Raw genomic sequence first — 72089 nt, forward strand, 5'->3', positions numbered from 1 at the left:
TATGGATGGTATATATAGGTTTTTGTAATCTGAAAATATAAAAACAGCAAGGTAACTAATGATAAAAGTGAGCGTAAACGGTATTGAAATGCTTCGAAACAAGGCCTAAGGTTCATACTTTCACTAGTGCAAGTTCTCTGAACAATAATAACTTAATTGGATCATATAACTATCCCTCAACATGCAACAAAGAGTCACTCCAAAGTCACTAATAGCGGAGAACAAACGAAGAGATTATTGTATGGTACGAAACCACCTCAAAGCTATCCTTTCTGATCGATCTATTCAAGAGTTTGTAGTAAAATAACATGAAGCTATTCTTTCCGTTCGATCTATCATAGAGTTCGTACTAGAATAACACCTTAAGACACAAATCAACCAAAACCCTAATGTGACCTAGATACTCCAATGTCACCTCAAGTATCCGTGGGCATGATTATACGATATGCATCACACAATCTCAGATTCATCTATTCAAACCAACACAAAGTACTTCAAAGAGTGCCCCAAAGTTTCTGCCGGAGAGTCAAGACGAAAACGTGTGCCAACCCCTATGCGTAAGTTCATTGAACCCGCAAATTGATCACTGAAACATACATCAAGTAGATCACGTGAATATCCCATTGTCACCATAGATAAGCACGGCAAGACATACATCAAGTGTTCTCAAATCCTTAAAGACTCAATCCGATAAGACAACTTCAAAGGGAAAACCAACAGGCTAGCCATCTTGCATGGTGGGAGAGAGAGCTGGCGTCGGCCGTTATTCATGGATATCTTCTTGCTTGCTGCTTGGAGCCCGTGGATGGAAAGAAACAATCAACATTTCAGGGGGATCCCACACTCATTCGTGGCGTGGTTAGCTAGGTTCAAACACCTGTTGGGTTTGGTGATCCATAACTGTCCTGAGAAAGTTCATCCTTTTCTCTCTGATTTCATTGTAAGTTTGGGCCACTAGTTTTTGATTCTGCAACCCTTACGGCCGGGGGGCCTAAAATCCATTGTAACACACATGTAACTGTTCTGTTGTGAGTAATACAAAGTCAGTGGGAGCCTCTCCCACTGTCTCTAATTTTTTTTCAAAAAAAAACTTCAAAGGGAAAACTCAATTCATCACAAGAGAGTAGAGGGGGAGAAACATCATAAGATCCAACTATAATAGAAAAGCTCGCGATACATCAAGATTGTATCACCTCAAGAACACGAGAGAGAGAGAGAGAGAGATCAAACACATAGCTACTAGTACATACCCTCGGCCTCGAGGGTGAACTTCTCCCTCCTTGTCATGGAGAGCGCCGGGATGATGAAGATGGCCACCGGTGAGGGATCCCCCCTCCGGCAGGGTGCCGGAACAGGGTCCCGATTGGTTTTTGGTGGCTACAGAGGCTTGCAGTGGCGGAACTCCCGATCTATTGTGTTCTCCGATGTTTTTAGGGTATATGGACATATATAGGCGAAATAAGTCGGTCAGGGGAGCCACAAGGGGCGCACGAGGGTGGGGGCGCGCCTCCCTGCCTCGTGGCTTCCTTGTTGCTTCCCTTACATACTCTCCAAGTCTCCTGGATTGCTTCCATTCCAAAAATAACTCTCCCGAAGGTTTCATTCTGTTTGGACTCCGTTTGATATTCCTTTTCTTCGAAACACTGAAATAGGCAAGAAAAAAACAATTTGGGCTGGGCCTCCAGTTAATAGGTTAGTCCCAAAAAAAATATAAAAGTGTATAATCAAGCCCATAAACATCCAAAACAGATAATATAATAGCATGAATGCTTCATAAATTATAGATACGTTGGAGACGAATTAATCGCCAACGCGGCTGAGGCTGTTGAAGGTGAAGATGAAGTCGTTGCCACTGTAGGGAATGATGAAGGTGAAGCTATAGGTTATTTTCTATCTCCCATCACCTTTTTTTCTTGTATGTAGCGATGATTTATGTTGATGATGTGTTTTGCTCTTTTTCCGCTGCAGCTGTTCGTGTCATTGAAGAAGTCGTGGGAGGTACCCGAGTCAATTTGCCTATTGATACGGCAATAGCTGAAGGTCAAGAGCATGATGCCCAGAATCCTGTGGTAACCAACAATGTCAATGAAGAGAAAGCATCCCCAGGTTGGTAACTTCACTATTGTCTGTTGATAACTTGTGTGTTTAAGCCATGATAACTGAGGTTGATGTTCTAACATTAACAAATACAACGTCCATTTTCATGTTTTATCTGATGCATTGTGTGTTACTTTTGGTGTTTATTTTCAGTAGTTGACCCTGTGTTGGAGTCGAGCACCGCTGGAGCTGGAGAAGGCGCCGATGAGTATATAGCCTATGGTTATTTTGTGCCACCCAACTGCTCTCTTGGGCTTGATGCCATCTTTGGTGCGAGTCCACACGTGCCACCATCGACTGAAGCATCTCCAACGGTTCAAGCTGCACCAGCGTTGGCTCCTATGGGTCAAGCTGCACCTCCATTACCAGATGCTTCAGCGGCCGTGGCATCAGCTCAAGTACCACCTGCAGCACCAGAAGCATCGATGGCGGCTCCATCGGCTCAAGTACCACCTGCAGCACCAGAAGCATCGGAGGCGGCTCCATCGGCTCAAGTACCACCTGCAGCACCAGAAGCATCGGAGGCGGCTCTATCGGCTCAAGTACCACCTGCAGCACCAGAAGCATCGGAGGCAGCTCCATCGGCTCAAGTACCACCTGTAGCACCAGCTACTGGCCCTATCGCAGTTCTCGGGCTTCCATCTCCTATTGTCGCCGAACCCAAGGGCAAGAAAGGAGGGAAACTATCAAAGCACAACCGATTGCTTGGGCTCCACCACACAACTCCGGTAAGTGAAGACCTTCCGTCTTCGCTTTCTGCAACGAGAGTGATGGATTGGCATATGTCAGTGTTGGTTTCTGCACTGTCGTTCAACCCTTTGTTTGTGGTTGGAATGTGCTCCTTTTATTTATGTGTTTGGACTTTTCTATGCTTTTGTGTGTATGGATGAATATAAGACTACTTCTATGCTTTGTGTGATGAAAGTGAACATTTATGCTTTTAGTACATGTAATATATTTTCTGTTGTGTTCCCTAAAATTTTTTCTACGACGTTAGCCTAGATGATAACCCCTCCTCCTGGTGATAACTCCAACCTCCCCCCATGGTAACTTTGTCAGCTTTGAAAGCAGTTGTTATCACACCAACCATGGGCCTGGTAACTGAACCACTTTTATTTGTTACTAACTTTATTAAGCGCGTGATACATACATCTCCTGTCATTGCGTAGTTATTTTCCTTAATTTTTGTCGTGCTTACCTAACATGACTGCACTGGTAGTAGCAGGTGTGTACTCATATTCATCTGAAATTTATTATTATTCCCCTCATTTTTAGTTATCATGATAAGTCTTGTGCCACTATCCTGGTAACTCAAATGTTCAAATCCTGATTATTACTATTTCATGGACATGATAACTGAAGCCATATATATTCATTTCCAATTCTTTCCTATAAAAGTTCTTTTGGTCTTCTTTTTAATACATGTTTTGATGTTATCACACCTACTGCTCATTATGCACCGATGCTATCTAATATGTTTTTAAAAAAAGCCCATACTAGTGTGTTGGTAATCCACATTCACATTACCTGGTATTTTCTGTAAGTGTGTTTGATAACTTAATGTATATTGACTCAATTTTTAATTCTTGTTTCTTTTCAATATATTATCTTGGTTATCACTACTGTTCATGTCCTCATCCCTCTTTTTTTATTTATGTAACACCAAAAGGTGGTCGTGTGCAAGTGTATGATGTCGAGATTGATGATGATGAGGTTCTCATGTGGTGGGAAGAGTTTGAACATGACAATCCAACATTAAAAGGGAAACTGAATGTTCAAATAGGTGATTTTTTTCTGCTCCCTGAACATTGCAATCCTTGCATAAATCCCTTTCTTTGTTTTTCAACTATGGAAAACTGTGACAGTTGATAAGTTATGAATCACCACTTGATAAGTCTTTCTCCCTTCTGCTGATAACTCTTGTTTTCAATGTTTTTTTCTTTTTTGACTTTTGCTTACTCATGTCCTTGTTACATTATACATCTTTAGTTATGTTTTTTCTGTTTTTACCAGACCACCCTCAAAGTCTAACATTCGTTACACCAGAGTTACCACCTCGCACAGGGCATTTAGTATGCAGTGCAACCCCTAAATACTTTATTCGAAAAGTTAGGGTCACCCACCCGTCCAAATACCTGCTCCCGCCTTTTGCCACCCTCACACCGACCGAGGAGGAAGAGTTTGTTTACAATGAAGTTATCAAGCATACTACTGATTCTAACTCCAACATTAAAGAGTTTGTTTCCCTCTTTTTTCTCATTTCTTAACAAAAGTAATTATTTATGTGCCATATTTTGAAATGTATTTTTTAAATCTTTTTGTATTGTAGTGTTAGGGTCATCGACATTGATGGTAGGTGGGTCACCCTAGGTGAGCTTGCCAATTGTGTGAAGGGAATTGGGCGACTATCAACCGGCATTGCTGAGTTACATGTTCGCATTCTTCAGCGTAAGGAAACCCCAAACAGGCTCATCTTCCCTTGGGTGTTGTCTGTGTATCTGTTGATAGGAGACTTCACATCCAAGTGTCTATTGAAGTATTTCCGACAGGATTAGTTTTACATCCTTAGTCACCAGGATCAGGTATGTTATGTTTGCTGGACCTGGTATGTTATGTTTGCTGGTTCTGGTAACTTTACAGTTAGTGTCTTGGTAACATCCTGTTAATATCAGTACTCTTTTTTTTTTACCCTGACATTGTTTGTTCTCCATGTCATGATAACCTCTTTCATGCACACTGGCAACTGTGATCATTTTTTCTAGTTGCCTCCCATGTGAATTTCAGTACCATTTTTTATCTTTTGTAGTTTTGTTCTTTCTCCCCTGCCAAGCTTACTGCCTTTTACTTTTTTTGCAGCAGCTATTTCCCTGCTTTGCAAAAGTTGGGTCCCGGTCCAAATGACGGGCATTGGTATATGTTGTCACTAAATCTCAGGGCAAAGCGGTTCGAAGTTCTAGATTCATTACGTGAACAAGATAGTCCTTCTCTTCTCGAGCATGCGACAAGATACATGGACAATATAAAGAAGGGTTGGTTGATAAATTACAAGGACTCGCATAAGAAAATTCAGGATTATGAACTTGTGTACATTTATGTGTTGAAACAAGATAATGGTTTAGTTGTAGATTATTCATTCTCTTTTTAACTCCCCACTATATGTTTTCATATCCATGTTTATTGACCCAGTCGGAAACTCCAATTAAACTGACTATGGGTTATTTTTTTCATCACTAATGTTACAACATTGATTGCGGTTTTTTCGCCTGCACGTATCTCGAGGTGTGGGATGGCAAAAATGTTCCGACCTTAACTCATGAGCAAATTCCATCTCTCTGGAAAATTTTGACATTGAGGTGGTTAGATCATGAAGAAAACAAATGCAAGCAGTGGCGTTATCATCTGTTTGGCAGTGGGTGATGAGGTGATATTTTTTTACGACATTATGATAACTTCTACCAAACTGTCCTGATAACTTATTTTACATGAATCTGTCATGCCAATGCCATGGAGCAAAGTGTTCACATGCTGTTTTACTATAGTATACAAATTCCAAACTCATTGACCAGATGATAAATTCATTGTTGTCATTATAATTTGGATCACATTTTATTTGACAATTGCAATCATCTTCTTGTCGAAGACCAGGATTACTTGCTTCTCATTTTTAGAAGTCCAAGCAGGCATAATTTTTTATTCATAAGTAATACAATGCAGTGCCGGTAGCCTACAATAAATGTTGATATAAAAATTTTGGATTTAAAAATCCATGACAACTTCATCATATTGTGCTAGTAACTGGCATATTAGGGTACTGATAGCTTGCATAAAATATAGACATACACTTTTTTGCATTACAAAGCCATGATAACTCATTGATACACCGCTGATAACTGGAATTGTATGGGGCTTGTAGCTTGCACATTATGGTTGGTGAAAATAGTGTAGCCACCATCTTCCCTTTTCATAGCACGTTCTACATTTATCTTGCTAGGGGAGATTTGCATTTGCGTCTGTCGTGGTCGAAGCTCCTGCACACACCACATTGCCTTTTTTGCTTGGGCTTTGCAATCTCAAAACCCGATTGCTACCTTTTTGACTTTGGCCGCCCCTTCGTTGTAGTCTTAGGAGGGTCTAGTATCACCTTTGTGTTTGAGAACGGAGCTGAATCAGGATGTGGGGGCTGGATGACAAAAGCATGACTGTTTTTGCTAGCATGTATCGTCGCACGCACACTTTCTTGTTGTGGGGCGGGGTTATCATGTTGCTACACATTAGTGGCACTTTCTTGTTGTGTGGCGGTGTTCTCCTATCTCTGCACATTAGTGGAACTTGTTTGCTCTATGGCTGGGTTCTCTTGTTGTTTTGCATCGGGGGCGTTCTGGTGCTGTGTGGCGGAGTTGTCTTCATTCACCCGCCCCAAAGGTATCGAGCAAGGATCCGGTTGTCCTTGAAACAATCCTTTTGCTTCTTCCTTTTACTTTCTCGCTTTTCTAAGTTGATTGTTCTTCAGGGTTTCAAGCTCCTCCTTGAATTTATATAGGTGTTTTCTTGCCAATCTGGTTCCATCATCTGTTAGGCAAGCATCTTTGGTTGATGCCTTAAATTCTTTAAGAATTGACGTATATCGCATGATGCTTTTCCCTTCCTATGGCATCGACTTCTTAACTGTTGACTGTTCGAAATTAGGTTGGATAAGATCCTCCTCTGGATCCCAAGTCCACCTCTTTAGGATGTACTTTTCAGGTATCTCGTAAACCCCAATCTGGTCCATAACTCGTAGTATGTGTGCGCATAGTAGTCCGTCATGATCAAACTTGCAGCAAGTACACGAGTATGTCTGTTCATCCATGTTTACGTGCATATGGTAGTCCCTGTCCCCATATTTTGGTATTATACCCCGCACTGAGCTTCACCTTCATCTCCACCTGGAACTTACAAAACAGGTTGTGCGTGTACAACCCCCGCACCTGCATCTCTAGCGGGTTCATCGAGTACATTTCGGTTTCTTTGTACACTGTTTCCAACTGCTCTTTTGACACGCTAGCCATCACCTTATCCTGTATCGCAGTGTACTGTTGTGCAAATTCGACTAGTGAGTTGTTTGGGTTGACATACTTCTTGAGCACAGAGTTAAAACCCTCGCTTCTTGCCGTGGTCTGCAAGAACGGAAAAAAATCGTGCATATAGTATGCCGGGACCCAACACTTCATGTTTTCCCATAGCCATTTGAAATGTTCATTGTCGATCTGTCCATACGCTTCCATCATCACCCACCACTTGTGTTCAAACTCCTCAACTGCATTCATAACAGAAACATGATAACATCAGTTATTGTTTGGTGGTAACCTTAGTTCAGACATGTTGGTAACTAGAACACCATAATTGTTGATAATCCTATCACACACACTTGGTTACTATAGTTCAAGCATCACGGTAAGTACATTGCACACAAGATCATGTTTTGTCAACGACGAATACCGCTCGGTGTGTGTAGTACAAGCATCATTTTTAACTAGCAAAAATCAAGATTCCTATCAATCATCATGGTAAGTTTTTTTGTAACTTGTGGGGCGTACAACCAAAATGCATGCAACAAACATGAACATGATAGGTACATTATAGAAAATAATGAATGTAGGTAATCTTGTTATAATGCTCTGGTAACCTGTCACCTCTTACATGGTAACTGTTGATATCATGCATGTACCATTTTACTGTATTTAAGGTGGTGAGGGTGGGAAGTAAAATACCAGTCAGGCTGCTATCAACACAATCCTTGAATGCATTGTTTAGTGGATCATCGTTAGCCATCAGCTTCCCAAGCTTCTCCTGTGCTTTTTTTCATTATATGCCAGTGGCAATTCCTGTGTACTATCCCGATGAACACCTCATCAATAGCACTCCTCATTGCAAAATCTTGATATGTTATTATGTTCTTTGGCACAATTCCACCCATTGCATGCAAGAATGCATTAAACAACCACACAAAGTTACTAGATAGTTCGTTTTGAACAAATCCACAACCAAACTGGATTGACTGCCCATGGTTATTAATGCCAATGAAGGGCGCACAGGGCATCTTGTACATGTTTGTCATGTATGTTGTGTCGAAGGAGATGACATCATTGTATCTAGCATATGCCCTGCACGACACACCATCTATCCAGAACAAATTCTCCACTCCGTCCTCATCATAAAGCTTTATTCTCCAATAGAAATCTGAATCTTGTGCCTTCATTGTCAAGACCCCGACTCAAGGCACACCGATCTAGCATGTAACACCTCATATCACTTTGCGGCCTCACGCACGGTATTCCCACGGGTGTCGCCTTACCAGGCCCGGGACCGTTTGCGCCTTTTGGCACACGTATATGATAGTATCACTAGCATTTGTATGACAAGGAGCCCGGGCTGACATGGCTAGTCGTGAACCCAAAGTGGCACTAACTTATAGGGACAGGCATACATGACCCAGCAACGAACGTGTCGGTCATCAATGAATGAATCCGGGCTGTAGCAACTGGGCTAGCAGGACTCTGGTAAACCGGGCTATAGCAGGCTAACAGGACTCCGGTAGACACCGCGTGACATTTCCCCAAAGGGACAGACACATGAACGAAGAAGGACACATGCCGGCCAGCCTAAGTGTTTCGGAGCAGTAGTAAGCTACCAAGGCTCAGTGGAAGCACTAGGAGACATTTCCCGGTAAGAGAGGCTACCAAGGATAAACAACTAGATATTCAGATCCCATGCATACCAAGCATTTCAATAACATACACACAATATGCTCGATATGTGCAAATACAACATGGCATCACAACATGACTCTACAACTCAAGTATTTATTCAATAGACTCCGAGGAGCCAAATATTACAAACATGGGTCTCTCGACCCAGCATTCAGAGCATACAATCAAGCACAAACGGAAGCTTAACATGTCTGGGTACAGACATCTACAAATGAAAAAGGGCTGAGAAGCCTGTCTATCTACCAGATCCTGCCGAGGGCACAAGATCGTAGTTGAGGTAACAAGCTAAACGTCGAAGTTCATGCGAAACTACTAGTGAGACTGAAGTCTCTCTGCAAAAACATAAAATAGGAAAACGTGAGTACAAATGCACCCAGCAAGACTTACATCAGAACTAACTACATATGCATCATTATCAACAAAGGGGGTGGTGGAGTTTAACTACAGCAAGCCAGCTTTGACTCGGTGGTTATCCTGAACTACGATTGCAAGTAACTCTTTTGAGGTGGCGCACACGAGTCCACATATTCACCAATCAATACACCACTATGGATCCGCTCCCGTCTCCCTACGAGAACGCCATCCATCGCACTCACGCTTATCTTGCACATTTTAGAGTATCCACTTCAAGTTATCTATGAACTGTACAGGCAACCCATAAGTCCTTTACCGCGGACACGGCTATTCGAATAGATAATGTTAACCCTGCAGGGGTGTACTTCTTCACACACGCTCTCACCACTTATCGCCGTTTACACGACATGTACTCGGCAACCTTCAAGCGGAAGCCCAGCGAGGGTGTCGGCCATGACCTGACTACCACACAAGTCTCTCGTCCAGGTTTATCGCCTATTCGGGTTCCATCCGCAAGGAGATCTGGCCGGGGTGTCACTCACGGCCCCAAACGATGTGAGCAGGGTTCCCATGCCCACCATCCAGGTGCCACTTGGTACACCATGCCACTGTGCCTAGTCTGTCCCAAGCCCACCTATACCGGGTGCCACTTGGTAGACTACTAACACTACCTACAAACACTAGAAACTAGTTGCAATTCCTGGACAGAGATCGAGTTGATTAATAAGCCGAGAGGGGTCAAGTTACCAGAACCCAATGTGTGGTAGTAACTGTTCATGGATCACAAACACAAAACTCAGTTCTTGAGGACGGTTTCAATGAGACAACCCACCATGTACTCCTACATGGCCTCTCACCGCTACCTTTACCAAATCGTGTTCACACACTTAGCTCACACATAGTAGGACATGTTCACACACCTCTGATTCATCCCCGATGAATCAGACCTGACTCAACTCTAAGCAATAGCAGGCATGACAAACAAGCATGAATGAGTAGGCACATTAGGGCTCAAACAACTCCTACTCATGCTAGTGGGTTTCATCTATTTACTGTGGCAATGACAGGTCATGCAGAGGAAAGGGGTTCAACTACCGAACATGTAACAGTTGAATCATTGTTGTCCTAATGCAGTAAAAGAGAGCAGGAGCGAGAGAGTGGGATTGTATCGGAATGAACAAGGGGGTTTTGCTTGCCTGGCACTTCTGAAGATAGTATAGTTCTTCATCGGTGTCATTGATCACATCGTCGAAACCCCGTCTATCGAGAGGGGGCAAGTTCAGGCAACACAGAAGGAAACACAATCAATGCAATGCACAATATGATGCATGATCATGACATGTCAATATGCTGTGTTTTGAGCTAATGGAACTAGTAACAGGTTAAATGAAGTTGGTTTGAATCTAAGATTCAAATTCAAACTCCATATATGACATTTCAAATGCCATTATTTCAAATTGTTGTATACATCAGCTTTAAGTTGTTCAAACATGCATGATAATGCCGTAAATAGATTCGTTGGATTTTTCTGATCATTTTTCATATATAATTTGTTTCATTCTGAGTTACGGTTGATTTTATATGATTTTTAGAAGTTTATAACATTGTCTGAAATAAATAAACCATTTAAGATTTATTTAAATTCCAGAAGAATTACTGCGTCAGCATTGTGTAAGCATGACGTCATCGAGTCAACCGAGGCTGACCAGGGACAAACCTGACCAGTGGGGTCCACTGGTCAGTGACCCAGCGTCATTGGTGTCACGGACAGGTGGGTCCGGTCAACAGCCTCGTCGGCAAAGTCAATACTGACGGGTGGGTCCCACTGGGTTATAACTAACCTAAGCAAAAATAAAGCTGGGGTTAATTAGGGCATGGGCCCCATGCGTCAGTCGCCCAGGGGGTTGGTTAGCAGGGTGATTAGCCCCTAACAGTGGTTGTCATCGGCAGCTAATTGTCGGCGAGCACACAGACGCGGCGGAGTCGTTTGTCCCAGCGATTCCGGCGACGAGAAGAGGCGGGGTTGGGCTCGTTGGAACGCCCGCGAGGCAGCGTGTCCAACGATGGTGGTGGCAGGTGCTGGGGTGGCCGGAGACGACGACGGCAAGCACGTCCACGGTGGCCGGAGTTCGGACATCGACCGTTCCGATGTCGCAGGGCACGAAAGGAGCAACGGGTGGTTGCTACGGCCCCGTGGTGACGCACTGAGCGCGGTGACGCACTCAGTTTCGAGCTCCAGTGGACGTGGCCACGGCGGTGAGGAGCTCAGGCGGCGGCGCGATTTGGTCGGCAAGGGGGCGACGGCTACAGGGCGTAACGAGCTCGGGGGAGAGGGGGTTTCGACGCGGGAGCTCACAGCGGATCTAATGGAGCGGTCGGCGAGCTCGGGGAAGGCTTGGTGCAGCCGGTGCGGCGGTGGCGATCTCATCTGCCGAGCATGGAGAAGACGGGTCGATAGCGGGGCGGTGGGGCGTCCGGCGATGCGTAGCTCGACGGAGAGGTAGCAGGCGATGAGGCGGAGCCGATGGGCTTGGCGGTTGGTCGAGGGACGGCCAAAGAGCGCGGTGGCAGTGAGCGGCGGCGACGGCCGTGCTCGGGTGTGCGTGAGTGAGAGAGCCAGAGAAGAGGGAGAGTGAGCGAGGGGGTCAGCGGGATCGGGATGACATGGGAAAGTCGTCCACGCGTCCAGGGGATCATCGGCAAGCAAGAGGTGGCCGGGAACGCACGCGCGCTACAGTGCCAGAACAGGTAGGCCGGCCCAGGTAACTCTCTCTCTCTCTCTCTCTCTCTCTCTCTCTGTTTTCTAATTTAAATTGTTTCTGTTTTCTAAAATACTAAACCACTTTATAAAATCCTGGAAATAATTAGGGGTGCTGTCTGAATTATTCCAGTGACCCATAACAATTTCCAACATTTTTGGAGCACGTAAATTATATATAGCATTTAAATAGCTCCAATTCAAATATGTTTGAATTAATTCAAAGCCCAAATATGTCCTGCAAAAATGTAAACCATCTTTGGTAGATGCTTCCACCTCAAACCAGAAATGTTGAACATTTTTAAAGGGCATTTTGAGTTCAATGAAAAAGATTTTATTTTGACCCTAGTCGAATTCATTTGGTGCTAGGGTTTGAGAATCCCCATTTCATAGTTAAATGAAATTTAGACATGATGACATGATGATCATGCAAGGACAAGCAAAGGCTAAGCTAGGCTGTGACATTCATTTCTTGGAAGTATGAGACTATGCTCCCCACATCAGCGTGGCGGTACCCCATGCGAAACTTAGCTCGCTGGTTTGCGATGTCCTTTGTCGTGTATGGTACATCTTTAGGAGACCCATAGAACCATTGCATGAGTTGCATCTGTCTTGCTGTCTCTATGTTGCATCCGTGCAATATCTTCATGAAGTCCTGGTCATCCTTGGGAATGTTCCTATGTGATGATAGGAACTTTATCACGGACGGCTTTCTTATTAGAGGGTGGTTGTGGTCGTTGTTTAATCATTTGACTCTCCACAAGGCATCCGTGTGGGTGATGTAAAGGTGGGCCGGACATCCCGACCTCACAACCTTCCCTGTTTTCCTCTTCTTCATGATGCCTTTTGGGTTCTGCACATCCTGTGTCTCCTCCTTGTTTGTTTTTGGCTTGTCGTATTTCCCACAAACCAAGAGGACTCTGCTTACAGTGTCGTCTTTAATTGTTTTTCTGTATTCCAGCCTCATCCCAAACCCATGTCTGAGTGCACATTGCTTGTAGTGATCATAAGCTTCCTCATAAGTATCAAACTTCATCGTTTCATCAGGAGGCTTCGGTGTGGAGTATGCCTTGGTGTTTTTGTCTGCCTAATCAGCATTTTCTCCTCCTGTTTTTAGACTCACTGGCTCGCCGACTGAATGATCAAAGAAGCTTTCTCTCCCTCCTATGATGCTAGTTGTCGGTTCTTTGCTTGTCTCTCGGACCATTGGGTTGCTTCTAGATGTAGCTCCTGTAATGTTTTTGAAGTTGTTAGTTTGTGTTATATTTTCTGCATGCCAAAACTTTTGGTAACTGGTACTCCACTTGCCTAGTAAAGTTTGCATGCAGTAAGATGTTTTTGTAGTTGTAAACTAAAAGCCTGTAATTGTAATACAGATTGCATGATAATTCTTATGCAGTAAGTGTGGTAACTGTACCTAATTTCATGGTAACTTGTGTGCATTAAGCTTGGTGATTGTTAACTGATGCATGGTGAATGTGGAAGTTGTAAATAACATAGTTTGTAATTGCATTTCAAGTATGATGGTGTCGGATATCGGGTTCCGGCAAAACCCTTAAGGTTCGAACTCTTGGGTGCGTGCGAAGATCTTCCTACTACCGATCCACGTCCCAACGCCTCGCTATGAATCTAAGCTACACGATGAGCAACACAAGGGACACAAGGTTTATACTGGTTCGGGCCACCGTTGTGGTGTAATACCCTAATGTAGTGTGTGGTGTGGTGGATTGCCTCAGGGGCTAATGATGAACAGTACAAAGGAAGAATAGCCTCGCGGGAGGCGTTCTTGGGCTGGTGCGGTGTACTACTTGGGTGAGTTCGATCGCCTCTGGATCTGATGAGAATCCTCTCTGCCCTCTGGATCTGATGAAAACTCTCTCCCACTGTGGTGGCTATCCCTATATATAGAGGCCCTAGTCCTCTTCCCAAATATTGAGCGGGAAGGGAGCCAACAACGGCCATTTTGAAGGGGAACATCTAGTACAAGTTATCCTGACTAAAGTTGGTCTTCGACTACCAAAGGCACTGGCAATGACGCCGTCTTGGGCTCCACAGTGACCTTCATCCTGCCGCTCTGGTGGCCTTGGTCTCATTGCACCGAAATGGTAACCTTTGCTTGACGCCTCGGCACTCCGCGCCTGCGCTTGCCCCCTTTGCACCAAAGAGGAAACAAGGACACTGCGCAGGCCGGCACCCGCCTGGCGCCCGCCTGGTCTCGATCGTCATGGCTTGCGTCACGAGCACCTCGCGAGGTACCCCTGCCTTGATCTCTCCACCTCCTCGCGAGCCTGCATGGTGAGGCCGTTCCTGAGGAAGCCTTGCATCGTCCGCCCCGCGAGGCTTGGCCCCTCGCGAGGGTCTTGAGCTTGAGTTGATGAAGATGGGCCATATTGGGCCACTCCTTGAGCCACGCTGCAGGCCGCAGGCAGGCAAGTTTGGGGACCCCCATTCCCAGAACGCCTATAGTAGCCCCCAGGCCCAAGGCGTGCTTGGACTTGGCTTAGCAGCGAAGCAAAAGGACAAGTGTGGAGCACCGCGGGCCCACCAGCCTGCAGCCTTGGTTGCTGCGTGGCGGTTGATTGGACGTGGGCGTCTCCGCTTCCCCATGCTGCCTCGGCAACTTCCCATCTGACAAAAGGCTGGCCTGGGTTAGGCTTACCTTCATTGCTCTCATTCGCCTTGCTCCAGATCCCCTTTCTTGCTCTTGCCCTCCCGCTTCCGAAATCTCCAGATCCGCCTCATCCTTTCTCCTCCAGCGAGCAATGGCGCCCCGCAAGACCGTGGCCGAGGCTCCATCGGCCTGGTACTCGCCGGCTCTGGATCCGCCCAACATGACGGAGAAGAATCTCGCCCTCACGCGCCTGATGACGGCGGCGCAAGGCAACGAGATGGGGGAGACTGCGCTCCGACCCGGCTCCGCCCAGCCGGAGGACAAGGGGAGCACCTTCTATCCCTTCTTCATGAGTGCCGTCATCGCTGGCCTGGTGCCTCCTTTCTCTGAGTTCTTCTATGCTGTCCTCCGCCATTATAAGCTGCAGGCTCTGCACCTCCATCCCAACTCTATTCTTCTCCTGTCAATTTTCGCCTACTACTGTGAGGCGCACGTCGGGGTGATGCCTTCTGTGGCCTTGCTGCGCCACTTCTTCTTCCTCCGAGTCACCTGCTCCCATACCTCGGCGTGTGCTAGCTTTGTCGCATACTCCAAAGCCAACGCGATCTTGAAGGCCGGGAAGAGGGCCGATGGCTTCCGGAGCAAGTGGGTCATGCTGGATGCCGGATGCATCAACTCTCGGCTGGCACTGCCCATGGGGCATCCCTAGGTCGACGAGGCATGGTCCCGCGCGAAGCTTGATGACCGGCGGGCGAAGCTGGTGCTGGAGAAGATGAACGTCGACCTGAGGCCTAGCAACATGAAGGTGGCGAAGCTGACCGGAGCCATGCTCCTGAGGGAGTTCCTAGCGCATCGCGTGGCCCCACTTCAGGCGCACTCGCGCCCGTTGTGGAGGCTCGAGGATGCGGACGCCAATCTCCACCTGAACTCGGAGGCTCTGGCTGATGAGGATCTGGCCGCAGCTCTCCGCTTCCTGGTCGGGGAGGGACGTGGCAAGCCTGGAGGGCACTCTTGTCCCCTTGTTCCTTCACGACGACTGGGAACAGGTGGTGGATGCCATGCCCATCTTTGACGGGGACGGTCTGGTGCCGGTGGTGCCTCCTGAGGGCCAGGCAGCAGCGACGACGGTGGAGTTGTTCTCCAATGATTCCGGCGGGGGAGAGGAGGAAGATGAGGAAGAGGAGGAGCGCGACTCGGAGGTGACCACCGAGGAGACGGGGGAGACTTCCCCCTGGCACAGGTCCAACGTCCTCCGCTCCATGCCGGACGACGACGAGGTCGACACCAGGCGAGGGGGAGAGGACCCGCCCGTGATCCCGAAGAAGGACAGGTCGAGGCTGATCTCCAGAGGGTCTACTCCGGCTCCGGTATTGCCAGAAGTCAGTTCTAGCCCTTCTGGTGCATCCTCCTCTGCTGTCGGACCTCCCGAGGCTGCGCCCCGCAAGAGGCTCTTGGGCTTCAAGCTCGGCCGGAGGCCGTTGGAGCTCGCGGCGACTAACTAGGAAGTACTCGAACTCTGCATTGCTCTTATTTTTGCTGTCCGGGTTTGACATCCTCCATTGTTTTGGTAGGCCGCCGCCTGCAGCGAAGAGGCTGAAGGGGGATACGGTGGCCCCGCTTGGGGCAAGCTCGTCCGTTGTGGTCGCGCCTTCGCCTGTGGGAAGGAGAGGCAATGGAGCTCGCACCTCCCCTGCCTGGTCGTCCTCGCGAGGCCAGGAGGGACGCTCTGGCGGGGGGCTAGCCCCCGTGGCCCTGCTGACTCTGGAGGCACCAGCGCCTGACGATGTCGCCGAGGTTGCCAAGGCTCAGGAGGTCCCAGCCTCCCAGGTCGTGATTACACTGACGTCTTCTCCTCCTGCTCCTCTGGTCCCTGACTCCTCTGCTTCTTCCGCCGCCTTGGACCGTGCTGTTGATGAGCTCAGTTGGCTGCGAGAAGATCTCCAGGGCGCCAACCCTCGCCTGGTGGCCAGGCGCCTGGAGCTGGTCTCTGGCTGGGTTCGCTCTGACGCCTCTGTCTGAGCGGCGGTGAGCCAGGCTGTGACATCTTCCGAGGAGGAGAAGCAAGTTACCTCCCAGGCCATAGTCGCTCGCAACGCGACGTTGAAGGATGCTTCAACTGTCCGAGGCCGCTGCAAGGCACTGGAGGACGAGCTGCAAGGCTTGCGTGATGAGCTCGCCAAGGAGGTTCGCGACCGTCAGGCGAAGAAGGAAGAGATGAAGGCTCGAGAAGCCGCCATCAGGGACCACAACACCAAACTGTCTGCTGATCGCAGCCGGCTGAAGACGCTGGAGCAGAAGCTGAAGGCGGAGAGGATTGAGCTAGACGCCAAGGCGAAGGTCTTGGCCGAGGATCACGCGGCCTTCACGGACTATGAGGTGAGATCTCGCAGGGCGTTGAAGTCGCTTTATGACGATGGTCTGGAGAAGCCGCTGGCCGGAGCCACGGACGGCCCCGCCAAGCTGCTTCCCTTCCTGGTCGAGGCGCTTGAGGAGGTCGTGACCGGTATCAGCCCCATGGCCGAGGTTGAAGCTCGCGTCCTTTCCTCCGCAACGCTAACGCGGATCCTCAGCCACGTCTACCTTCGCAACCCCGACGCCAACCTTGATGACCTGCTGGAGCCTGTGGACACCGAGCACTCCGCTGCTACTGCTGAGGCCATGAAGGGCCGAGCGGAGGCCTTGCTAGCGAAGTTCCGTGCCTTCGCCACTATGCCCAAGGCAGGTGCTGCTGGTTTCGCGGCCTCGGGAGGTGGAGCTGACAAGCGCGACCCCACCACGAGCGATGGCGTTGCCCAAGGGTGATCTTCTCGCGGCTTCTTCCCTGTTTCAGGTCCTGCAACATGCACCGTGCCTCGTGGAGGCGTTTAAACTTGTGTTTGGTATCGTGAGGACAATTTATGGTCTGTAATATTTTCTTCTGAATTTGCAAGTTTTTGAGGCTTCCTTCCTATTTGCCTTGTATTCTACATCGGCAGGGTCCGGCCCGCGCATACCTCAGCCGCCATTAGCCCCGACCGGATCACCGGGACGGGACTAAGGAGTGAGGGGCTACGTGGCAAGTTAGGCTCCTGAGTCGTGATGCTCAGGAGTCCCCCTTGACGCGCAAACAACAAATAGGGAGGGGGTAGGAGTAGATCTATCATTTTACGTCGGCAGGGCCCGGCCCCGCGCATACCTCAACCGCCGTTAGCCTTTCGGAACTAAGGAGTGAGGGGCTACGTGACCAGTTAGGATCCTGAGTCGCGACGCTCAGGAGTCCCCCTTGACGCTCAAACGGTCTTCGTACCTTGGCTCCGCTCGGGGAGGGGCGCGCGATGACCAGGTCCGAGGGACCTGGCTAGGTGGCATGCGCTCGGGCGTGACCCGGGCGCAGCCCCCGTGTCCACCCCCCTCGCGTAGCGCTCCCGAGGGGAGGCGTTGCGACGAGGCCAGACATTGAGCTCAGGGATCCCTGAGGTTGATACAACCGTGGGCTGCCCTCAATTGTTTATCACCAGCGCGGAGCACAACGCTTCCGTATGTGTACGGGCATAGCCGCTCCTCGGCAGTGTCGTCAGCCAACGCGGAGCATGGTGCTTCCACTGGTACGTGGGAGGGGGGGCCCTCCGGGAGGAGCCCCCGGGGCGTGTACATCCCTGCCGTGACACGTGGCCGGCATGGTAGGGCTAGACGAGGTGTATCTGGGCACTCGTGAGCCAGCACGGGACTCACGAGGCCCTACCTCAAGGCAGGTTGCACCTGATCTTGAGCCTTGGGCGGCTGAGGGTTCCTGCAGGGTGGTTAGATGCAAATGCTCTACGTCCTCATGTCCCGGCCCTCGATCAAGCTCAGCCACCGCTGGTATGCCAGGTCGCGATGCTGTGGACAAGGCCAGGGGGTGAGGGTTGGAGAGCCAGTAAGAGCCCCTGAGTCATGATGCTCAGGCGCCCCCTTTTAACGTGCAAGAGATTTGCATGAGGGAGAAAGAAGGGGCCGCGATAGGCGAGTGATGATAATCATAGGCAAGTTAAGCATGAAAAGCAAACCAACTTAGGTAACTGCAGGAAGGATACATGCCACTGGGTCAGGCCCGAGTGGCTTGGGGATGATGCAGCCCGAGGGGCGCCCCCAGCAATGTAAGATAAAGACATAAGCAAAACAGATACACACCACGGGGACGGACCCACGCGACCTGGGAATAATGCAGCCCTGAGGGCGCTCCCAGCTAAAATGAAACTCGAAAGATGTCACCTGATATCATTGCAGAGCGGGTGTTGGAGTAGCTGACGATGCGTGGTGAAGAAGCCAATCTTCATGAGCCACTGGATCCCTGAGCCTTGGGAGGCTCTGGGGGTCCGGGCGGCTCCTCAAGGTCCATCTCCATCTCCGCCAGGAAGGCACGGTGCCTGGCCTCCTGGGCTTCCAGAATGCTCCACATTAGGCGCTGGTGAGCAGTAGCCGCGTTCGGCAGACCGAAAGGCATGCAAACGTAGCCGTGTTGTTGACCCTCGCAACATCCCACGCGCGAAGGCCAGAAACGCTCCTGAGATGCGGCTCGGTTGAGCCCTGGGTAGTCAATGTAGATGCGCAGCCCGCCATCCTCGCCTGGATGGGGAGCTACACCGGGTAGGCGACGATCGCCGCGCATGACTCTTGATTCCTGCAGCTCCTAGGTGACCTTGGTGATGAACTCCTGAGGGTTGGGCCCTACTTGCCTCATGCCTTCCTGAGAGAAACGTGCTGCGAAGCACGCCTCCAAGTGGTGCCCGAGCGCCTCCCTCGTGATCTTGGCAAAGTCAGAGGCCCTCCAGGAGAGAGCCCCCGAGCCTTGCCCAAGGAGGGCGCCGGGCGCGCCTTCCAATGCGACGGAGGGAGGCGCCCCTTGGACGGGCGCGGATCCTGACGCGATGCCTCTGGAGACGCCTACCTCCTGAGGCCTCGAGCTGGGTGATGTCTTCTTCTTCTTAGGAACTTCCTCGGGAAGGTTCTCATTCTTGCTATCTGGGTCCTCGACTGCTCAGCTTGGAAGGCGCGCTCGAGGGAGCACACCGCATCCTTCTCCTCGCATGGGACTGTGATGATTCCGCCGCTTCCCGGCATCTTGAGGACATTGTAACCATGGTGAGTTACTGCCATGAACTTGTCTAGGGCTGGATACCCGAGGATGGCATTGTATGGCAAGCGAATGTGGGCAACGTCGAAGTTGATGAGCTCGGTACGGTAGTTCTTGCATTGTCCGAAGGTGACAGGGAGACGGACCTGCCCTATCGGGGTGGTGGAGCCGTCAGTGACTCCTGAGAAAGGCTTGGTCGGCTGAAGCTGGTCATATGGCACTTGAAGATTGTTGAATGTCTTGACGGACAGGACATTGAGCCCCGCGCCGCCATCGATGAGGGTCCTGGTAACTTGCACATTGCTGACGACTGGGAAACAAAGCATTGTGAGGACACCGGCTGTAGCCACACACTTGAGCTGATCCGCTGAGCTGAATGTGATGGCGCACGTGGACCACCCAGAGGGCGCATGGCCTCGAGCTTGGGGAGGACTGCATTCACCTCGCGAGCAAACTTCTTGTAGACGTTGTTGGGCCTGCAAGTGCATAGGTTTGTAGGACAGTAGCAAATTTCCCTCAAGTGGATGACCTAAGGTTTATCAATCTGTGGGATGCGTAGGATGAAGATGGTCTCTCTCAAACAACCCTGCAACCAAATAACAAAGAGTCTCTTGTGTCCCCAACACACCCAATACAATGGAAAATTGTATAGGTGCACTAGTTCAGCGAAGAGATGGTGATACAAGTGCAATATGGATGGTAGATATAGGTTTTTGTAATCTGAAAATATAAAAACAGTAAGGTAACTAATGATAAAAGTGAGCGTAAACGATATTGCAATGATAGGAAACAAGGCTTAGGGTTCATACTTTCACCAGTGCAAGTTCTCTCAACAATAATAACATAGATAGATCATATAACAATCCCTCAACATGCAACAAAGAGTCACTCCAAAGCCACTAATAGCGGAGAACAAACAAAGAGATTATGGTAGGGTACGAAACCACCTCAAAGTTATCCTTTCCGTTCAATCTATTCAAGAGTTCATACTAGAATAACACCTTAAGACACAAATCAACCAAAACTCTAATGTCACCTAGATACTCCATTGTCACCTCAAGTATCCGTGGGCATGATTATATGATATGCATCACACAATCTCAGATTCATCCAACCAACACAAAGTACTTCAAAGAGTGCGCCAAAGTTTCTACCAGAGAGTCAAGAAAACGTGTGCCAACCCCTATGCATAGGTTCATGGGCGGAACCCGCAAGTTGGTCACCAAAACATACATCAAGTGGCACGTGATATCCCATTGTCACCACAGATAAACACGGCAAGACATACATCAAGTGTTCTCAAATAGAAGACTCAATCCGATAAGATAACTTCAAGAGGGAAACTCAATTCATCACAAGAGAGTAGAGGGGGAGAAACATCATAAGATCCAACTATAATAGCAAAGCTCGCGATACATCAAGATCGTGCCATAGAGAGAACACGAGAGAGAGAGAGAGATCAAACACATAGCTACTGGTACATACCCTCAGCCCCGAGGGTGAACTACTCCCTCCTCGTCATGGATAGCGCTGGGATGATGAAGATGGCCACCGGTGATGGGTTCCCCCTCTGGGAGGGTGCCGGAATGGACTCCTGAGAGGTTTTTGGTGGATACAGAGGCTTGCGGCGGCGGAACTCCCTATCTACCTTCTCCGTGGATGTTTTTAGGGTACGTGGAACTATATAGGCGAAAGAAGTCGGTCGGGGGTGCTCGAGGGGCCCACGAGATAGGGGGCGCACCCAGTTGGGGGGGGGGGCGCCCCCCTATCTCCTGGCCTCCTCGAGGATCTTCTGACATGAACTCCAAGTCTCCAGGATCATATTCTTCCAAAAAATCACGCTGCCGTAGGTTTCATTCCGTTTGGACTCCGTTTGATATTCCTTTTCTTCGAAATACTGAAACAGGCAATAAAACAGCAATATGGGCTGGACCTCCGGTTAATAGGTTAGTACCAAAAGTAATATAAAAGTGTATAATAAAGCCCGTAATCATTCAAAACAAATAATAAAATAGCATGAATGCTTCATAAATTATAGATACGTTGGAGACGTATCAAGATGCGCTGAGAGGCTGGGGCCTGGGCACCGCCCAGGATGCAAGCGATAGCACGAGGCTCCTGGAAGCCCCCAGCCCCCTCGTCCTGGTGATGGTCATCATTCCTTCTTGGCGGTGGTGGCAGAGGAGGAAGGCCTGCGTTGCCCTGCGGGCGATCCTCGCGAAGCTGATCCCTCCAAGCCCCCTCGTGAGGTTGGTCCTGCTAGCGGTCCTCGCAAGGTCGGTCACGCCACCCTTGGCGAGGGCCTCGGTCGTCCCATCGTCCTCGACCTATTCCTCCTCCTTGGCCATAGCCCCGATCGTTGCGCTCAGGGCGTCGACCGATACATCCTTCTCGCACGGCCCTGAGCTCTTGGCATTCGTTGATGTTGTGGGTGTGGAGGTCGTGGTATACGCAGTACCGGCTGCCCTTGGACGACTCCGGCTGGTCCCTGCCATGCTTCGTGTCTGGCTCTGCTGCGAGCACGGCTGCTCCTTTGCGCTTCACATCCTTGGCCTTGGCTTTCTTCTCTTTTGGGTCAGCAGCTGGGAGCTCGAGAAGGGAGAGTCGCCCCTCCTCAGCGCTTGCGCACTTGGTCGCAAGGTTGAACAGCTCCGTAGATGTGCACAGATCCTCGTGATTTGCCAGCTCCTCCTTCATCTTGACGTCGCGGACGCTATCAGAGAACGCTGAGATGATGGCCTCCTCAGTCACCTTGGGAATATTGAGGCGAGCGTTGTTGAAGGGAAAATTTTGTTTTTGCCACTCTAGATTTTGCCAATTTTTCTTATGCCACTCTAGATTTTGACATTTCACTTTTGCCACTCTTAATTTTTGACAATTATCACAATTGCCATTCTATGGCAAAAGCAAAATAATTTTATTTCATTTTTGCCACTCTTAGCTTTTGACAATTATCACAATTGCCACTCTGAAAATTTTGCTTTTGCCACGGGAATGGCAATTCTGATAATTATCAAAAACTAAGAGTGGCAAAAGTGAAATGTCAAAATCTAGAGTGGCATAAGGAAAATTGGCAAAATCTAGGGTGGCAAAAACAAAATTTTCCCGTTGTTGAAGCGCTGGATATACTTCTGCAGGGTCTCTCCAGGTTGCTGCTTGATGCGGCGCAGGTCACCCACGACTGAAGGATGATCACGAGTGCCCTGGAAGTTGGCAATGAAGCGGGTGTGCATCTCGTCCCAAGAGGAGATCGTGCCAGGAGGCAGGTTCAGGAGCCAGGTGCGGGCACCATCTTCGAGCGCCATGGGAAACCAATTCGCCATGACCTTTTCGCCTCTGTTGGCCGCTTAGATGCCCAGCTCGTAGAGCTGCAGGAACTCCACGGGGTCGGCAGTGACGTCGTAGCGAGGAGGCAGATCCGGCTTGAACTTGCCCGGCCAGGCAACACTGCCTAGCTCAGTGGTGAAGGCGCGGCAGCCTGCGGTGGCCACCGGAGCTCTTTGCAGACGTGGGGCTTGCTCCTGGGATTCCCGCACGCCACCGCCAGGGGCAGCGCGGGGTCTTAACGTGCTGGCACAGGGACGCGATCATGACATGCTGGAGCAGGGAGCACGCGAGCACCTTCTTAGGGATGAGGGATTTCTTGGCAGCTCCTTTCTTGTCGCGCGGGCGCTGGAGGCGGTGGGTCTCGTCTAGGGGCCGCGCGCCTTGGAGCCAGGGCGCCTTCTTGGGGAGGAGGTGGTGGAGGCTAATACGTCCATTTTGCATCATGCTTTTATATCAGTATTTATTGCATTATGGGCTGTTATTACACATTATATCTCAATACTTATGGCTATTCTCTCTTATTTTACAAGGTTTACCATGAAGAGGGGGAATGCCGGCAGCTGGAATTCTGGCTGGAAAAGGAGCAAATATTGGAAACCTATTCTGCACAGCTCCAAAAATCCTGAAACTCCACGGAAGTCATTTTTGGAATTAATAAGAATTATTGAGCGAAGAAAACACCAGAGGGGGCCCACACCCTGGCCAGGAGGGTGGGGGGTGCGCCCACCCCTATTGGGCGCCCCCTATCCCTTGGGCCCCCTGGTTGCCCTCCGGTGCCCATCTTCTGCTATATGAAGGCTTTTACCCTGGAAAAAATCAGGGGCAAGCTTACGGGACGAAACTCCGCCGCCACGAGGCAGAACCTTGGCGGAACCAATCTAGAGCTCCGGCAGAGCTGTTCTGCCGGGGAAACTTCCCTCCAGGAGGGGGGAAATCATCGCCATCGTCATCACCAATGATCCTCTCATCGGGAGGGGGTCAATCTCCATCAACATCTTCACCAGCACCATCTCCTCTCAAAACCCTAGTTCATCTCTTGTACCCAATCTGGTATCAAAACCACAAATTGGTACATGTGGGTTGCTAGTAGTGTTGATTACTCCTTGTAGTTGATGCTAATTGGTTTACTTGGTGGAAGATCATATGTTCAGATCCTTAATGCCTATTATTACTCCTCTGATTATGAACATGAATATGCTTTGTGAGTGGTTACATTTGTTCCTGAGGACATGGGTGAAGTCTTGCTATTAGTAGTCATGTGAATTTGGTATTCGTTCGATATTTTGATGAGATGTATGTTGTCTTTCCTCTAGTGGTGTTATGTGAACGTCGACTACATGACACTTCACCATTATTTGGGCCTAGAGGAAGGCATTGGGAAGTAATAAGTAGATGATTGGTTGCTAGAGTGACGGAAGCTTAAACCCTAGTTTATGCGTTGCTTTGTAAGGGGCTAATTTGGATCCATATGTTTAATGCTGTGGTTAGGTTTACCTTAATACTTCTTTTGTAGTTGCGGATGCTTGAAATAGGGGTTAATCATAAGTGGGATGCTTGTCCAAGTAAGGGCAGTACCCAAGCACCGGTCCACCCACATATCAAATTATCAAAGTATCGAACGCGAATCATATGAGCGTGATGAAAACTAGCTTGACTATAATTCCCATGTGTCCTCGGGAGCTCTTTTCTCATTATAAGAAATTGTACAGGCTTGTCCTTTGCTACAAAAAGAATTGGGCCACCTTGCTGCACTTTATTTACTTTCATTGCTTGTTACCCGTTACAATTTATCTTATCACAAAACTATCTGTTACCTACAATTTCAGTGCTCGTAGAGAAAACCTTACTGAAAACCGCTTGTCATTTCCTTCTGCTCCTCGTTGGGTTCGACACTCTTACTTATCGAAAGGACTATGATAGATCCCCTATACTTGTGTGTCATCAGAGGCACCTCCTGAGCTGCATCACCCACGCAGGACGGGGGGCGAGGCAGCGAGAAGGACATCGCAGGGGAGCTCCCTGCGGCGCTGACGAGCTCGGTGATGCGAGCGAGCCACTCCTCATAGAGGTTGTCGACGGGGTGGTAGTGCAGGAGCTCACGTGCCAGGAGCAACACGGCATGCGTGTCCGTGGGAGCGTGACGGGCGTGCGACAACGAACCAGCTGGAGTCAGCGACGGAGTGGCGGTGCGGCCTTCCCGCCACACCGAGGGATGCGGCAACGACGCCTGCTGCTCGTTCCCCATCGGGCTGGTGGCGGTGTTGGCGGCAGGTGACGGAGAACGACGGGGAGGCCCACCGACAGGAGCCGTTTGGGCGATGCGGGCGGATAGAGCAGCCCGACGCTCGGCGCTAGCTCGGCGAGCGTCAGCCATGGATGCGATGAACGATCGAACATGGAACAGCGAAAGAAAGACTCCGGCGGACCCCTACCTGGCGCGCCAAATGTCGGATATCAGGTTCCGGCAAAACCCTTAAGGTTCGAACTCTTGGGTGCGCGCGAAGATCTTCCCCCTACCGATCCACGTCCCAACGCCTCGCTATGAATCTAAGCTACACGATGAGCAACACATGGGACACAAGGTTTATACTGGTTCGGGCCACCGTTGTGGTGTAATACCCTAATCCTGTGTGTGGTGTGGTGGATTGCCTCAGGGGCTGATGATGAACAGTACAAAGGAAGAACATCCTCGCGAGAGGTGTTCTTGGGCTGGTGCGGTGTACTACTTGGGTGAGTTCGATCGCCTCTGGATTTGATGAGAACTCTCTCTGCCCTCTGGATCTGATGAGAACTCTCTCCCCACTGTGGTGGCTATCCCTTTATATGGAGGCCCTGGTCCTCTTCCAAATATTGAGCGGGAAGGGAGCCAACAACGGCCATTTTGAAGGGGAACATCTGGTACAAGTTATCCTGACTAAAGTTGGTCTTCGATTGCCAAAGGCACTGGCGATGACGCCGTCTTGGGCACCACGGTGACCTCCGTCCTGCCGCTCTGCTGGTCTTGGTCTTGTTGCACTGAAATGGTAACCTTTGCTTGACGCCTCGGTACTCCGCACCTGCGCTTGCCCCCTTTGCACCAAAGAGGAAACAAGGACACTACACAGGCCGGCGCCCGCCTGGTCTCGATCGTCATGGCTTGCGTCACGAGCACCTTGCGAGGTACCCCTGCCTTGATCTCTCCGCCTCCTTGCGAGCCTGCCTGGTGAGGCCATTCCTGAGGAAGCCTTGCACTGTCGGCCCCGCGAGGCTTGGCCCCTCGTGAGAGTCTTGAGCTTGAGTTGATGAAGATGGGCTGTACTGGGCCACTCCTTGAACCACGCCGCAGGCCGCAGGCAGGCAAGTCTGGGGACCCCCGTTCCCAGAACACCGACAGATGGTAACAAGTCTGGGAATAAAAAGGTGGTAGCATGGTAATTTTTTTACCTTCGTTTGTATTGTTGATGTTTGCAGAACCAAAGCTTGCCGTGTGTGCTTGTTCACCCTGTTGGTTTGTCCCCACACCACTCATCATGATATCCACATCACCCCCGTTGTTATGTGCCATTTTTTGTGTTGCAGCAGCTGCTGGCACATATAATTGCATCCATCAAATCCACACTTACAAGCAATTTTGATTATTTTTTCACAACAACTATAATTTTTTCTTTTTATGCACTGATTACTTCATTTTTTATAGCAGGTATCATTTTTGGAGTAACCTGCGTATGGGAGTACGACAACGATAGTTCCTATCAACCCCATTTCATTAACATCATTTCTTATCAAAAAATTCTGGTGACAACAATGTAAATCAACACATGGTATTCTTGTAGTGTTTTAACACATCTATTTCTGAGTTTTCCTGGTAAATTGTAATGAATTAGCATGATAACTTGTTCTGTCATGGGGTTGTTCTATAAAAAAGGGATATTTTTTATGTTGAATTAGTGTTAAAGGATGTTGATTACTCAATGCAGACACTTTGGTAATCTTCCTTGATACGAAATGGTAACTCAGTTATTAAAGAGAAATTTCATACATGTAGTCTAACATGCTTCAAAAAAGATAGCTTAATAGATTGATGGTGATAACCTATATGGATTTATGATGGTAACTCAATGATGTAATCAGTAGGTAGGAACATGGATCAATTTTACCAACCTTTTGGCTTTAAAAAAGGCAAATTTATTCAATCTTTTGATGATAACCCGATTGAATTTGAGTGGTAACTCAATTACAATGGATGATATTACAGAGATGCAGTAAAAGGGCTACATTTTTGTTGTTTTTTCACTTACCTCCTTGGTTTTCCCCCTGATTATGGCGAAATTCAGACGAACTGGTGGTAACCCTTGTGATATTGATGTGGTAAACCAGTCTCCTATCTCAAATCCTTGTGTTGTAGTGTTTTTCGTGGGTTTTTCTGGTGGATTAGATCTGGGGCGCAGGTCATCAGCGATGGATGCGCGTCGGGGAGAGAGGAGAACAGATCAGGGCAGGTGTGGTTGTTTCTTGCGATGGAGGTAAGAAACTAGGTATTAGTGTGGTAAGTCACGTGAGGGGGAATGTGGGCAAGAGGGGCTGTGTTTTGGGCCGAACTCGGTGCGCGTGCTGGGCCTCGCTAAAGAAGGCTCGCTCGGTCATCGTGGGTGGCACTGGCGAAGCAGATCGCGCGGGAGGGACGCGGGATGGATGATCGTGCGGATCTCATGCTTATCGTCCTGCCGACTGGTGGTTAGTCACGTCCTTTTCTTTTTCTTTGATCTTCAGATCCACCCCATGTTATTCTTCCATTGCTACCCGCTAAATCTAAATCAAGCCAACAAATTTGCTGGATCTTTCAAAAAAACAAAAACTTTGTGGTTGTTTCTTGAAGGGAAACCGATTCCTACTTGTTGGTTAAAAAAACATATGAAGGTTCAACGAGGCCTACCAAATGAATGCAATTTTCTCCCTTATAACGAGATGGTGTTCTCCTATTTGGCACACAGGTCGCCCGCGAGCAACTTGGCGCGTACCTCCCCACACCCGCTACGTACAAAATTCGGGCTGGCCGAAACTAGATCCATTCTGGGTTTGGGAAAGTTCTAGAACCTTCCTAGACCATTTTTTTGGTTCTGCTTGCAATTTTTTCTACTTTTTTCATTTTTTGCCATTTCCTTTCTTTCTACATTTCTTTGTTTTTTCTTATTATTTTTTCCTTTTAATTTATTTGTCTATTTTACCTTTTTTTCATTTTGATTTTTTAATATTTCATTTTATTCCCAACTTTCACGAACATTTTCTAAACTCTGGGTACATTTTTTAAAACCAGTGAACAATTTTTCAAATCAAAAAGATTTTTTTGGCATTCAAAGTTTATTCATTGAATTAAAAAAATTCATCATACTTTTGAAATTGCGCATAGAGTTTAAATTCATAAACATTTCAAATCAGGGTGAACATTTTTCAATTTCAAAATCTGTTCATCGAATTCAAAAAATGTTCATCGTATTGGTGAAAATTACATATATTTTTTTGGAAGTCATGAACAAGTTATTTGCATAGGCGGATTTTTTTCGTAAATAGGGAAGAACTTTTGAAATCCATAAACAGTTTTTGTTTTTTACGAACGTTTTTTGAATTCATGAATATTTTCTGAATAAATGAACTTTTCTTAAATGTTGTGAACATTTTCTAAGAATTTGGAAACAATTTTTAGGAATTCCTGACCACTATTTTAAATAATTTTTAATATTGTTTAAAATTCATGAACATTTTTGAAGACACGAATCCTTTTTTTTCTTCTAAATTAGTGGTTTTCGAAAATCCACGAATATTCTTTGAATTCATTTTTTGTTCAAATTAACAAAAAAAATCATGATTTATGGAACATTTGTCCAAAGTTCACTTTTTGAAATTTGGAACTTTTTCAATATTCTTAATCATGTTAAAGAAGAAAATAAAAACACACAAAAAAACTAAACAGAAAAATTGGGGTCCTAATAGGGTTTGCGCTGACTCATTTGCCAGCGCGTCACACGCCATATAGGGGGCGCCCCTATATCCCGCCATCAGCGAGTCCAGCTTCTGAGTCTCTGAGCGAGACGGGCAGGCCCATGCGAGCGGTAGGCCACAACCTATTTTTTATTTTTATCTTGATGTTTTTTGTTAGAAATCTCAAAAATAGCTATTCTAAATATTGATAAGGTATTATCAATCATATGGGCAGGGAAGACCCTGTAAAATAATAATAATAATAATAATAATAATAATAATAACAATAATAATAATAATAAATAATATATGTATATAGATTTATTATAAGATGGATGACGAGCATACTTGCTCCAATGTGTCTTCATGCATATAAGCAGCCAAATGTACATGCATATGCATATCAGAAGGCTGCAATATTCCTAAAGATAAGGCCCGAGACACAATCATGACGAGCAAGAAAACTTAAAAGGAAGATAAGGCCATTCCAATTGCAGGCAAGACATAGAGTGTGCAATTCCATCCAGCATGCACTAGTAGCCCTAAAAAGAAGGGCTCCAAATGGCTACAAAGCCTATAAAGCCTAGAAGACCTAAAAACTAGATGCATGATGGACAAGAAGAAAGAAGAAGAAAATAATGGAGGTGCATTCTCCCGGAAGCTATCCAGAGCGCTGCTCTCTCACCTATAAAAGGAGGCGTTTGCTCCGAAGAGAGACACCAGACGAAGAAGAACCACCAGCCACCGATAGAGCAAAGAGCTGCGACCCAGCTAGCAAGCTCGTTGCTCAGTAGTAGTAGTAGTTCCTCATCCTGCAATAAGAGCCACAATATCCAGAGCATTGTAAGGCTCAAGAAGGTAGTTAGAAGGTAATTTCCTTTAGCTTGTGTAATCCCTTCGGGGCCTCCCGAAAGGGAAAGCCATATGTAAATTATGTTGTGAAAATGATGTAGTTTCTTGGTTTTACTTGGTATTTTTATTTATGAATTTATGGGACGAGTTTCTTATGCTAGGGATCCTATAGAAGAAACCTTTGCGTCTGTAGTTCTCTGTGTAGCCCAGAGTGGCGTTTGAATGACAACCTTGTGGCCCTAGAGAAGTGTTCCCTTCGGGTGGAACTCCCTGGGAAGATGATATGACTTTACCCCGAAAATTTGCAATTAAAACTACTAAGTGAACGTAACTAGCTACATCTGATATAACATAATGGAAAATATGGTGAGTACTGAGTAGGATTTTACACCTCTGCGCACATCATCGGACGTATTGTTGGCCTTGCCAGCCCTAAATAGATCCTGCATTAAGATATAATTTGCTTAGTGAGTACATAACGAGCATATAATACCAAAGAATTAAATATTGCTGTGAATAGTGAAATACTATTCCAAATAGTATATTGAATAGTAAAGCACTATTATGAGTAGTGCCTTACCTAGTAAACAGTAAATACTATTCATATAAAAAGCATACCTGTCTACCACTTTCACCTAATCACATATTAAACTAAATATTATAATAATTTTGATTCCCTATATTGTTGGTATCAAGTCCAGCGTTTAATCATTGAAAGGTTAAAATATTTAAACATAGAAGTTAGCGTAGGTAAAGTAATTAATACTAAGGAAAATCTAAATATAAGGTGTAGAATAAATCCCTCTCAAGAGCATATCTAGCATACATCTCATAGCCAGTTAAATACAGTCGTCGATTGATATATGATTTTTACATATCTTGGGGAAAAAGGCAAGATAATTTATACCAAAAATTTGGAAGTTTATTTAAAGAATACCAAAAACTTGCTGATAGGTATTCAGGGTTGAATAATAAAATTGATTTAGCTTTACATAAGTTAGAGGAAGCAAAAGCAAGACAAAATACAGTTTGCAAAATTAACGATTATATTAAAGAAGAAGTGTTATCAATAGGCCATTACCTAAGTAAAGGAAAATAGCCACTCCCACGCACCGAAACAAGACAAGATATACTTGAAATAAAAAAGTTGGTGCAAGAGGTTAAAACTTTGGTTATCTCATAATTATATGACTGAATATACTCAAGCATTAAACGAAGTAGCAAAATATCTGTTACCTTCCGTCAGATTCTCAGATCACGACTCCCCAAAAGAAGATTCCAAGTAATAATAAGACAAAATAACACCATCCTCCATCTATTAATCCAGGTTTTAGATAAACTAAATAGTGTTCAAATCAACAAAGAAATTGTGCTTTCGTCATCCGGAATAGTTGCCTCTGCTAGAAATATTAATTCAGAAAAATGGACGTATCTAAAGGCTTCCTTAGAAGAGACAAAACCCTCCAATTAGTAAGGCAAGATTCAAGACCTCTAGCCATGAAGCATACATTATCATGCAAAGCTGATGATATTGATAGTACTGAAGATGTTATAGATATACAAAGAGATCTAGAAAGATATCAGAAAGATATCCTAAGAAAAATAAAGCTGCAACAAGTATACCACATGGGTATGTTTGAGAGTAAAAGTGGTCTATATAGAATATCCAGAGAAGTAGAATTAAGTGTGTTAACACACCCAGTAGATTTAAGAATTGTAAGCAAAAATATTGAAAATGAACTAAAACAATGTGGTTATAAATATATTCATCAAGGTATGTATATCATAGGAGTCAAAGGTATGACAAGGAAGAAATTAGGTGCAAAGGTTTTAATAACATTATTAGACAGAAGATGGGAATCGATAGATAAAGCAGCATTAGGATTTTTGGAAGGAGACATGAATGAAAATAGATTAATAACCTATATAGCTCCAGACCTAATGATGCTTGTAAAAGAATTCATTGAAAAAATGATTTTTGGTTTCCAAACTAAAGGGTACGAAGATTTTAAAGGAACAAACTTGCTAGTAAGTATAGAATTTATAGGAAGGCTCACTAATAGAAGTAGCTTCAGATATAGAGTGAATGTGAATGACATAATTGATAGTATGCAATCAAAATGTATTAAATTTATGAACCATCTTAAAATTGGCTCTGAAGAAAGAGTAGGAGAAGAATGGAAGATAGGTGAACTAATAGAGAAAAAATAATTAAGGCAACCTGGAAACTACATAAGCTATCAAAGTTGTGAAGGAAGTAGCAGTATTTGATTTATGAATTATAAATCTGCATCATAGAGGACTCAGAGTTATAATCGAATACTACTACTTCCTTCACAATTTTGATAGCTTATGTAGTTTTCAGGTTGCCTTAATTTCTTTTTCTCTATTATATTAATTCACCTATCTTCCATTCTTCTCCCGCTCTTTATTCATAGCCAATTTTAAGAGGATTCATAAATTTAATACCTTTTGATTGCATACTATCAATTACGTCATTCACATTCACTCTATAACTGGAGCTACTTCTATTAGTGAGCCTTCCTATAAATTCTATACTTACTAACAAGTTTGTTCCTTTATAATCTTCGTACCCTTTAGTTTGGAAACAAAAACTCATTTTTTCAATAAATTCTTTTACATGCATCATTAGGTCTGGAGCTATATAGGTTATTAATCTATTTTAATTCATGTCTCCTTCCAAAAATCCTAATGCTGCTTTGTTTATTGATTCCCATCTTCTGTCTAATAATGTTATTAAAACCTTTGCACCTAATTTCTTCCTTGTCATACCTTTGACTCCTATGATATACATTCCATGATGAATATATTTATAACCACAATATTTTAGCTCATTTTCAATATTTTTGCTTACAATTCTTATATCTATTGGGTTTGTTAACACACTTAATTCTACTTCTCTAGATATTCTATATAGACCACTTTTACTCTCAAACATACCCATGTGGTATACTTGTTGCGACTTTATTTTTCTTAGGGTATCTTTCTGATATCTTTCTAGATCTCTTTGTATATCTATAACTTCTTCAATACTATCAATATCATCAGCTTTGCATGATAATCTATGCTTCATGGCTAGAGGTCTTGAATCTCGCCTTACTAATTGGAGGGTTTTGTCTCTTCTACGGAAGCCTTTAGATACGCCCATTTTTCTGAATTAATATTTCTAGCAGAGGCAACTATTCCGGATGATGAAAGCACAATTTCTTTGTTGCTTTGAACACTATTTAGTTTATCTAAAACCTGGATTAATAGACGGAGGATGGTGTTATTTTGTCTTACTATTACTTTGGAATCTTCTTTTGGGGAGTCGTGATCGGAAAATCCGATGGGAGATGACAGATATTTTGCTACTTCGTTTAATGCTTGAGTATATTCAGTCATATAATTATGAGATAATCAAAGTTTTAACCTCTTGCGCCAACTTTTTTATTTCAAGTATACCTTGTCTTATTTCGGTGCGTGAGAGTGGTTCTTTTCCTTTACTTAGGTAATGGCCTGTTGATAACACTTCTTCTTTAATATAATCATTATTTTTGCAAACTATATTCTATCTTGCTTTTGCTTCCTCTAACTTATGTAAAGGTAAATCAATTTTATTATTCAACCCTGAATACTTATCAGCAAGTTTTTGGTATCCTTTAAATAAACTTTCAAATTTTTGGTATAAATTATCTTGTCTTTTCCCCCAAGATATGTAAAAATTATATATCAAATCGACGACTGTATTTAACTGGCTATGAGATGTATGCCAGATATGCTCTTCAGAGGAATTTACTCTATACATTATATATAGATTTTCCTTACTATTTATTACTTTACCTACGCTTACTTCTAAGTTTGAATATTTTAACCTTTCAATGATTAAACGCTGGACCTGATACCAACAATAGGGAATCAAAATTATTATAGTATTTAGTTTAGTATGTGATGAGGTGAAAGTGATAGACAGGTATGCTTTTTATCTGAATAGTATTTACTGTTTATTAGGTAGGGCACTATTCACAATAGTACTTTACTATTCAATATACTATTTGGAATAGTATTTCACTATTCACATCAATATTTAATTCTTTGGTATTATATGCTCGTTCTGTATTCACTAAGCAGATTATATCTTAATGCTGGATCTATTTAGGGCTGGCGAGGCCAACAATACGTCTGACGATGTGCGCAGAGGTGTAAAATCCTACTCAGTACTCATCATATTTTCCATTATGTTGTATTAGATGAAGCTAGTTTTCATTTAGTAGTTTTAATTGCAAATTTATGGGGTAAATCCCTATCGTCTTCCCAGGCAATTCCACCCGAAGGGAACACTTCTCTACGACCACAAGGTTCTTATTCAAACGCCACTCTGGGCTACACAGAGAACTACACACACAGAGGTTTCTTCTATAGGATCCCTAGCATAAGAACTCGTACCATAAATTCATAAATAAAAATACCAAGTGAAACCAAGAAACTACATCATTTCCACAACATAATTTACATATGGCTTTCCCTTTCGGGAGGCCCGGAAGGGATTAAACAAGTAAAGGAAATTACCGTCTAACTACCTTCTTGAGCCTTACAATGCTCTGGATATTGTGACTCTTATTGCAGGATGAGGAACTACTACTACCACTACTACTGAGCAACGAGCTTGCTAGCTGGGTCGCAGCACTTTGCTCTATCGGTGGCTGGTGGTTCTTCTCCATCTCATGTCTCTCTTCGCAGCAAACACCTCCTTTTATAGGCGAGAGAGCAGCTCTCTGGATAGCTTCCGGGAGAATGCACCTCCATTATTTCTTCTTCTTTCTTTTTGTCCATCATGCATCTAGTTTTTAGGTCTTCTAGGTTTATAGGCTTTGTAGCCATTTGGAGCCCTTCTTTTTAGGACTGCTAGTGCATGTTGGATGGAATTGCACACTCCGTGTCTTGGCTGCAATTAGAATGGCCTTATCTTCCTTTTAAGTTTTCTTGCTCGTCATGATTGTGCCTGGGACCTTATCTTCAGGAATATTGCAGCCTTCTGATATGCATATGCATGTACATTTGGCTGCTTATATGCGTACGAAGACAGATTGGAGCCAGTATGCTGGTCATCCGTTTTATAATAAATCTTTATACATATATTTTTTACAGGGTCTTCCCTGCCAATATGATTGATAATACCTTATCAATATCTAGAATATATATATATATATATATATATATATATATATATATTGAACAATTATTTAATAGTCTACAAAACACATTTGAAAAATGTTGAACAATTATTTGAAAAATATTAATAAGGCATTTAGAAAAAAATTAAATGTGTATATAATTTTTTTTGATCATATATAAGAAAATGATGATTTTTTGATCATGTATATAAAAATATTAATCAAGAACTTTGAAAAAAAAAGTTGAACAAGTATTTGAAAAATCTATTACAAAAGTATCTAATTTTTATTGGAAAAACGTTAGAGGTGTATTAGAAATATATTGCTAACGTATACAAGAAATGTAGAATAATAACCAAAGAACAAAGAAAACCGACACAAAAACAAAATCGATAAATTAAAATTGTAAATGAAAAAAAAGAACAAAGTGCAAAAAAAGAATGAAAAAATGGAGAATAAAAAAAAAGCAAAAAGAAGAAGAAGAAACCCCGAAGAAAACCAGCTCGAATCGCCTCAAGTAGGACGCACCACTACGACCCTATTTGTTTTGGATTATGCGATCAGATTCAGCTTTGCTAGTGAAGCCGAATCTGAAATCTGAAACAAACATCTATTTGGAATCAACTTTGCCAATGAAGCTGAATCCGGGTTTGGGCCATTTTTTTGCAATTTCCTGAAGCACCTCAAAGTGTACTTTGGTGGTGAAGCTGATTCCCATAGGTGAATAAAATCTAAGCGAAGCTGAAACAAACAGAGACTACTACTTACCATGAATGGGACCCAGGAGGAGTGGCTAGCAGCGGTAGGATCAAACCCTATTTCTCCCCTTTCCTATGCTAGTTTTACTTGCTATGCGTGCACGAATGGGCCGGCCCAATACTATGTGCAGGGATGGATAACCTTCAGCGAGAGCCGCTACGGACTCGCTTAATGCGACATATTTTTTTTGAGATCACACATTTTTATAAAATTCATGAATATTTTTTGAATACACGAATTTTTGAACATAATAAAGATTTTTTAACCACCAAAATTTTATAATTTCTAGAACATTTGTCCAAAGTTCATTTTTTTAAAAGTTGGAACTTTTTAAAAATTGAAACAGAAAAACTAGGGGTGTTCCAACAACGTTCATGGACGGGCCCAATAGGGATACTGACTCATTTGCCAGCGCGTCATGTGCCAAATAGGAGCTCGTAGCGAGATGAGAGATCCTAACTGACGCTCATTAGCGCCAAACAAGCGAGCTTTTACGCAGGGCTAGTAATATCCCCAAAACTTGATGCTTTGTTGAGTAAGTGAACTCGCACCCGTACTATTGATGGTATTTGTTTGTTACCAGTTGAGCTACAGAACGTTACTGATTAATAGGCCGTGTGAATATTTAAGAACTAACCGCAACTCTAGATCAAAAAAAATAATATCAAATATCAAGACCATTTGAGCATTTTGTGATATACATTGAAGAAATTTTAAATACACATTGAACATTTCTGTGATACATGTTAAACAATTTTTATATACACATTGAATGTTTTGTCGTATACGTTGAACATTTTTATAACACATGTTCAACTTTCTCATAAATACAGGGTGAACATTTTTGTAATACATGGTGAACTTTCTATGTAACACACAAAAATGAGAAGAAAAAACATGAAAGAAAAACGAAAGGAAAGAGGAACAATGAAAATAGAACAAAAGCCGCTGCAAACCGCATAAAACATTGAAAAAACCGAATGGGAAAAATCCACAAAAGAAAAACGAACGATCCGTAGAAATCGTTGATACGGCACAACCTATAGCTAACTTGACAGAGCCCATTGATTTCTGTGGCAAAAAACAGCGAAGGAAGTTGCAATCAAATGAAGAGCAGGCGAATCCTGTACGTGGGGCGGCCCAGACGAAGGTCACCTCAGCGAAGCTGCGAAGGCACGACCTTTTGAGGCAATTCCTATTGAGATAAATACACTCGTGGTCACTGTATTTGAAGCAGAAGCACGATACAGTCATCGAACTTCAAAATACGCTCATTATGGTCACTATATACGCGAAGCGGTGATTATAACTATTTGGCGCTTAAGACATCCATTACTGTGTATTTTGCAAACAAACGCCTGAAGCGCCCCCACGCTAGACCGGCCCATGTAGATTATTTTTTGTGTTTTAATCCCGACAAAAAAATGTGTGCTATTGTGAATCGAAACAGCCACCTCCCTCATCGAGTTAAGTTGTGCAACCACACCGCCACCTAGCGGGATTAGTAAGTTACAACCTTTTCCTTCTTTTATTCTTCCTTGTTTTTGTTTTTTTCCTTTTCTTTTTTTTTCTTTTTTCTTTCTTCTTCTTTCTTGTTGAACGAATTGTTTGAAAATACTTGAAATTTATCTTCAAACCGATGAACATTTTTCGAAATGCGATGAACTTTTTCAAATTTGATGAATATTTTTCAAATTCAATGAACTTTTTCCAACTTTGATGAGTTTTTTAAGTTCTGTTTTTTTTTCAAAATCTACGAACTCTTTTCCATTTTCGATGAACATTTATAGAATTTGGCGAATGTTTTCAAGTATATGGACATTTTTCAAAGACATGATTGTTTTTCAAAATTTGGAAACTTTTATGAATTCAGGATTGTTTTTCGTTTGCAATTGATTTTGCTCTAACGGGCTGGCCCACAAGCTTTGGTGCGTGGCTCTAGGGAGCTTCTCTGGCGCCTGAAACGCCCAATAGGAGCCCCCACTTTTTGATGCTAACGACCGTCAAATAGGATCAGTTCAGCCATGTAGTGTCTTATATCTTTCGCTTTAGTTTTTGATTTTCCTTTCTTTTCTCCATTGGTTTTCTTCGGCCGTTCTTTGTATCTTCCTCGGTTTTCTTTGGTTTTTAATTTCCCTTTTTCTTGTTTCTTTCTTGGTTTTATTTGTTTTCTTTCCTGGTTCTTGTTATTTGTTTTCTTTTTCCGTTCGGTTTTCTTCGCTTTCTCTTTTTGTTTCTTTGTTGATTTTCACTGGTTTTCCTTTTTTTTAACAAACATCTAGTTTGTTTTAGTACAATTTATACAGTTGTAGTGCACATTTGAACCAATTTTTGATATACGTGGAACATTTTTCAAGTACACAATGTGCATTTTAATTTTAATACATGTTTTGAACACTTTTTGAATACATTGTCATGATTTTCTCAAATACATTTTGAACATTTTTATGTTAACAATTTGTTTCTATAACTAAGCAAACATTTTTTACATTGTTTAAATATTTTTGTCAAATATTTAAAAATTGTTTTTGGAACACGACAGCATTTCTTTAGTGTGATACATACATTATTTGTTGGGACTCCCTCTGACTCATATTATATATCTTAGATTTGTCTATATATGGACGTATTCAGACACGTTTTAGTGTTAGATACATTCAAATCTAGATAAATCTAAGACAAATAATACGGATGGGAGGGAGAACATTTTTATACTGTACTTTTTTTTACATTGTATTAAAATTTATGAAAAAATCACATTGGTTTTTTTGAAACACAAGAATATTTTTTCATGTCAAGAACATTTTGTAATGCTATAATTTTTGTACACCGTATTAACACTTTTTTTTCCAAATTGATGGGATTCAGTTTTTTAGTTAAATCTAAAACTTTAATATATATCCATTTAAAGTATAAATAAAAATAGAAAGGAAAGTAAGTAAAAAAATTCGACACCAGAGGGGCGGGCGAGCCCATGTCATGCTCGAGTGCACAGGTGAGGGCAAAGCGTTATTACTGCGCTTGATTGTCCCTCTATGGCTCCGCTTGACATGAGGCTGCCCTACCTCTCGCTATAAGTAAGACATAGGTGTGCCCCATCCATCTCAAGATCTAAAACCTGCGTATTCTGAAGCTGGACTAGGACAGAAATGTCCTAGAAGGACGGGTTCAGGACAACTCAGAGAAATGGGTCCATTAGATCTCGGAATGATGCTATTACACCGAGCTTTCTAGGAAACACCACTGTTTTTCTACTCGCATTTAGGTGGTTGTTGTGTAGTAAGCATTATGCATTCACTTTGTTCTAGGCTGCAGCTATGTGCTGCTTATAGCGAGGTGGATGCCGCTTATGGTGTGGTGGGCCAGCCCAGTAGCATGTGCTCGTCCTGTTTATGTCAGCCTCATTTCATTTTTTCTCTTATTTTACTTCTATTTCTATTTTAGTATAAGTGCATATAATTTAGAACATAACTTTACTTAGTAAATATATTTTCTTAAAGTCTTATCATAGTATAAAAATTTGTTAGCGTGGTTTTAGAAAATGTTGATAAGTTAAAATTAATGTTAAAGACAATAAAAGAATGTTTCTGTGTTTCAAGAAATGTATGGGATTTACAAATATTGTGTATAGAATGTAAAAGAATATGTTTGCTAATATAAAAATGTTTCGTGTCATTAAAAAAATGTACGTCACATTTGGTGGAAATACTCCCGCATTTCAAAAAAATGTTCGTGTAATTTTAAAAAAATATTATAGAAAAATGCAAAAGAAATGTTCGCATAGATTAAACAAAATGTTTATTTCCATCAAAAGAGTGTACCATGACACTTTAAGAAAATTTTCATGTGTTTCCAAAAAATGTCCGGGATTTTTTGAAAATGTTTATACAATGTAAATAATAGTTTAAAAATGTTTCATTGCCATTGAAAAAATCTACAACGTGTATTTCGAAAAAAATAATAGTATGTATTCCAAAAAGTGTTCAACATCTATTTTCTAAAAAAAACCATGTATTTAAAAAATGCCCAGCCTGTATAAAAAATGTTTCGCGTGTGCTCTAAAAATGTACATTCTATACTGAGAGAAAAGTAGATGTGTTGAGAATAAGAAAGCTGATAACAACCAACAAAGACATAAAAGAAAATTTAAAAGATCAAAGAAAATGAAGAAAAGCAAGAAATAACAAATAAAACCAAAGTATAAGGAAGATTTTAAAAAAAAATCAATAAGAAAACAAGTAAAATGAAGTAAAATAAAAAATCTGAAGAAAAAGTACAAAAAAATCACAATGAAAAAAAGTAGAAATGAAAATTTGAAAAAACAAGAAACCAGAGCAGAGAAGGAACCTATGTGCGATATGAACGACAACAAACCAAGCGCGCTAACGGGCCTGCCCGCGAGTCGTCGCCCGTAAGCTTTTCCTATTAGAAATCGGTAGCCCTAGCGCTTGGTCCACGCCGGCTGAATTAACCGGTTTCGCTCAAAGAAAATGGTTGATTGGCAAAATCACTAATTAAGGGTTACCCCTCGTAAATGTCACTCCTATCTTCTCAGGCGAAGACAAGTGGTGCGTTGCATGTGCGCCACTTCTCGCAATCAGAGAGTTCTCCTTTTTTCTTAGATTTGTTTATTCAAAATGCTTTATCTCTTGAACCGTGTGTCTATATCCCGAGTCATTTTAACTGTTAGATATCTCGCGTCAAGATCTTCGAAATTAAATCCAACATTTGTAGGTTTTGACAAAAAAAATCATGAAAAAACCCCAAAAAACAATACACAAAAAATTGATAAAAAACCAACAAAAAATCCAATGACATAAAAACAATAGAAGGAAAAAACCAAAGTCGAAAGCACGATTGTGACTTTTCACTTTTTTTTTCTCTTTTTCGAGGGGCGGGGCTTGCTTCTCGCGGAAACAATTATGTATTTCGACGAGAAGCACATATGTTCTTCTTGTGGAAGCATAGTTTATTGTTTTGTCGAGAAACACATATGTGCTTTTCACGAAAGCAAATCTATACTCCACGAGAAGCAAATATGTGCTTCTTGTAGAAGCACATATTGTTCCCTTTTCCAACAAGCACAATTGTGCTTCTCGTGGAAGCACATATTCTGCCTTTTCGATAAGCACAATTGTGCTTCTCACGGAAATAAATCTGTGCCTTTGCGAGAAGTATGCTTGTTATGTCCATGTGTGAGTAGTTCCCTAGTTCTCAGGGATATGGATGACCCTTGGTATGTATAGGTGATGAACGCTTATAAAGATATGAGATTCTATACTAGATTTTCAATAGCTTTCGAGAATATTGTGAAGGGGCCCACTCAACATTTCCATTTTGTATGGCCACGAAGCATATTATTGTTGTTGTAAAGATTAGGATGGAAAGGTAATTCAAGATGACAGCAAAGTCCTTTGTACCTTGCCTTTGCAATTGATAATGGAGTAACGAAGAGCCCTTTGAGTGACAGCGTCGACAGGAAGCCCTTAAGTAGCATTGTGAGAACTAGAGTGCGGAAACTACGCTAGTGGCGTGCGTGGTACAAAGTCTACCTAGAATAGAACATATTCCGTACCCGGATTCGTCCAGTTAAAAACATCAAGAGTGGCTTAAGTATCCACCTAGAACCATGCAATAGTATACGTTACGTTAAACACACACCATTGGGAATATCCCGGACTCCTTGAGAACGCTTTAATCTACTTGTTGATTTCATCGCTTATTCACCTCGTCGCTCTTTTATTACTTTTATTTTATTTACTTTTGTCTGCGCTCTACTCAAAATTATTATAACCTTCCTCCTTGATTTTGCTTTGCGTCTACAACTAACTTGCACACACATTTCTACAAGTCTTTGTAAAGGACAAAGTCCAATTCATGTGCTCCATGTGGGATCGATAAACTTACTTCAAAAAAGCTACAAATAAACAATGAACTTGTAGACCATCAGATACTCGTGGTTGTTTTTGAGTTACTCTAGCACCACAAGTGTTAGCTAGAAGAAGTAGAACAAATGCTAGTTGATTTTTTTTACCTAGATTAACAAAAAATTTGTGCTGACTATCTTGGCTTAACTAAGCTTGCATAATAATGATGCCATCATTGTAGCTATACTAAGTTTTCAGGTGAAGGAAGCAGAGGGCTATCTAGGCATACCGATTGTAAGTGAACAAAAACCTTCTCATTATTTCTGAAACAACTAGATTCCATATACAGTTATTTTTTGGCTCGAGGCTAATCAAGGTTTAAGCTTGGGGAGGTTGATGAGTGATATTTTTGCCCTCATTCCACCATTGTTTAAAATGGATAGTCCCAAAATTTCAAAGAGAATCACTTTGATATTGCCACTAATGACCATTAAATGCAAGAAATTGTGAAATCCTTTGTTTAATGTGTTTCCAAAGGAAATGGACAAAAATATGAAAGGAAATCATCAAATATATGGAAACACATAGTATCCAAACCAAGCCCAAGTCAAATGGAGGCGCCACGCAAGCAACAAAGCAAAAGGCAGCACTTGGTACGACCGTGCACACTCGTACCAACCGCCAGGAGCACCGTGGCATCCAACAGATCGTACTTTATAATGGGGGAATGCATAATCCGCGAAGGAGGGACGACCAGAGAGATAACTGATAACCAGAAGCCATTCACAAACCCTATTGCCGCCATTTCCCATCTCATATCCATAGCCATCGGATGTCTACTACGCAACCTTCTTCTTGTAGACTCGTGTTGGGCCTCCAAGCGCAGAGTTTTGTAGGACAGTAGAAAATTTCCCTCAAGTGGATGACCTAAGGTTTATCAATCCGTGGGAGGCGTAGGATGAAGATGGTCTCTCTCAAACAACCCTGCCACCGAATAACAAAGAGTCTCTTGTGTCCCCAACACACCCAATACAATGATAAATTGTATAGATGCACTAGTTCGGCGAAGAGATGGTGATACAAGTGTAATATGGATGGTAGAAATATAATTTTATAATGTGAATAAATAAAAACAACAAGGTAACTAGTAACAAAAGTGAGCGAAAACAGTGTTGCAATGCTTGAAAACAAGGCCTAGGGTTCATACTTTCACTAGTGCAAATTCTCTCAACAATGATAACATATTTGGATCACAAAACAATACCTCAACATGCAACAAATAGTCACTCCAAAGTTCCTATCACGGAGAACATAAGATGAAATTGATTGTAGGGTAAAAACCACCTCAAAGTTATTCTTTCCGATCAATCCATTGAGCTATTCCTATAAGTGTCACAAACAGCCCTAGAGTTCATAGTAAAATAACACCATATAATACACATCAATCAACCATAATGTCACCTAGATACTACAATGTCACCACAAGTATCCATGGGTCAATTATATGATATGCATCAAACATTTTCAGATTCATAATATTCAATCCAGCACAAAGAACCTCAACGAGTGCTCCAAGATTCCTACCGGAGAAACAAGAACAAAAACGTGCATCGACCCCTATGCATAGATTACCCCAATGTCACCTCGGGAATCCGCGAGTTGAGTGCCAAAACATACATCAAGTGAATCAATAGAAAACCCCATTGTCACCATGCGTATCCCACGCAAGACATATATCAAAAGTGTTCTCAAATCCATAAAAGTATTCAATCCGACAATAGTGAAACCTCAAAGGTAGAAACTCAATTCATCACAAGAAGATAGAGAGGGAGAAACACCATATGATCCAACTATATTAACAAAGCTCATGGTACATCAAGATCGTGCCAAATCAAGAACATGAGAGAGAGAGAGATCAAACAAATAGCTACTGGTACATACCCTCATCCCTGAGGGTGAACTACTCCCTCCTTGTCATGGAGACCGCCGGGATGATGAAGATGGCCTCCGTTGATGATTCCCCCCTCCAACAGGGTGCCGGAACGGGCTTAGATTGTTTTTTCGTGGACCTAGAGGCTTGCGGTGACGGAACTTATCATCTAGGGTTCTTTTCGGTGGTTTCTATATTTATAAGAATTTTTGGCATCGGAAACAAGTCAAGGAGGTGCCTGAGGGGCCCACAAGCCCTCAGGGTGCACCCCCTGGCTTGTGGACTCCCCGGGACTCTTCTGGTCCAGCTCCGATGCTTCAGGGGTCTCTTTCGGTCCAAAAAAAAATCAAATAGCATATTAATGCATATAAAACATCTAAAACAGATAATATAATAGCATGGAACAATAAAAAATTATCGATACGTTGGAGACGTATCAAGCATCCCCAAGCTTAATTCTTGCTCGTCCTCGAGTAGGTAAATTATAAAAACATAATTTTTTGATGTGGAATGCTACCTAATATATTTATCAATGCAATCTTCTTTATTGTGGCATGAATGTTCGGATCCATAAGATTCAAAACAAATTTTTTAATATTGACATAAAAATAATAATACTTCAAGCATACTAATAAAGCAATCATGTCTTCTCAAAATAACATGTCCAAAGGAAGTTATCCCTACAAAATCATATAGTCTGGCTATGCTCCATCTTCACCACACAAAGTATTAAATCATGCACAACCCCGGTTTTAGTCAAGCATTGTTTCATACTGTAATATTCTCAAACTTTTTCAACTTTCACGCAATACATGAGCGTGAGCCAAGGATATAACACTATAGGTGAAATAGAATATGGTGGTTGTGGAGAGCACAAAAAGGAGATATTCTCTCAACTAGGCATATTAACGGGCTATGGAGATTCCCATCAATAGATATCAATGTGAGTGAGTAGAGATTGCCATGCAACGGATGCACTAGATCTATAAGTGTATGAAAGCTCAAAAAGAAACTAAGTGGATGTGCATCCAACTTGCTTGCTCATGAAGACCTAGGACAATTTGAGGAAGCCCATCATTGGAATATACAAGCCAAGTTCTATAATGAATAATTCCCACTAGTATTTGAAAGTGTCAAAATAGGAGACACTCTATCATTAAGAACATGGTGCTACTTTGAAGCACAAGTGTGGAAAAAGGATAGTAACATTGTCCCTTCTCTCTTTTTCTCTCATTTTTTGTTTGGACTTCTTTGTCTTCTTTTTTGGGCTCTTTGGCCTCTTTTATTTTTATTTTGGGATCTTTGGCCTCTTTTATTTTTTAACCCCGGAGTCTCATCCCAACTTGTGAGGGAATCATAGCTTACATCATCCTTTCCTCACATGGGACAATGCTCTAATAATGATGATCATCACACTTTTATTTACTTGCAACTCAAGAATTACAACTCAATTCTAGAACAAAATATGACTCTATAGGAATGCCTCATGCATATGAGAACAATATGACAATGATGGTGCGTGTCATAATAAACGGAATGGTGGAAGTTGCATGGCAATATATCTCAGAGTGGCTATGGAAATGCCATAATAGGAAGGTATGGTGTCTGTTTTGAGGAAGGTATATGGTGGATGTAATGCACCGGCGAGAATTGCGCGGTACTAGAGAGGCTAGCAATGGTGGAAGGGTGAGAGTGCGTATAATCCATGGACTCAACATTAGTCTTAAAGAACTCACATCCTTATTAAAAAAATGTTAGCTATCGAAACAAAGTACTACATGCATTCTCCTAGGGGAAGGGTTGGTAGGAGTTAACCATCGCGCGATCCCGACCTCCACACAAAGGAAGACAATCAATAAATAAATCATGCCCCGACTTCATCACATAACGGTTCACCATATGTGCATGCTACGGGAATCACAAACTTTAATACAAGTATTTCTACCAATCCACAATTAGTCACTAGCATGACTCTAATATCACCATATTTATATCTCAAAACAATTGCAAGGAATCAAACTTCTCATATATTCAATGCTCTTTATGAAAGTTTTTATTATATCCCCCTTGGATGCCTAACATAATAAGACTAAATTCATAACCTAAGCAAATTACCATACTGTTTAAAGACTCTCAAAATAATATGAGTGAATCATGAGAGTTCAACAATTTCTATAAAATAACGACACTGCCGTGCTCTAAAAAGATATAAGTGAAGCACTAGAGCAAAGACTGCCCAACTCAAAAGATATAAGTGAAGCACATAGAGTATTCTAATAAATGCACAATTCATGCGTGTCCCTCTCAAAAGGTGTGTACAACAAGGATGATTCTGGCAAACTAAAATGCAAATACTCATATCATACAAGACGCTCCAAGCAAAACACATCATGTGGTGAATAAAAATATAGCTCAAGTAAATTTACCGATGGATTGAAGACAAAAGAGGGGATGCCATCCGGGGCATCCCAAGCTTAGATGCTTGGTTGTACTTGAATATTACCTTGGAGTTCCTTGGGCTCCCCAAGCTTAGGATCTTTCCACTCCTTATTCCATAGTCCATCAAATCTTTACCAAAAACTTGAAAACTTCACAACACAAAACTCAACAGAAAACTCGTAAGATCCGTTAGTATAATAAAGCAAATCACCACTTAGGTACTGTTGTGAATTAATTCTAAATTCATATTGGTGTTATATCTACTTTGTTCCAACTTCTCCATGGTTCATACTCTCCGATACTACTCATAGATTCATCAAAATAAGCAAACAACATATGAAAAACAGAATCTGTCAAAAACAGAACAGTCTGTAGCAATCTAGAAACTTCGTATACTTCTGTAAATATAAAATTCTGAACAATTAGGAAAATCTAGGAAATTTGTATATAAATCTTGTGTAAAAAATTGAGATCAAATCCACGCCGATGTGAATTTCTAAAATTCTGGCAATGAGCGCAAAAGTTTCTGTTTTTCAGCAAGATCAAATCAACTATTACCATAGACCATCCTAAAGGTCTTACTTGGCACTTTATTGAAACAACAGATATAAAACATTATTACTACATTAGCATAATCATGCGAACACACCAAAAATAGTAGGTATAAATATTGGGTTGTCTACCAACAAGCGCTTTTCTTAATGCCTTTTTATCTATGCATGATGATTTCGAAGATGCTCACATAAAAGATAAGAATTGAAACATAATGGGAGCATCATGAAGCATATGACTAGCACATTTAGGTCTAACCCACTTCCTATGCATAGGGATTTTGTGAGCAAATAATTTATGTGAAAAAGGATCAACTAGCATAGGATGGCAAAACAAGCATGACTTCAAAACTTTAAACAAGTATGAGTTCAAAACTTTCAACACATAGAGAGGAAACTTGATATTATTGCAATATGTACAAGCATATGTTCCTATCTCATAATAATTTTCAGTAGCATCATGAATGAATTCAACAATATAGCTATCACATAAAGCATTCTTTTCATGATCCACTAGCATAGAAATTTCATTACTCTCCACATAAGCAAATTTCTTCTCATTCATAATAGTGGGAGCAAATTCAACAAAATAACTATCACGAGATACTTGATTGACATAATCAAATTGAACATTAAAATCATGATGACAAGTTTCATGGATATCTTTACTCTTTATTGCATACATATCATCACAATAATCATCATAGATAGCGACTTTGTTCTCACAATCAATTGAAACCTCTTCCAAAATAGTGGATTCATCACTAAATAAAGTCATGACCTTTCCAAATCCACTTTCATAATTATAGCAATAAGATTCAACACCTTCCAAAATAGTGGGATCATTACTACATAAAGTTGACACTCTTCCAAACCCACTTTCATCAATATAATCATCACAAATAGGAGGCACAGTTTCATCATAATAAATTTTCTCATCAAAACTTGGGGGGACTAAAAAGATCATATTCATCAAACATAGCATCCCCAAGCTTGTAGCTTTGCATATCATTAGCATCATGGATATTCAAAGAACTCATACTAACAACATTGCAATCATGCTCATCATTCAAAGATTTAGTGCCAAACATTTTATTAACTTCTTCTTCTAGCACTTGAGCACAATTTTCTGATCCATCATTTTCCCGAAAGACATTAAAAAGATGAAGCAAATGAGGCAACCTCAATTCCATGCAATAGCATACGTTACGTTGAACACATACCATTGGGAATATCCCAGACTCCCTGAGAACGCTTTAATCTACTTGTTGATTTCATCGCTTATTCACTTCATCGCTCTTTTATTACTTTTATGTTATTTACTTTTGTCTGCGCTCTACTCAAAATTATTATAACTTTCCTCCTTGATTTTGCTTTGCATCTACAACTAACTTGCACACACATTTCCGTAAGTCTCTGTAAGGGACAAATTCCAATTCCTGTGCTCCCTGTGGGATCGATAAAATTACTTCAAAAAAGCTACAAATAAACAATGAACTTGTAGACCATTAGATACTCGTGGGTGTTTTTGAGTTACTCTAGCACCACAAGTGTTAGCTAGAAGAAGTAGGACAAATGCTAGTTGATTTTTTACCTAGATTAACAAAAGTTTTGTGTTGACTATCTTGGCTTAACTAAGCTTGCATAATAATGATGCCATCGTTGTTGCTATACTAAGTTTTCAGGTGAAGGAAGCAGAGGGCTATCTAGGCATATCGATTGTAAGTGAACCAAAACCTTCTCGTTATTTTGGAAACAACTGAATTCCATATAGTTATTTTTTTGCTCGAGGGTAATTAAGGTTTAAGCTTGGGGAGGTTGATGAGTGATATTTTTGCACTCATTCCGCCATTATTTAAACTGGATAGTCCCAACATTTCAAAGAGAATCACTTGATATTGCTACTAATGACCAATAAATGCAAGAAATTGTGAAATCCTTTGTTTGTGTTTCCAAAGGAAATGGACAAAAATATGAAAGGAAATCATCTAATATATGGAAACACATAGTATCCAAACCAAGCCAAACTCAAATGGAGGCGCCACACGGGAAACAAAGCAAAAGGCAGCGCTTGGTACGACCATGCACGCTCGTACCAACCGCCAGGAGCACCATGGCATCCAACAGATCATACTTTATAAGGGGGGAATGCATAATCCGCAAAGGAGGGACGACTAGAGCGATAACTGATAACCAGACGCCATTCACAAACCCTATCGCCGCCATTTCCCATCTCATCTCCATAGCCATCGGATGTCTACTACGCAACCTTCTTCTTGTAGACTCGTGTTGGGCCTCCAAGCGCAGAGTTTTGTAGGACAGTAGAAAATTTCGTTCAAGTGGATGACCTAAGGTTTATCAATCCATGGGAGGCGTAGGATGAAGATGGTCTCCCTCAAACAAAGCTCCAACCGAATAACAAAGAGTCTCTTGTGTCCCCAACACACCCAATACAATGGTAAATTGTATAGGTGCACTAGTTCGGCAAAGAGATGGTGATACAAGTGTAATATGGATGGTAGAAATATAATTTTATAATATGAATAAATAAAAACAACAAGGTAACTAGTAACAAAAGTGAGCGAAAACAGTGTTGCAATGCTTGAAAACAAGGCCTAGGGTTCATACTTTCACTAGTGTAAATTCTTTCAACAATGATAACATATTTTAATCACATAACAATCCCTCAATGTGCAACAAAGAGTCACTCCAAAGTTGCTATTGCGGAGAACATAAGATGAAATTGCTTGTAGGGTACAAAATCACCTCAAAGTTATTCTTTCCGATCAATCAATTGAGCTATTCCTATAAGTGCCACAAACAGCCCTAGAGTTTGTAGTAAAATAACACCATATGATACACATCAATCAACCCTAATGTAACCTAGATACTCCAATGTCACCACAAGTATCCGTGGGTCAATTATACGATATGCATCAAACAACTTCAGATTCATAATAATCAATCCAACACAAAGAACCTCAAAGAGTGCCCCAAGATTCCTACCAGAGAAACAAGGACAAAAGCGTGCATCAACCCCTATGCATAGATTAACCCAATGTCACCTTGGGAATCCATGAGTTGAGTGCCAAAACATACATCAAGTGAATCAATAGAACACCCCATTGTCACCATGGGTATCCCACACAAGACATACATCAAGTGTACTCAAATCCATAAAAGTATTCAATCCGATAATAGTGAAACCTCAAAGGTAGAAACTCAATTCATCACAAGAAGATAGAGAGGGAGAAATACCATATGATCCAACTATATGAACAAAGCTCACGGTACATCAAGATCGTGCCAAATCAAGAACACGAGAGAGAGAGAGAGAGAGAGAGAGAGAGAGATCAAACACATAGCTACCGGTACATACCCTCAGCCCCGAGGGTGAACTACTCCCTCCTCGTCGTGGAGACCGCCGGGATGATGAAGATGGCCTCTGGTGATGATTTCCCCCTCCGGTAGGGTGCCAGAACGGGCTTAGATTGGTTTTTCGTGGATCCAGAGGCTTGTGGCGATGGAACCTCTCATCTAGGGTTCTTTTTGGAGGTTTCTATATTTATAAGATTTTTTGGCGTCAGAAACAAGTCAAGGAGGTGCCCGAGGGAGCCACAAGCCCTCAGGGTGCGCCCCTTGGCTTGTGGACTCCTCGGGACTCTTTTGCTCTAGCTCCAATGCTTCGGGGGGGGGGGGGTGTCTTTTGGTCCATAAAAAATCACCGTAAATTTTCAGCTCGTTTGGACTCCGTTTGATATTCCTTTTTTGTAGAACTTAAAAATAAGGAAAAAACATAAACTAGTACTGGGCTCTATGTTAATAGGTTAGTACCAAAAATAATATAAAATAGCATATTAATGCATATAAAACATCCAAAACAGATAATATAATAGCATGGAACAATAAAAAATTATAGATACGTTGGACACGTATCACCATCACCCTCATCACCACCGTAGTCATTCTCCTTGAGATAGCCATACTTGTAATCGGTGCATCGCAATCGGTAACATTGTAAGACTATTTATCAATCAATCAATCATCTTTATGTCGTCTTCAATGATTTCTTCTTATAATTCGATAATGTGAATTAGTAATTCCATAAGGCAATGGGTTGAGGCAAGGCATTGCAACCCTATGCATTTGTGCATGGGGTAGTTGGAGACTTTTCTTAGTTAACGTTATATGTATGTGTGATTCACAATGGAGTTGTCTTTTGTCTTCTTCTTGTTCTAAGGCCCCCGTAGGTACCCGAGATCCCATAGATTGATCAAGTAGGAGGCAAGAAACAAGGACGCATGGAACGCTATTCTGAAACGAGTAACACAAGCAATTAGTACAGTAGCGGAAAGCAATTCCTTGGGGATAAATGAGTTGTAGTCATTAAAAGCTCAATGCTCTTGTTTGGATAAATCCTTAATAAACGAGGTAACACTGTGCTATAGTAAGGGCCAGCAGTTGGACAACTGACTGTCGATGCAGGTCGTGACTGATCGTAGCGTACTTTGGACACACGCCCCACTACATCTCACTGTGAGCACATCGTAATGGATGTCTAAAAGAACCATGTTGTAGATCAAGACGAGATCCCACACACAAGTACAAAGCTTAAAGTGTAAGTCTTATACCCATGTTGTTGGGGATATAACTACTAGGTATGACCCACCCAGGAGGGGCCGGGTTATACCTATGGCAATTCTTAATATGAAGCCCAAGACGATACTTGAAGATGGCAGTTCAGTTAAGGGCCCAAGGCCCAAAGGTGGCTTAAGGCCCGTAGAGATAAACCACCATATATGTATGACTTGTATTGTAAGGCAAGAATAGTTAGTCACCGAGCCGGACACTATTTATGAGCTGGCCGGGACTCCGTGAGCCACGGGGCATCGACCTCTGTATATAAAGGGACGACCCGGCGGCAGTTCAGGACAAGTAAGATCAGATTGAAAGCTAGGTCAAGCGGATTTGCTCCCTGGTAATCGAGACATAAGCAATACCACCTCAAACTAGATTAGGCCTTTACCTTCACCGCAAGGGGCCGAACCAGTATAAACTCCCGTGTCCTTTGTCCGATTTTAACCCCTTTAAGCTTCCTAGTTGCGATGGCTCCACGACTAAGTCCTTTTGCGAGGACATCTGTCGTGACCTTTCCACGACAGTTGTCACCCACCATGGGGCCAGCGTACGGTGGATTTGAGTTCTTGAAGGGCAGCTTCGAAGGGCTCAAGGGATACGCTATGGGCCGGATGACCAAGAGTCGTCGCGGCAAGCTCTACATCGACGATGCAGGCTGGGGCCCCGACGCCAGCTCAATTGAGTACGGATACCGGGTCCCCTTTGGTGGAATCCATGTCTTCATCAGCAGGATCGGCGAGCCGGGCCCTGAGCCGGACATCTGCACCGACAGCATCGAGACGGCTCAGCGTGCGAGACCCGCCCGAGCTCAGCCTGCCGTGAAGCGTGCCTTCGTGGGATGCATCCATGGAGGGGAATTTTCTGAAGGATCTGTGTCTGGCGGTGAGACGGCCATCTACTCTGATGGTGAGTCATCCACACGCGAGACTGATTCATTGTACTAGCTGCAAGATGGCGGGCTTGGGGGATATTCCGATGCAACAGTATTCCGGACCCCTTTGAGCCGCCAAACCGAGTCGAAATCTTTATGGCTGGCACACAACCTGGGCAAAACTCTATGGCTGCGACAGCAATGACTTCCGAGTCAGCAGCGGTGGCGGCAGCCGGGGCAGGAAGCCCTACGTGCCCACCGGCTCAGGTTCTGATGGCTCTAATGGATAAATTGACGGCTCTGTTAATAGCTATAGTCAACCCGGCAAATCAAACTCAACATGATGCGGAAGTGGCGCGGTTACAGCAGTAGGTAGCATAAGCCAAATAAGACCTGTCGGCGGAGGATGTCAGGACGGCCGCGGAACGGGCGGCTCTGGATGCCCAGGCTCAGCGGATTGAGTCGCAGACTTTTTAGCTTACGATGGATCAGAACGCGTCAAATGAGATCATGAGAAGGCACCAGTCCCGTCTACATGCCGATTATGAGCCTAGAAACCTCTTCCGCACGCCTAGGGCAGGGCCCAGTAACCCGCCGGAGGTAAATCGGGCTGCGACGCCCGGGACTGGGATGCCAGTTCAACCGCGTGTGATGGAACCCCCTCGTCTGAATACTGCTCCACCTCAACATGTACCGACACCACCGGGTCATTATTCTAATCATTTGGAGAACTTATCGCTGCGGCACGATTGGCAGCTCTCCCAATGGTTGGCGTCTCTCCAATGGCGGTTGGAACACAAAGGGTCAGGGAACTTCTTCAGACAGCCTTGGTGCAGCAGGAGGCATATTCTTACAGCCAGGACATGATCCACTCAACCCCCCGCCCAAGTCAGAGCCAGAGCTATAGCAGGCACATGGACTCACCAGCCGTTTCAAGCAATGCCTGGTGCCGTGACTAGCCGGGCGGGCATGACCCGGCCCGTGATGGAGCTCTTAATGTGGTTGATCAGGACAGAGTGCGTCAAGAAGCCGAGCTGGCGGCTCAGCAGGCGACTCAGCGGGCGGCTTACCATCCCTTCCCGGTTTATCCAACAACTTCAGTTGAGGCAGGTGTGACCTCTAGATCTGCGGGTGTACCCTGTTTGGTTCCGGCTCTGCGTAACGAGCATTTGCCCAAAGATTTCAAAGGACCTCGAAAGGTGCCTAATTACACGGTCGACTTACCCCCTGAGGCGTGGATTGAGAGATATGAGATGGCCATGGAACTACTGGATGTTAGTGATGCGGCGTGTGCCAAGTACTTCACCATGATGCTGGAGGGAATGGCCCGTACTTGGTTAAAGGGGCTGCCGCCTAATTCCATTAGTTCATGGGCAGAGTTAAAGGCCCGGTTCATTCAGAACTTCAAGGACACGTGCAAGTAGTGTTGGGGAACGTAGCAGAAATTCAAAAAATTTCCTACGTATCACCAAGACCTATCTATGGAGAGACCAGCAACGAGTAGAAAGGAGAGTGCATCTACATACCCTTGTAGATCGCTAAGAGGAAGCGTTCAAGTGAACGGGGTTGATGGAGTCATACTCGTCGTGATTCAGATCACTGATGATCAAGTGCCGAACGGACGGCACCTCCGCGTTCAACACACGTACAGCCCGGTGACGTCTCCCACGCCTTGATCCAGCAAGGAAAGAGGGAGAGGTTGAGGAAGACTCCATCCAGCAGCAGCACAACGGCATGGTGGTGGTGGAGGAGCGTGGCAATCCCGCAGGGCTTCGCCAAGCACCATGGGAGAAGAGGAGGAGAGAGAGGGGCAGGGCTGCACCAACGAGAGATCAAATCGCGTGTTATGGGCAGCCCCATGCCTCAATATATATAGGGGGAGGGGAGGGCTGCGCCCCCTTTAGGGTTTCCCACCCCAAGGGGTGCGGCCAGCCCTAGATGGGAAAGGGGCGGCGGCCAAGGGAGGATTCCCTCCCCCCCAAGGCACCTAGGAGGTGCCTTCCCCTCCTAGGACTCTTCCTTAGGGTTCCCCTTTGACCCTAGGCGCATGGGCCATGAGGGAAGTGGCACCCCAGCCCACTTTGGGCTGGATCCCTTCCCACTTCAGCCCATGTGGCCCCCCGGGGCAGGTGGCCCCACCCGGTGGGCCCCCCGGGACCCTTCCGATGGTCCCGGTACAATACCGATGACCCCGAAACTTGTCCCGATGGCCGAAACATGACTTCCTATATATAAATCTTTACCTCCGGACCATTCCGGAACTCCTCGTGACGTCCGGGATCTCATCCGGGACTCCGAACAACATTCGGTAACCACATACAAGCTTCCTTTATAACCCTAGCGTCATCGAACCTTAAGTGTGTAGACCCTACGGGTTCGGGAGACATGCAGACATGACCGAGACGTTCTCCGGTCAATAACCAACAGCGGGATCTGGATACCCATGTTGGCTCCCACATGTTCCACGATGATCTCATCGGATGAACCACGATGTCAAGGACTCAATCGATCCCGTATACAATTCCCTTTGTCTATCGGTATGTTACTTGCCCGAGATTCGATCGTCGGTATCCAATACCTTGTTCAATCTTGTTACCGGCAAGTCACTTTACTCGTTCCGTAACACATCATCCCGTGATCAACTCCTTGGTCACATTGCGCATATGATGATGTCCTACCGAGTGGGCCCAGAGATACCTCTCCGTTTACACGGAGTGACAAATCCCAGTCTCGATCCGCATAAAACAATAGATACTTTCGGAGATACCTGTAGTGCACCTTTATAGTCACCCAGTTACGTTGTGACGTTTGATACACCCAAAGCACTCCTACGGTATCCAGGAGTTACACGCTCTCATGGTCGAAGGAAGAGATACTTGACATTGGCAAAGCTCTAGCAAATGAACTACACGATCTTTTGTGCTAGTCTTAGGATTGGGTCTTGTCCATCACATCATTCTCCTAATGATGTGATCCCATTATCAACGATATCCAATGTCCATAGCCAGGAAACCATGACTATCTGTTGATCACAATGAGCTAGTCAACTAGAGGCTCACTAGGGACATATTGTGGTCTATGTATTCACACGTGTATTACGATTTCCGGATAATACAGTTATAGCATGAATAAAAGACAATTATCATGAACAAGGAAATATAATAATAATACTTTTATTATTGCCTCTAGGGCATATTTCCAACAGTCTCCCACTTGCACTAGAGTCAATAATCTAGTTCACATCGCCATGTGATTAACACTCACAGGTCACATCGCCATGTGACTAATACCCAAGAGTTTACTAGAGTCAGTAGTCTAGTTCACATCACTATGTGATTAATACTCAATGAGTTTTATGTTTGATCATGTTGCTTGTGAGAGAGGTTTTAGTCAACGGGTCTGAACCTTTCAGATCCGTGTGTGCTTTACAAATCTCTATGTCATCTCCTAGATGCAGCTACCACGCTCTATTTGGAGCTATTCCAAACAACTGTTCTACTTGGAGCTATTCTAAATTATTGCTCCATTTTATGTATCCGGTCTCTCTACTCAGAGCTATCCGGATAGGTGTCAAGCTTGCATCGTCGTAACCTTTACGACGAACTCTTTTACCACCTCCATAATCGAGAAAATTCCTTAGTCCACTAGTTACTAAGGATAACTTTGACCGCTGTCCTGTGAGCCATTCTTGGATCACTCTTGTACCCCTTGACTGACTCATGGCAAGGCACACTTCAGGTGCGGTACACAGCATAGCATACTGAAGAACCTACGTCTTAAGCATAGGGGACGACCTTCGTCCTTTCTCTCTATTCTGCCGTGGTCGAGCTTTAAGTCTTAATTTCGTACCTTACAACTCAGGCAAGAACTCCTTCTTTGACTGGTCCATCTTGAACACCTTCAAGATCATGTCAAGGTATGTGCTCATTTGAAAGTACTATTAAGCATTTTGATCTATCCTTATAGATCTTGATGCTCAATGTTCAAGTAGCTTAATCCAGGTTTTCTATTGAAAAACACCTTTCAAATAACCCTATATGCTTTCTAGAAATTCTACGTCATTTCTGATCAACAATATGTCAACAACATATACTCATCAGAAATTCTATAGTGCTCCCACTCACTTCTTTGGAAATACAAGTTTCTCATAAACTTTGTACAAACCCAAAATCTTTGATCATCATCAAAGCATACATTCCAACTCCGAGATGCTCACTCCAGTCCTTAGAAGGATTGCTGGAGCTTTGCATACTTATTAGCATCTTTAGGATCGACAAAACTTTTCTGATTGTATTGCATACAACCTTTCCTTACGAAAACTAGTAAGGAAACTTGTCTTGACATCCATCTGCCAGATTTCATAAATGCAGCTAATGCTAACATGATTCCGACGGACTTTAAGCATCGCTACGAGTGAGAAAATCTCATCATAGTCAACTCCTTGAACTTGTCGGAAAACACTTCGCCACAAGTCGAGCTTCATAGATGGTGACATTACCATCCACGTCCGTCTTCTTCTTAAAAGATCCATTTATCTCAATGGATTGCCGATCATCGGGCAAGTCCATCAAAGTCCATGCTTTGTTCTGATATATGGATACTATCTCGGATTTCATGGCTTCTAACCATTTGTTGGAATTCGGGCCCACCATCGCTTCTCCATAGCTCGTAGGTTCATTGTTGTCTAGCAACATGACCTTCAAGACAGGATCACCTTACCACTCCGAAGTAGTACGTGTCCTTGTCGTCCTACGAGGTTCGGTAGTGACTTGATCCGAAGCTTCATGATCACTATCATAAGCTTCCACTTCAATTGGTGTAGGTGCCACAGGAACAACTTTCTGTGCCCTGCCACACACTAGTTGAAGAGACGGTTCAATAACCTCATCAAGTTTCCACCATCCTCCCACTCAATTCTTTCGAGAGAAACTTTTCCTCGAGAAAGGACCTGATTCTCGAAACAATCCCTTATTGCTTTCGGATCTGAGACAGGAGGTATACCCAACTGTTTTGGGTGTCCTATGAAGATGCATTTTATCCGCTTTGGGTTCGAGCTTATCAATCCTGAAACTTTTCCACATAAGCGTCGCAGCCCCAAACTTTCAAGAAACGACAACTTAGGTTTCTCTAAACCATAATTCATATGGTGTCATCTCAACGGAATTATGTGGTGCCCTATTTAAAGTGAATGTGGTTGTCTCTAATGCCTAACCCATGAACGATAGTGGTAATTTGATAAGAGACATCATGGTACGCACCATATCCAATAGGGTGCAACTATGATGTTCGGACACACCATCACACTATGGTGTTCCAGGCGGTATTAATTGTGAAACATTTTCCACAATGTCTTAATTGTGTGCCAAAACTCGTAACTCAGATATTCATCTCTATGATCGTATCATAGACATTTTATCCTCTTGTCACAATGATCTTCTACTTCACTCTGAAATTACTTGAACCATTCAATAATTCAGACTTGTGTTTCATCAAGTAAATATTCTCAACATCTACTCGAATCATCTGTGAAGTAAGAACATAACGATATTCACTGCATGCCTCAGCACTTATTGGACTGCACACATCAAAATGTGTTACTTCCAACAAGTTGCTATCTTGTTCCATCTCATTGAAACCGAGGCTTTTCAGTCATCTTGCCTATGTGGTATGATTTGCATATCTCAAGTGATTCAAAATCAAGTGAGTCCGAACGGTCCATTTGCATGGAGTTTCTTCATGCATATACACCAATAGACATGGTTCGCATGTCTCAAACTTTTCAAAAACGAGTGAGTCCAAAGATCCATCAACATGGAGTTTCTTCATGCGTTTTATACCATTATGACTTACATGGCAGTGCCACAAGTAAGTGGTACTATCATTACTATCTTATATCTTTTGGCATGAAAATGTGTATCCCTACGATCAAAATTCAATAAACCATTCCTTTAGGTGCAAGAGCACTTATTCAGGTTTAATACTAATCTTGATGGTAGAGGGAGCGTGCGATGTTAGATCACATCAAACTTGGAAACACTTCCAACATATATCGTCAGCTCACCTTTAGCTAGTCTCCGTTTATTCCGTAGCCTTTTGTTTCGAGTTACTAACACTTAGCAACCGAACCGGTATCTAATACCCTGGTGCTACTAGGAGTACTAGCAAAGTACACATTAACACAATGTATATCCAATATATTTCTATCGACCTTGCCAGCCTTCTTATCTACCAAGTATCTAGGGTAATTCTGCTCTAGTGACTGTTCCCCTTATTACAGAAGCACTTAGTCTCGGGTTTGGGTTCAACCTTGGGTTTCTTCACTAGAGCAGCAGCTGATTTGCCGTTTCATGAAGTATCCCTTCTTGCCCTTGCCCTTCTTGAAACTAGTGGTTTCACCAACCATTAACAATTGATGCTCCTTCTTGATTTCTACTTTCGCGGTGTCAAACATCGCGAATATTTCAAGGATCATCATATCTATCCCTGATATGTTATAGTTCATCACAAAGCTCTAGTAGCTTGGTGGCAATGACTTTGGGGAAACATCACTATCTCATCTGGAAGATCAACTCCCACTCGATTTAAGTGATTGTTGCACTCAGACGATCTGAGCACAAGCTCAACGATTGAGCTTTTCTCCCTTAGTTTGCAGGCTAAGAAAATTGTCGGAGGTCTCATACCTCTTGACGTGGGCACGAGCCTGAAATCCCAATTTCAGCCCTCGAAACATCTCATATGTTCCGCGACGTTTCGAAAACGTCTTTGGTGCCTCTACTTAAACCATTTAACTGAACTATCACGTAGTTATCAAAACGTGCATGTCCGATGTTCGCAACATCCACAGACGACGATTGGGGTTCGGCACACTGAGCGGTGCATTGAGGACATAAGCTTTCTACTGTCCACATAATTGCTACTATCAACTTTCAACTATATTTTCTCTAGGAACATATCTAAACAATAGAACTATAGCGTGAGCTACGACATAATTTGCAAAATTCTTTTGACTATGTTCAGGATAATTAAGTTCATCTTATGAACTCCCACTCAGATAGACATCCCTCTGGTCATCTAAGTGATCACATGATCCGAGTCAACTAGGCCGTGTCCGATCATCACGTGAGACGGACTAGCCAACGTCGGTGAACATCTTCATGTTGATCGTATCTACCATACGACTCATGCTCGACCTTTCGGTCTCCGTGTTCCGAGGCCATGTCTGCACATGCTAGGCTCGTCAAATTAACCCTAAGTGTTTTCGCTGTGTAAAACTGTCTTACACCCGTTGTATGTGAACGTAAGAATCCATCACACCCGATCATCACGTGGTGCTTAGAAGCGACGAACTGTAGCAACGGTGCACAGTTAGGGGAGAACACTTCTTGAAATTTTGTAAGGGATCATCTTATGTACTACCGTCGTCCTAAGTAAACAAGATGCATAAACATGATAAACATCACATGCAATCAAATAGAGTAGTGACATGATATGGCCAATATCATATAGCTCCTTTGATCTTCATCTTCGGGGCTCCATGATCATCTTGTCACCGGCATGACACCATGATCTCCATCATCATGATCTCCATCATCGTGTCTTCATGAAGTTGTCACGCCAACGACTACTTCTACTTCTATGACTAACGCGTTTAGCAATAAAGTAAAGTAGTTTACATGGCGTTCTTCAATGACACGCAGGTCATACAAAAAATAAAGACAACTCCTATGGCTCCTGCCGGTTGTCATACTCATCGACATGCAAGTCGTGAATCCTATTACAAGAACATGATCAATCTCATACATCACATATCATTCATCACATTCTTCTTGGCCATATCACATCACAAAACATACCCTGCAAAAACAAGTTAGACGTCCTCTAATTGTTGTTGCATGTTTTACGTGGCTGCTATGGGTTTCTAGCAAGAACGTTTCTTACCTACGCAAGACCACAACGTGATATGCCAATTGCTATTTACCCTTCATAAGGACCCTTTTCATCGAATCCGTTCCGACTAAAGTGGGAGAGACTGGCACCCGCTAGCCACCTTATGCACCAAGTGCATGTCAATCGGTGGAACCTGTCTCACGTAAGAGTACGTGTAAGGTCGGTCCGGGCCGCTTCATCCCACAATACCGTCGAAACAAGATTGGACTAGTAACGGTAAGCATATTGAACAACATCAACGCCCACAACTACTTTGTGTTCTACTCGTGCAAAGAATCTACGCAATAGACCTAGCTCATGATACCACTGTTGGGGAACGTAGCAGAAATTCAAAAAAATTCCTACGTATCACCAAGACCTATCTATGGAGAGACCAGCAACGAGTAGAAAGGAGAGTGCATCTACATACCCTTGTAGATCGCTAAGCGGAAGCGTTCAAGTGAACGGGGTTGATGGAGTCGTACTCGTCGTGATTCAGATCACCGATGATCAAGTGCCGAACGGACGGCACCTCCGCGTTCAACACACGTACAGCCCGGTGACGTCTCCCACGCCTTGATCCAGCAAGGAAAGAGGGAGAGGTTGAGGAAGACTCCATCCAGCAGCAGCACAACGGCGTGGTGGTGGTGGAGGAGCGTGGCTATCCCGCAGGGCTTCGCCAAGCACCATGGGAGAAGAGGAGGAGAGAGAGGGGCAGGGCTGCACCAACGAGAGATCAAATCGCGTGTTATGGGCAGCCCCATGCCTCAATATATATAGGGGGAGGGGAGGGCTGCGCCCCCTTTAGGGTTTCCCACCCCCAAGGGGTGCGGCCAGCCCTAGATGGGAAAGGGGCGGCGGCCAAGGGAGGATTCCCTCCCCCCCCAAGGCACCTAGGAGGTGCCTTCCCCTCCTAGGACTCTTCCTTAGGGTTCCCCTTTGACCCTAGGCGCATGGGCCATGAGGGAAGTGGCGCCCCAGCCCACTTTGGGCTGGATCCCTTCCCACTTCAGCCCATGTGGCCCCCCGGGGCAGGTGGCCCCACCCGGTGGGCCCCCCGGGACCCTTCCGGTGGTCCCGGTACAATACCGATGACCCCGAAACTTGTCCCGATGGCCGAAACAGGACTTCCTATATATAAATCTTTACCTCCGGACCATTCCGGAACTCCTCGTGACGTCCGGGATCTCATCCGGGACTCCGAACAACATTCGGTAACCACATACAAGCTTCCTTTATAACCCTAGCGTCATCGAACCTTAAGTGTGTAGACCCTACGGGTTCGGGAGACATGCAGACATGACCGAGACGTTCTCCGGTCAATAACCAACAGCGGGATCTGGATACCCATGTTGGCTCCCACATGTTCCACGATGATCTCATCGGATGAACCACGATGTCAAGGACTCAATCGATCCCGTATACAATTCCCTTTGTCTATCGGTATGTTACTTGCCCGAGATTCGATCGTCGGTATCCAATACCTTGTTCAATCTCGTTACCGGCAAGTCACTTTACTCGTTCCGTAACACATCATCCCGTGATCAACTCCTTGGTCACATTGCGCATATGATGATGTCTTACCGAGTGGGCCCAGAGATACCTCTCCGTTTACACGGAGTGACAAATCCCAGTCTCGATCCGCATAAAACAATAGATACTTTCGGAGATACCTGTAGTGCACCTTTATAGTCACCCAGTTACGTTGTGACGTTTTGATACACCCAAAGCACTCCTACGGTATCCAGGAGTTACACGATCTCATGGTCAAAGGAAGAGATACTTGACATTGGCAAAGCTCTAGCAAACGAACTACACGATCTTTGTGCTAGTCTTAGGATTGGGTCTTGTCCATCACATCATTCTCCTAATGATGTGATCCCGTTATCAACGACATCCGATGTCCATAGCCAGGAAACCATGACTATCTGTTGATCACAACGAGCTAGTCAACTAGAGGCTCACTAGGGACATATTGTGGTCTATGTATTCACACGTGTATTACGATTTCCGGATAATACAGTTATAGCATGAATAAAAGACAATTATCATGAACAAGGAAATATAATAATAATACTTTTATTATTGCCTCTAGGGCATATTTCCAACAAGTAGCCCATGTCAATCGTGGACTTGACTAATTTTAAGCAAGAAGAGGGTGAATCCACAACCCATTGGGTGCGCTGGGTCAAAGCCAGCATACACTCATCCGATAACATGAACGCGGGCTCGGCAGTCTTAATGTTGGAGAAAAAAATGCCGTTTTGATCCTCTGAAACAGAAGCTGGGGCGGCTCAAGCACGATTGTAATGACATGGGCCAGCTGATGGCAGCTCTAGTCAAATATGCCGATTCTGATAGTACCAAGGACCCCGAGTCTGACAATGAGAAGACAGGGAAGGGAAAGAAGAGTGACAATGCTAAGGGCCAGCAGCAGAACCCGGCGAATCAAGGGGGCAACAATAAACGTAAGGCTGATGGTAGTTTGGAGTTTGTGGCTAACACCAATGCGCATGGCAACAATCAACGTCGTAAGGGGAGGCCACCTCCTCGGGCCGGCGGGTCAGGTCCTACTCTTGAGTAGTTGCTGAATGAGCCTTGTCCAAGGCATGGCACTCAGGAGAAACCAGCCACTCACCTCTAGAAAGATTGTACGATTATGAAGGCTTTCAAGAAGTCTAACGCGTTTGACAGCAATCATGGACCAGGCGGCGGCTCAGGCGGCGGCGGTTTCTAGGGCCCGGGTTATGGAGGTGGCGGTTCTAATTCCAACTTCCAGGGCCCCCAAGGTAATCATGGTGGTTTTAATCAAGGTAACTAGGGAGGTTACAATCAGCAATCCGGCCAGGGAGGTCAGCAACAACAGCAATCCGGATATAAGAGCAATCCGAATCAGTTGAATAGTGGGCAGTACCATGTTTTCACAACAAGTTTATGCAAGCGGGACCAGAAGCTCCACAAGCGGGTCGTGAACGCCATTGAGCCGATGGTTCCTCGTTATTTACGATGATCTGAGCAGTCCATTCTGTGGAGTAGAGAGGATCACCCTCCCCGGGTTGACAATCCGGGTCATTTGGCCTTGGTGGTGGTGCCTCAAGTTGGTGGATACAAATTCACTAAGGTGCTCATGGATGGAGGCAGTAGCATCAACATCCTTTATTATGAGACATTCCGTCGCATGGGGTTGACTGACAAAAATCTTAAGACATCCAACGCTGTTTTCCATGGAGTGGTGCCTGGTAAGTCGGTGTACCCGGTGGGTAAGATTGAGTTGGAGGTGGCCTTTGGAGGCGAGCATGAATCCAGAGCTGAGAAGTTAACCTTTGAAGTGGTCAAAATCAGGAGCCTGTACCATGCTCTGTTTGGACGGCCGGCTTACGCCAAGTTCATGGCACGGCCGTGTTATGTTTATCTGCAGCTCAAGATGCCGGGTTACAAAGGAACCATCACGGTGCATGGGAGTCGGAAGATAGCCATGGAATGTGAGGAAGGTGATGCTACTTAGTCTGTTTGTGCAACAGAGGAGCTGAAGTTTCATAAGGATAATGTTAACCCGGCAGATATGACGTCCTTAAAAAAGCCAACTACAGAGCATGAGCCGGTGATGAAGTTTAAATCGGCCGATGACACCAAGATGGTTGATTTTGTTCCAGGCGACTCATCCAAGCACTTCAGTATCAGTGCTAATTTGGATCCGAAATAGGAAAGCGCGCTCATCGAGTTCATCCATGAGAACCGGGACATCTTTGCATGGAAACCTTCTGACATGCCGGGTGTACCGAGAGAACTCGTTGAGTACACTCTCAATATTGATCCGAAGTTTAAGACGGTCAAGCAATTCCTCCGGTGGTTCAACGAGGAAAGGCGTAAGGACATTGGTGAAGAAGTGGCCCTGCTCTTGGCGGCTGGGTTCATTGTTGAAGTTTTTCATCCAGAGTGGTCGGCTAACCCGGTGCTAGTGCTTAAGAAAAACGGCACCTGGCACATGTGTGTGGATTACACGGACTTAAACAAGGCTTGTCCGGCTGATCCCTTTGCTCTCCCTCGTATTGATCAGATCATTGATGCTACAGCGGGTTGTGAGCGCTTGAGCTTTTTGGATGCTTATTCTGGTTATCATCAGATCAAGATGGCAGTTAAGGACCAGGAGAAGACGTCTTTCATTACTCCCTTTGGAGCCTTCTGCTATGTGTCTATGCCCTTTGGGCTCAAGAGTGCCCAGGCGACTTATCAACGTGTGTGCAGAATTGTCTTCACAGTCAGATTGGGCGCAACGTTCATGCTTATGTGGACGACATTGTGGTGAAGTCTAGAGAGAAGGAAACCTTGATAGATGATTTGAAAGAGACCTTTGATAATCTCCGGGTTTATAAGATGATGCTTAACCCAGTCAAGTGCGTTTTTGGTGTGCCAGCAGGCAAGCTTTTGGGTTTTCTGGTTTCTAACAGAGGCATTGAGGCTAACCCGGAGAAGATCAAGGCCATCACCTCCCTGGCTAAACCGGCGTGTATCAATGATGTTCAGCATCTTGTGGGTCGTATTACTGCTTTAAGCCGGTTCATAAGCCGGTTGGGCGAGAAGGCCATACCGCTGTATCAGATGATGAAGAAAACAGATAACTTCGTCTGGAGTGATGCTGCTAACGACGCGTTTAAGGACTTGAAGAGGCAGCTAGCTGAGCCGCCAGTTCTTGCTGCTCCCATTGATAAGGAGCCGTTATTGTTATATGTGGCTGCTAACACCCGTGCTGTCAGTGTGGCCATTGTGGTGGGGCGTAAGGAGGCTGGCAAGGAATACCCGGTTCAATGGTCGGTTTACTACATCAATGAGGTGCTTATTGAGTCCAAACAGAGATATCCACATTGGCAGAAGCTTGTTTATGGGGTGTTGATGGCCAGCCGGAAGCTTAAACAGTATTTTCTGGGTCATCCCATCACTATGGTCAGTTCTGCACCTTTAGGAGATATCATTCAAAACAGAGAAGCCACAGGACGAGTCGCCAAGTGGGCCATTGAGCTTGGGCCTCATGGTTTGAAGTATATGCCTCGCACTGCTATCAAGTCTCAAGCACTGGTGGATTTCATCAATGACTGGAAAGAGCTGCAGATGCCTGAAGAGAAGCCGGATAACACCTATTGGACTATTCACTTTGATGGATCCAGGCAATTGGAGGGCTCGGGGGCTGGACTTGTCTTAGCTTCCCCTCGAGGTGACAAATTTTGTTATGTGCTAAGGTTGATGTTTCCCTGTACTAACAATGCAGCTAAGTATGAGGCCTTGCTCCATGGTCTTCGGATGGCTAAGGAGATGAACTTAAGCTGGGTGAGCTGCTTTGGCGACTCATTGGTGGCCCAACAAGTCTCAGGCAAATGGGATTCCAAGGATCCCCTCATGGCGGCTTATCACCGTGAAGTTGATGCTGTGGCTGGGCACTTTAAGGGTTATCAAGTGGAGCACATTGATCGCAGAAAGAATGAGGCGGCCGATGCTTTGAGCTGGTTGGGGTCTCAGCGTAAGTCGGTGCCACCTAATTAACACTTTCTTGGATATTCTGCATAACCCTTCTGTCAAGTTGCCTACAGAGGAAGATCTCGCTGTTCCTGACCCGGAAGCACAATTGGTGGCGGCTCTTCATGTCATCCCAGATTGGACAGTGCCGTATTTGGCTTATATGACCCGGGGAGAGTTACCTGAGGATGAAACCTTGGCCAGGCAGATAACCCGGCGGTCTAAGTCAATGATGATTGCCAATGGCGAGTTACATCATCGCAGTGTCACTGGGGCGTTTCAGCGTTGTGTCTCTCCTGAGGAGGGTCAAGAGATTCTTCATGAGATTCATGAAGGAGATTATTGCCGTCATGCCGGTTCAAAGTCCCTTGTGGCCAAAGCTTTTTGTCATGGATTCTATTGGCTGACGCCGCACGCTGATGCAGAGGATCTAGTCAGTAAATGTGATGGCTGTCAGAAATTTTCATGGTGAGCTCACGTGCTGGCTCAAGAATTGAGGATGATTACAATTACTTGGCCGTTTGCAGTCTAGGGACTTGACATGGTTGGGCCTTTCAAAAGGTCCAAGGATAAAAAGACCCACCTCTTGGTGGCGGTTGACAAGTTCACAAAGTGGGTTGAAGAAGAGCCGGTCAGTAAGTGTGACGCGGCAACGGCGGTTCAATTCATTAAAAAGGTGATTTTCCTCTTTGGCTTTCCTCACAGCATCATAACTGATAATGGCACTAACTTGTCCAAGGGTGCTATGAAAGAATTTTTTCAATGTGAGCATATTCGTCTTGATGTATCATCAGTGGCTCACCCTTAGTCCAATGGTCAAGCTGAAAGAGCCAATCAGGAAATTTTGAGAGGTATCATGCCTCGGCTTATGGTTCCTTTGCAGCGGATGCCGGGTTGTTGGGTGGAGGAGTTACCTTCTGTCATATGGAGTATCAATAATACCCCCAACAGGTCTACGGGTTACATGCCTTTCTTCATGGTTTACGGAGCAGAGGCAGTTCTCCCTAGTGACATCCATCATGACTCTCCTCACATGGCGGCTTACGTTGAAGCTGATAATGAGCAGGCACGTCAGGATGCACTTGACCTCTTGGATGAGAAGCGTGACCTTGCAGCAGCCCGTTCGGCGATTTATCAACAAGACCTGCGCCGCTACCATAGCCACCGGGTTAAGTCTAGAACCTTTCAAGAAGGTGGTTTGGTGCTCTGGCTCATCCAGGATCAAACATACATGCACAAGTTATCCCCACCTTGGGAATGGCCCTTTGTGGTCAGCAATAATTTGAACAACGGGTCATACTACCTTATCGATGTTCGAGAGCATAAAGACTCACATAAGTCAGAGGAGGAGACCCGCCGGCCGTGGAATATCGCTCATCTTCGGCCTTACTAAACTTGAGCCACCGGCTCTTATGATGTACATATTTTTGACGATGTATATATTATAATAAATAATAAAGTAGGAGCTCTGTCCTTTTCATCCTCAACGATCATGTGTCTTCATCATAGTCCCAAAGACCAATTGGGGGCTGATCGTATTCGAATCTAGCTTAACCCCTTTGGCACAGCTTCTTGATCGTATTCGAATCATAGCTGTTCAAACCATATTGATCATCTTGGGGCTGGATCGCATTCGAATCATAGCTTAACCCCTTTTGGCCCGACCCCGATCATATTCGAATCAGAGTCATTAAAAATTTAGACCACTGGGGCTGATCGTATTCGAATCTAGCTTAACTCCTTTGGCATAGCTTCCTGATCGTATCCGAACCATAGCTGTTCAAACAACTTGGTCATTTGGGGGCTGGGTCGTATTCGAATAATAGCTTAACCCCTTTTGATCCGACTCTGATCGTATTCGAATCAGAGTCATTAAAAAAGTCTCAAGGTCATTTGGGGGCTTCCTGTTCAAACATAGGCCGTATTCGAACCAAAGAGAACATAGCTGTGGGTACCCTCTTGATCGGCGCAATGCCAAACCCACTAGGGGGCTTCCTGATCGTATTCGAATTATAGCTTAACCCCTTTTGGTCTGGCTTACTGATCGTATTCGAATCAGAAGCCTCGCTTTTTCTCTCTGTTTGACTTAAGGTTTTTGAAAACAATCTTTTGGGTTTGTCTTGAGACTTTTTATTCATATATGAAGCATATATGTGTGGTTTCCATTTAACTCAGTCGACTTTGGATGATAAGTCGCTAGCATATGACGATCATAAACATTTGGAAGTTTTGGCTTCTAAAAAATTGGTTTATCACCCTTACTGCACAGGTCATGTAAAGACGGCAATACAACTTCAATATCACAGGTATGATATTATTGTTATAGTTATATTTCAAGTTCTAATTCATACCAGGCTTATCTATGACTCATTTTTATACATTAGTGGTTATATGTGAGATATTATGACCCGCCCTGTGGTAAACCGCCAAGGGATCTTGTGGTCTATTTCTGTGTGCAGGATCGTTTAAGGATTTTTTATGCACAAGTCAAACAGATGATAAGTGTAACAAGGGTAAATATAATAAGGTGGCTTAACAGTACTGAGCACCAAAAACATGCACGATGGCACGGCAGAGCAAATTCATTAATACCCTATTACATGACTCCCCGAGTCTAAATGATCAACTGTTTTTTCCAAGTCCCAGATATGAATCGCCCAACGGCTCAATCTTCCTGCCTCTGCTGGCCTGAGGCTTCTGGATCAGTCCTCTTTGCTTCTTTGTCCTGTCCCGCGTCCTGGAAGGTTGATGACGACCGGTCAATGCCATTCAAAGCTTGAAATTCAGCTTCGTCATCAATTAGCTTCGACGGGTCAACTTCAGTAGGCCTATCACTTTATAACGCAACATCGGCATCCTTTGATTTCCCGCGTCATAAGCCGGATGGTACTTGGTGAGGTCTGTCTCATCCGCAATCAGGGTGGCCACAGGGCATATCTCCTTCACACAAGCAGCAAAGCCCCCCTGTTCAAATGAAGTTTCATCTTCCTTGAGGCTTGGGTATCCAATAGATTTGTCGGCCGGCTCTAATTCCAGTAGCCATGCTTTGGACCGGCTTAAGGCAGTCACGGCTCCGGCTCTCGCGGATGATCACTTTAATTCATTGAATCGCTAGGGCATTACAGAAAGCTTCTTTAACTAGCACGTCCACCAGGAGTGTGGGGGCTTCATTTGACAGGGCAACTGTGGCCAAGGCATGCTAAGCTCCAGTGTAAAGCTGTTCTACGAGTGCATAAACCGCCTTCGGCTTCACCGGCATGTCCTGGTTGAGGTTGGTGCTCCTAGGGCCTGCATAGCAATAACAGATGAAAGACAGTTCATATGATCAAGAGAAAGATTAAACATTTGACACTTGTAGGGCGACTTGCCAAAGATAGCCGAGATCATCTAAGACACATGGCATTTTAAGCCGGATAATCTAGTGGTCACCTCTTCAAGAGCCGCCTCTGCTCTTTCAGCTCGATGGGTCAAGGCAGTCTTTTCTTCAGTCCAGGCATTTTTCTCGACTTCAAAGTCGGCCTTCAGTTTTTGTTGTTTAGATACGCTCAACTCAAATTTTGAGTTTGCCCTCTAGGTCTCAGTCTCCTGTAGCTCCAGCCGGGTCTTCAGCTCAGACAGCTCAGTTTGAAGTTGAGCAGTGGTGGTCTGTTCATAAACCGGATCAACATCATAATTCAAGAGTTAGTTCAACATATCAAGTCCCAAGCCTTTTTGCATGCAATAACACTTGGCACTTGGGGGCTAATGTCTACCAAAAGTTCTATTTAAGTGGCAGCTTATGAGAATAAGTCCCAAGCACTTTGCAAGCAAGAGTACTTGGCACTTGGGGACTAATGCATATTGCTGTTGAAAACTAAACAAGCATCATCTTCCATACATGAATATAAAGGACCGGCTCATTCATGCTGATTAAACCGGCGCTTGGGGACTACGGATTAAATCGGATGATCAAAGGATTCTACCAAAGGACATGACTTATGCTCATGGTTCATCTAAGTCTACAACATATGTATCATAAACGGTAGACTTGGGGGCTGGCATAGTAAGCATAACTCAGTAAAGGAAGAATTCATACCTCAAACTTCTGGTGCATTTGGGTCACCATGTCTACTTCAAGATTGCGGTTGTTGTGCACTTGGCTAAGATAACCAGAAAAAACCTCGCCAATACTCAAGTGGGAATAGTCAGCCATATCAAATCTGACTTTACGCTCCTCTTTGGCAGAATGCTTGGCCAGCACAGTGGGCCTTCCCGGTTCTCTAAAGCCGGTGGCAGTGACTGTCACGTCTTCATCAAGAACATCAGCTGCTCTCGGTGGACTAGAGACTTCAGGATTTACAGACTCATTAATGGCTCACTCCAAAGGGGGGTCAGAAGTTATTGGCGGGTTATCAAGAGCCGGTTCAGATGATTGGGGTATAGAGATTTCAGGAGCTGGAATCTGCTCCTCCGGTTCATTGACCTTTGGAGCTTCAACCGGCTTGTTCTTCTTAGCCCTCCGTTGTCCGTTCGGAGTCCACACCTCTCGCGCACGCCCGTCGCCCCTCTCAGACCTTGTTTCAGGAGCGGGAGAAAAACATTCTCGGAATGGGCCGGGATTTGCCGAGTGGCCTTGGTATATAACCAGTAGACCGCCCGTCAAATTTCGTTCCATTTGGAGGTCGTTTGATGCCCCAACGGTTAACCGCATAGCCCGAAGCCCCTCTCTATTTGCAGCCCAACACCCCTTCAAACAGCCCACTAACCCAGCAAGAACCCCTCCATGCTCTCGGTCGTTCGATCGTGATCGTGTGGGCGAAAACCGCACCTCATTTGGACACTCCTAGCTCCTTCTACCTATATATATGTGATCCCCTCTGATTTTTCGTGCAGTCCAAACCCTAGTCCAAACCTCTCCCCGCCGCCGGATGAATTCCCCACCGAGGGCCGGACATGTCCGTCCGCCCCGCATCCAACCGGCAGTCACCACGTGTCCCCGCCGCCGGCCTCTCTCTCCTCCCGCCGCCAGCGCCTCGCCGCGGCCCATCGCGGGCCCACTTGTCACGCCCAATATGCGATACTATCCTAAAGAGACTCGAAGGTCCCACCAAGGATAGAACTGCATATTGATACGCTTTTGCAAGGTGGATATCATTACATCAGCATTACATAATAGATGGGGATACATACAAAAGGCATACAATGCCACACGGATACAACATCATCTTACATAAGAGCACCATCCGACTACGGATGAACCACAAACAGAAACTCAAATGACATCCACCCTGCTAGCCCAGGCTACCGACCTGGAACCTATCCCCTGATCGAAGAAGAAGCAGAAGAAGAACTCCAAGACAAGCAAACATCGCTCTCGCGTCATGATCATCGCAATACCTGTACCTGCAACTGTTGTTGTAGTAATCTGTGAGCCACGAGGACTCAGCAATCCCATTACCATGGGTATCAAGACTAGCAAAGCTTAATGGGAAAGGAAGGGGTAAAGTGGTGAGCTTGCAGTAGCGACTAAGCATATATGGTGGCTAACATACGCAAATGAGAGCGAGAAAAGAAGCAAACGGAACGGTCGTGAAGCTAGCAATGATCAAGAAGTGATCCTGAAACTACTTACGTTCAAACATAACCCAAAACCGTGTTCACTTCCCGGACTCTGCCGAAAAGAGACCATCACGGCTACACACATGGTTGATGCATTTTAATTCGTATCTGGTGTCAAGTTGTCTACAACCGGACATTAACAAATTCCCATCTGCCACATAACCGCGAGCACGGCTCTCAAAAGTTTATACCCTGCAGGTGTCCCAACTTAGCCCATCATAAGCTCTCACGGTCAACGAAGGATATTCCTTCTCCCAGGAAGACCCGATCAGTCTCGGAATCCCGGTTTACAAGACATTTCGACAATGGTAAATCAAGACCAGCAAAACTGCCCGATGTGCCGACAATCCCGATAGGAGTTGCACATATCTCGTTCTCAGGGCAACACCAGATGAGACATCCTACTCGTGCGAAGCCTTTGCATTCTTTCAACCGGTGTTTTCTCTTCAAGCTATTCGTCGGTTCTACCTTCCAAGTTGCCTTTGTTTTCCCTCCCTCCCACCCTCTTCTTCCCGGAGTCTGAGTCTGTTTCGAGCATCAATTCCATTCGTGTGGAGTCTCTTCAGTCTTCCCTCAATCATTTCAACCGGTGAATTCTCGTCTCGGTGGACATTCTTCATCTCTTTATCTTCTCCGGTGGATTCAATTCCATTTTAGGTAGTGATTATATTCTTTCCCTCGGCTCAAGTGTTTTCCTTGCTCGTTCGCCTCTCACCAGTTTATCCTTCCGGAGTGTGCAAGACATCTCAGGAGATTCGTCTGTGTTTGAATTAATTCGAGGTTGTCACCTCATTCAAATATTTCAATTGTTCTGGTGCATCATCTATGTCTTTAACAATCCTTTTCCAATGGTGTTTTCTTTTAGTGGGCCCTAACCCACAGGTCTTTTCCCAGGATCTTACCTGACTCTTCTAACGCCCCCGGAGTTATTCTCAATTCTTTTCAAGTGTGACATAAGAATGGATTTCATCTGTCAGATGCCATCTCCAAGATCGCTTTCAAATTCTTTTCACTTTAGTTCAACCCTTCCTCT

The 72089-nt window shown here is 44.3% G+C and overlaps 1 long non-coding RNA gene across 1 annotated transcript; it reads right to left on the minus strand.

Annotated features, from left to right (window-relative positions):
• Positions 1-26292: 26292 nt before the first annotated feature.
• On the minus strand, positions 26293-34882 carry LOC119340325. Its single transcript, XR_005164493.1, has 3 exons — positions 34365-34882; positions 29629-30238; positions 26293-26549 (listed from the first exon to the last, which is right to left on the minus strand). It is a non-coding gene; the product is annotated as an uncharacterized LOC119340325 (long non-coding RNA).
• Between the last annotated feature and the right edge of the window lie 37207 nt (positions 34883-72089).

Source organism: Triticum dicoccoides, chromosome 7B (genome assembly GCF_002162155.2).
Source record: "Triticum dicoccoides isolate Atlit2015 ecotype Zavitan chromosome 7B, WEW_v2.0, whole genome shotgun sequence".
Classification (NCBI taxonomy): Eukaryota; Viridiplantae; Streptophyta; class Magnoliopsida; order Poales; family Poaceae; genus Triticum; species Triticum dicoccoides.